The sequence below is a fragment of the Dermacentor andersoni genome, chromosome 3 (genome assembly GCF_023375885.2).
Source record: "Dermacentor andersoni chromosome 3, qqDerAnde1_hic_scaffold, whole genome shotgun sequence".
NCBI classification, from domain to species: Eukaryota; Metazoa; Arthropoda; class Arachnida; order Ixodida; family Ixodidae; genus Dermacentor; species Dermacentor andersoni.
The window spans coordinates 160,547,001-160,618,842 of record NC_092816.1 but is presented as its reverse complement, the minus strand read 5'-3'; the positions used below and the strand labels follow the sequence as shown (position 1 = coordinate 160,618,842).

Below are 71,842 nucleotides of genomic sequence, written 5' to 3'. Positions count from 1 at the left end.
TGGCCCTAACACACTCCCCTGTGGAACCCCCGAGGTAACTGGCAGCACACTGGAAGAAAAATCCTGCACTTGTACAAACTGTAGCCTATGATTAAGGTATGCGGAAATCCACCTAACAACAAAGACTGGAAGTCCAATGCTCTCCAACCTAAACAATAATTTATTATGCGGTACCTTGTCAAATGCCTTGCAAATGTCCATAAACAATAAATCTACTTGGCCAGTCATGTCAAGAACACTAAACAATTTATGCAATGTCGATACTAGCTGTGTAACTGTTGACGTACCCTTTCTGAACCCGTGCTGATGAAGCGATGAAACTTTATGTTCGGAGAGGAAGCATTGTATGTGCTTAGCAATCACATGCTCTAACATCTTACAGCACTGACTGGTCATTGAGACAGGGCGGTAGTTAGAAGGCAGAAGACAGCTGCCCTTTTTGTGTATGGGAACGACTCGCGCCAGACGCCAATCATCAGGTATTTCACCCATTTCTAGTGAAAAGTTAAAGAGCTCTGTTAGGTACCAAGAAATTTGTTCGGCATATCGCCTCAAAAATAGGTTCGGGACACCGTCCGGCCCAGTAGCTTTACGCGTATCAACATTTAAAATCGATGCCAAAACCCCTTCACGCGTTACCCAAATGCCCTGCGGGAGGTCCGATGCAGTGGTTCGTGGCTCATATTCTTCATACTCAGAAAATACACTTTGAAAGTACTCGTTAAAGGTCTCCGCTATGCTAGAAGGATCTGTCTGAATGACACCATCGACATTCAATTTGGACACTTCGACTTTTGTGTTCCCTAAGTAGCGGCAGAACTTGGATCGTTTTTAATGAACTCTGCAAGGCTGTTGTTGAAAAAACAACAGCTTTACAGCGTTTGGTGCTGAGTAGCGCCCTGATGTAACGATTCGAAACCGAAACTGGAAGGCGACACAGTATATCACAACGGCGGTGCAAGAAACAATGCAAATCATGCCATTCAAGCTTGTTTATGGCACGAACCCGATGAATCTTGACGCCATCCTGCTGCACATCACCGAAGAAGAGAATCTCGACGTCGCCACATATCCCGAGCGCTCCGAAGAAGCATGATAGCTCGCCCGCATGTGGATCAAGAACCAGCAGAAGACCAACAGCCGACACTACAATCTTTGATGATGCTATGTCGAGTACCAGCCTGGTTTGGGCTTAGAACCTAATACTCCGACGAGGACTTCGCGAGAAGCTGTTGCGACGCTGTTTCTGACCCTACAAGATAATACGACGTATTGTCGCACTGGACTACGAGGTCGCACCAGACAGCATTTCGCAATCTCAGCAGCACTCCTGATGACCTGCATGTTTCTTTGTTTCTTTATTTCTCTCCACTGCATGTGCTTTAGTCTCTTGCTCTCGTATTTGTAGCATCAGAGCAATGCTTTTTAAGAAGGGGTCGTTGAGATGTGTACTTCTTTATCCTGTTCTCGGGAACTGCATTTCATCCACTAATAACACATAGGTGTCACTCAGTGGAAGGTGCATCTGCGTGATTGGAACTTACTGGAATGCTATCGATTTATGCATTGTCTGTTGTAGTCGAAGGTTGCATAATCTGATAGTATACGTGACGCGAATTGTGCAGTACTTTCTGGAAGACACATGGGCACAAGCAATTACTCTAGAAAGTTTGATGATTTGTATTAAAGCCGATGCACTTGACTGGCAGATCAGATTTTTGCCAATCGCCAACTGTGTTCCCTGCTATCATTGTTCTTTGAGTGTAGCCTGTTACTCAAGGTACAGGCTTGCCCAATAAAATGCTAGTTTGGTCAGTCACAGTTTTGCTGCTTTCTTCACGGTCACTGCTACATAACTGTATACTTGGCGCAAAAATCATTTAAATAGCTATGATGCATACAATCAGCGTGCACACATACATCTCTGTTTACAAGTACTGCTTATTAGGTAACGTGGATTGTACAGCATTCCTTGCTTTGCTATCGTGACCCATCCTCGTACACCGGTATATGTTTCGTTGTGGTGATTGGTTCAGTGCTTGACAGTGACTGCGAGATTCTGTTTTTTCGTTGGTTATGGTAATCAGTTCATTGCTTGACAGGACAGTGAGATCTGTTTTAAGGGCACAAGCATTAGCGGCAGCTAGCTACGATCTGCACCTTGGCGACGTGCCAGTACAACTAGGATTCTTCTGATAGTCTTGATAATGAATCTGTTAATATGAAAAACGTGTAGCATAACCACATAATGAGGGCATAATTGCCTTGTGGGTGAATTCTATTGAGCGCAAGTTGAATTTACAAACACCCACATGTGAAAATAATTGGACCCAATGTTGTCCTCACAGAACGGAAATAGCTATGACATGCAAGTATATTGCAAGAGCTCCTAAAAAGTTTTGTTTTATCCAGGTTTCATTACACATACCCACATGTTCTTGATAATTGTATTTTGTTGAGTGTACTCCAAAGAATCAATTATTGGTTGCTATCTGATGCTGTTACCTTATTTCCTATAAGGCATTCTTTTGCCATGGGTGCTCACTTCATAAAACTGTCCACTTCCTTTGTTGTGGACTTCACCTTTTACTGTGATTTTGATCTTCTCATCTAAGTACAGCATGATACAACTCGCACTGGTAAGCCACAAGTGCGTGTTCTCACACATCCGTGCTGGGTCACCACGAACATGCCACGATGCACACGTGCATCATCAATCAAGTCTGTCTGGTGTCATTGCAGGATCCACTTTCAGGAAACCAACCACACTAACAAGCGGCATTGCTCTGCCCCCACTGACACTTTGAACTCCATTTGAACTCTATATGACGCTTTTACATGTTACTGTCAGTTGCACTTCAGCACTTGTACGGCGAAATGCGCAGCGCACACCGCCGTGCGGCTTCCAAAGGAAGCACGTAGAGCAGAACATCTTTGAGACCCTACGCACGCTCCATATCTCGGAGGCATGAAACTGTTGCCTGTGCTGCAGCAGTGTTCGAAACTGACAAGCTAATCAGGTAATGCCGTCTCCGACCCACGCAAATGCCCTATGGCTTCGCAGTATGCTTTGACGACAAGTCAAAGCGGCGGACTGCTTCAAGTATCAGACACTTGCACGTGTCGCGAGTCTTGCCCAAGGCACTAACCACGGCACATTGTAAGGCATTCCACCTCAGGTCGAATTTGATCAAACTGTTTGCTAGCACAAGCAGTTCTGAAGAGCAAACAAATTTTAACAATCTCGCAGAATATCAGGAATGCCTTTGGATGGCTTAAACCCCACTTCAGATTTGCAATGAAGTGGATGGAATGTGGCATTAGCAATGTGCCAATTACTATAAGGGCATGCTGTGTCCTTAATAATATTTGTCAGCACTTTGATCATGTTATACTTCAGCAATGGATCAGTGAGGCATAGCTGTACGACACAATATTTCATCAACAAGTTCATAACATGGATGCACACATTGCAACTGGAAAAACCACTTGAGCTACAGTTGCCATCTGCTTTCACCAACAGTTATACGACTGCCAAAGCCACAAAGTCAAAAAGTGCCACAGTTTGGCCTTCATTTATTGAGATACTGGGACACGATGACCACCATCTTGTGCATTAACCTGATGCACACGCAAAGCTTGATCAACTTTTGTGGCACCTTCCAGGGCAGCTAAATGTTTGCATTGTTGCTCTAGCAAGTTGTTCTGAAATGTTTGTGTGGCATTCACTCTCTTCCTTTACTGCTGCTGCTGAGGTCCGCTGGATCCTGGCTCTTCTTGGCTTTCATTTCGCGTTTCCACTGCATATATCAGTTCATCTGCAGATGGGCTGCTACGTGACTACATGCTGGAAGTTACCTGGAGTAAATAAAAAATGCATATTTGTTCTTCGTACTATCTATGCATCAACAAGCTCTTTTTAGTCATAAATGATGTTCATATTTTTACACACATGAAAGCAAAGCCACAATGATAATCTGCCCGACAAACAGCCTTTATGTGAATATGACAAGCAGCTTCAATAAGTTCAAGGATACCAGGGTAAATGGCTTAGCTTTAACTGCTTTCTACTGGCGTTAACAAATGTGGGTCGTACTTTGTGGTCTTTGATGCTACAGGAGTTCTCTATGCACAAAAATGGATGATAATTTCAAAAGCAGCTTCCAGTTCGAATACTGATAAAAGCTTGCAAGACTATAGGCTCCTTTTATCACAAGCAGTCATCTTTGTGTGCAGCTCTTAAGAGAGGGTGCTTGCCTTTTGCTGCAGCTGGTTGGCTGAACACACATGCCTGATTATTTCATGTATTAAGTGGCAGTTGTTCAGTTTTTTTTAGTTTTTTGGCTATTTTCTTTAGGGAAAGAAATTTTGCCACTCAGGAAAAAAGCATGGCAAACCTACATTTAGGGCATATTTCCCATGAGCGGGTTAAAGCATCACGGACGTTTACACCACATATCTCAACAGTTTCATTCAGAGAGCTAGGGCTTTTCTGAATGATGGACCAATCATTCGCTGGCAGTGCTCCCAAAATTCAATGGATTTCGGAAAACGACCAACAGGACAGTGAGAACCCTGTCATTCTTGCCTGCGACTCTTTTGTTGAAGCACACAAAGCGTCGATTACAATTGGGAAGGGAGCAAATACCAGGCAAATGGTAGAAGCTAAACTACTTTGCAAATGCTTGTTGTGTACCATGACGTTGATGACATCGACCCTATATGCAACACCTGCTTGCCCATTTGATACATTTGTTTGTGTTTACTTTGTGATAATTTGTGTTTTTTAGTTGGGAGCTTATGATTTGGGTACCCAAACAGCATTGAGTTAGTTGCTCATTGAGAAAATGCGTGCTTGGTTGATCTGTATATGTATTTTTGTTTATTGGACCAGCTACTAGCACATAGGGTATTAGGCCAACTATTTTTGTACGCATTCCTTGAATTGTTCAAATAAAGCTCATTTTTTTATTGATTGATTCATTGATTTTGACTGCTTTCAGAGTATGGAAGATTGAAAAGAGTTTGGCAATAGCAGTCACGTTGAGATTTACTTTGGTGTGCTGCCATGGTAAAAACAAAATTATACGAATAGAACACTGAAAGCATTCTTTGTCTTCATCGTGATATTTTATATATCCAATATCGTGTTTTCTTGGTTGGCAGACATGGCACGAAATTGAGCCTGGCTGTCTGACCTCAAGAACTCACATTTGATGAACCAATGAATGCTTTCTATTTAAAGGAAACAAAATAGAAGGTCCTGAGACCATCTTGTTTAAAACCATATGTGAAGGCTTTGTCACCATGGTGGGCCACCTTCATCCTATTCACAGACTTGGTCACAGGCTTTGCCATAGCAAACTGGCGCACTTTGTCACTTAACTGCTATTACATTGCTGGCATTGCAGGACTCTTTATCAAAGTGAAGGGCTTTGTATTATCAAAGTTGATAGTAGATCAACATTCGGACACTTATGCATGCCATGCAAGCGCAAACGTGGCAACAACTGCACAATGGTCGTCAGTGCAGCCTGAGTTCACTCTGACCTGGCTATCATGCCAGAGGTGCGCTATGCAGGAAGCCCGAAGTTCGGCACATACCGCCTGAGCATTGCCCATGGAATAGCACTGCACAACGCGTTCCCACGAATAAAACTGAAAATGGTGCCGCGCACTGGTATTTTGATGAATTATTTCTGTGTACTGGTGGAGGTAGGTATACATTCCATGTTACGCCATACTCGGACTTTCCTGTTCCCCTGTTCTCATTGTCTGCTTAGTGCAGGTTGCTCATCTGTATCTCTCCTTGGTGTGAACCTGCTGGCAAGTTCAGATGATCCCACTGCATACAAGCGATGTGACAATGACATCATAGACTTTGGCACTGTGTTTTTCACCTTTTTACTGTGGTATGTGTTCCTCCCATAGCCAGATCAGCACCAAGGTCCCCTCCGTCCATGTTGATCACAACTGTGAATCATGTTGCTTTTGGCATGTTGCTGCACTCCTCTGATGCCGGTGCGAGTGATGGAGATAACAATGCACAGAGATTGCTCCATTTATGTGTAATCCCCCTGAGCGCATGGATAAACAAACGAAATGGCGGAGCAACATTTTTTCCTGAGGCATGGTGAAGTATTGGTCCCATGAGGCATGGTGACGTCCTTAAAAACAGATTAATAACTTGCATTACATGATGTATTATGCAAGAAAAAAAAAAGTAGTATTCCTAAAATTTCGTCAACGTAAAACATCGTCGTAACTCAGCTAGTTGTGACAATGTCTTTCGTAGTCGTAGCTATCCAACAAGGGGAGTACACTGTCAAGCCATAATAGTAATTGCCAAACTCCCTACGCCGAAAGCTCCATTAATCTTACGTAGCAAAAGGGAGACTGCGTGACACCGAGCGCATCTCCTTCGAGATAACATGATGGAGTTCAAAGAACTTCTTAGGAGTCCGTGTAACGCGGGTATCAAACAGTGTTTAGTTTAACTGTTTCTGTGTACGTATCAAGCAATACAAAGGGGTACCCCCCAAAAATATAATTCTTTTTAAAAAGCTATGTCTTTAATTTTTTTTATAAGACAACCTTATCACCTAAGTACTCTCCATTACATTTAATACATTTGTCTAATTGGTGATTCCATTCTGGAAACATTTTTTAAGCTTGTTAGTTTTTATGCTTGGTAGCTGTTCTCTCATTTTTTCTTCACCGCTTCTACATCATGAAGTTGCAGTCCTTTCAGTTCCTTTTCATTTGAGGAAAAAAGAAAAGTCGCACGAAGCAAGCCCAGTTGAGTAAGAGGCATGGAGCAAGGAAGTCATGGTATTTTCTGACTAGAACTGGCGCACTGTAATGGCTTCATGACCTGGTGCATTGTTGTGGTAGGAAGCCAGTCTCTCAACTGCCAAAAATCAGGCCTTTGTTGTCACACACTGCAATGTAATGTTTTCAATACCTCTTAATAGAAAGCTTGATTAACACCTGTCGCGGTGGTTTAGCGGGTATGGTGTTGCACTGCTAAGCAAGAGGTCACGATATCAATCCCAGCCGTGAAAGCCGCATTTTGATGTGGGCAAAATGTAAAACGGCCTGTGTCCCATGCATTGGAGGCACGTTAAAGATCTGGTGGTCAAATTAATCCGGAGTCCCACACTGCGACGTGCCTCATAATCAAATCATTGTTTTGGCATGTAAAACCCCCAGAATTCTTCAAAGCTTCATTAACAGTCTAACCTCGTGTAACGAATTCCAAATGCACTGTCCCCCTCACATTAAAAAAAAAGAGACAGATGAGCATGGTCTTGATTTTTACTTCACTTGACATGGTTTTCTGGGCCGAGGTGAGAATGGCATTTCCACAGGATTGATTGATGTTTAATTTTGAGTTTGGAAGAATGGCACTATGTCTCATCACCAGTAATGACTTTGGAAATGAAGTCTAGGTCACCTTGGAGCTGTTCTTTGAAAGCACAGCATGTTTCCCCTCCACAATCTTTTTTGCTGGTCTGTCAGAATTTGAGGCAGAAATTTCACAGTGACCCCTCTCATTCCCAAATCTTCTGTTAAAGTTCACTGAACCGAGCTCAAAAACAGTCCACATAAGTTCCCCAGCAAGTACATTTACTTGAATTTTACAGCATAAGCTGTTATGGGCTCAGTCCAACAGCCATTTTGGTTGACAGTGTTGTCTGCCGCCGTCGGTGTCCATTGCAGCTATCGTCGGGAATGAAGAAAAAGAATAGTTCTTGCCGGGATCGAACACAGGCCCAGTGCACAGGAGTCGGCAACTTTACCACTTGCTTGCAAAGCTTGCTAGCAGCTGGGGAAACATGCACTGTAAAGATGTTCTAGCACGTTAGGAGTCATGATCTGAGATGCACTCCGCATAACGTCGATACATGCAAACTTTGTATTGCACTTCTGCTGTATTCTACCAGGTGTCAAGGGATTTGACATGTGCACTGTGCAGTCTCGATACCTTTGTTTAATATTTGGTACACATTGTAGCGCCTCCTCGCAGCAAGTTACGAACTGCAACCCAGGCAACGTCGGGCTTGGCAGACTGCTGTGAAGAGAGCAGCACGAGCTGCAGCTCGCCGTCGATGACGGTCGGACAGTTCAATTTGTTCTCGTGAAAAATTATGTTAAGAGATAGTCTCCTATGAAGCTGCTCCTCCAGCTTATGCTGTGACTGCGCTGCATTTGCTGTGCAGGCCTGTAACATTTTTCTGACATTTTTGTTTGTAAAGTTAACGATGTCTGCAATAAGGTTTGTCATGAATCAACATTCGTCCTTTTTTGAACCGAGAAAACGACTCATATACTTGAGTTTTTCCCTTTGCAAGCAGTGTTTAACATATCAGTAGTTTCTGTGGCATTTTTTTCTGAACAAGAAACAAAATTTGAGAGCTACTCGCTGTTCACTTAAATCGACCATTACAAAAAATGAGGAGCATGCAAAACTACGAAAAAAGTGTCTATGCCCAAGAAAACCTTTCCAGGAGAAGCCACTGGGTGCAATGGACTCAGAACGATTTGCTTGATGCTTGCCTAGCGAGAGAAATGCGTACTATAGGAACCCGGTTTCTTTTGGGTACCCCCTTGTACGCTGCATATGTGACAAACTTCTTGCCGAGACAGCTTTTAGCGGGGGGTTCCTTATACATGAGATGTGAACCTTTTTCACAATGCATTTTTATCCCTGTTGTAGCATGTTCTCCAGTGCCGTCACATGGTTTGAAACACAGCTGAACAATTGTCTCAAACCAAACTTATCCAAACCAAGTTGCAGCCAACCCGTTTGTCACGTTTTCTTGTTGCACACTGCACACTTTCACTTTGTTTGCATGCGGAAAATATGAAACACCACTACAGCTGCTCACTAAGCATGAGCAAGCGTCAATGCAGCATTTTGTGGGATTGCCACCTGTTAGTAACATCCAATACTTAATTGCTGAATGAGTCAGAGCTGAGCTGGGATTAGATGATTTACTGATAGGCAGTGCAGAGTGAAAGCTCCTAATAGGTGACTCATTTTTCGATTAACATATACTAGATGCGCAGCTCCATGGTAAGGTGACTTAGCTCGTTATCGCTCACAGCATGGACACTTGGAGATTGAAAACATTTGAACCATGTGGCTTTGAAATATTGAAGCCGTGTTGTCTTCATTCTGTGAGGTTGAAGGGCACCCTTGCCTTGTGTTGTCTTCTGCCAATGTTCTCCCAGTGATGAACCTCTTTTGCCACTCAAAACACTTGCAGCCACAATAATGCCTCACATCCATGCGCATCAAGGAAAAGCTCCTATGTCTGTGTGGCTCTTCTGCCTAGCTTCATGCAGAATGGATGTTCAAGATAAACATCCATCTCTCCACAGTCACTCACAGTAGAATGCGCCAAGGACTAGTGACTTCCGCTACCAACATAGTTTTGGGGGATCACTTCTAGAGAAGAAAGTAAGTTGGTCTTGTAACTTTAAGGACAAAGATTGTATTGAAAGCCTAAATTCTGTCAGTGCTCTCTACTAGGGCTGTTACGTGACTACAACACCAAACTTATCATTCAGTGTGCACAAATATGTGTTGTCATTACAAACTACAGCAATGCATCTTTCTACATAGCCGTTCGTATTGTAATGTGTTCGTCAGTGCATATGGCCAGAACTGACAGTAACTGTTCCCCAAGAAAGTTCCCTACAGTTTGCCACACACCCTAAACACTTTAATGCAGAAAATGATGTGTCTCAGACACGTGCTTTTCACATGCATCTCAGAACAAACTGCTATGATGTCACTTATATGGCCAAAGTGCTCATCCATGTAATTAAACCAATTTACTCCTCGATTTGTCAAGTTCAGCAGGGCAAAATGTCAAGGAGCTTATTACCATCATTAGTGCCATCAGTCCTACTTTGCCATAAAGCATGACCACACAATTTTGTACATACTTCTTTCCCAGCTTATAGCCCATTACAAACATTCAGAAAATGTAAACGTCAGTGCTTCTTTTTGTTACATGGCACCATAACAATGGCAGAGTCTGCATCAAGCAAAACTTTTCAACAATCCGCCTCACAGTGCACCTAGTACACTTAACCATTTTTATGAGCTTACCATTCACAGATTCAAATGGGAACATAGAGTAAGCCCCTAGAGGTCCCCATTCCTTCACTTTGTCAGCCAGGCGCAAAAGCTAATGAAAATTAAAATTGTGTTACTGAAGCCAAGGAGCTCCTCATATTGTTACAGAAACATTTAACATTAGAACCTCTATGGCAAATAAATTCTCAAGTCAGATCTGGTGATACGACTTGCAATGCATCATATCCAAAAAAGATAGCCAGTTCTTAAATTCTTTAAAGGGATATAGCCATAGAGCACAGCAGTTGAATGTAACAATCACCAGTTCCACCAGTTAGCAGATTTTCAATATTTGATCTCGTTCAGTGACTTTGACATCCTACACATATCCCAGAGAAGACATATGCTCAACAAGTTTACATGCAGCTGTTCAGGGCGATCATGGGAATGAAAGTCCCTGGGTGATTTTGAATTCTGCCACATTAGTGTTGTAGCTTTTAGAAAATCAGAGCACACTGCACGCATTTAATTGACCACAAAGACAGAACAAGAAGTGAAGTCAGAAATGCAAGCACGCTTGTGCCTTTAATTCAACAACTTGATTTCATGCCTTGTGCTCTGGCATTGTGGGGTTGCTCTATGAACAAGTCATTTGTGTGCAGCTTGCGCACAGATGTCGGTGCAGGGTAAACACGGCAGTAGCCACTGGCCTTGAACAATCACTTGTCCCAGGGCCTCATACCAACCGTAGCCATGCTTCCCATTAGATTGGGTCAGGCTTCACACACACAAAAACTATCAACCGCGCACTTAACCAAGGCCAACGACGTTACACTTTCGTTGGCCTATCACTGCCTTTAGAGTCTTGCCACTTTACATCACTAGAGGACAGATCATTCGTCTTCAGCACAAAGGGCAAAAGAAATCTGTTCATGGGAGGTTCCTGATTTCCTATCCAGAAACCAGCAAGAATAAGAGTTTTAGCACTTTATTTAAATTGCAACTCATTTACATGGGCAAGAAGTGGCCAAATCTCATAGCTACTGCTCTCAAAAAGTGGGACACCATCTGTAATTAATGTTAAGATAATATTTGTAGAAGGGGAACTTCTTACAAAGAACTCTGTCTGTAATGTAAGTGATGTCAAAAGAAGCTGACTGCTTGAGTGGAATGATGTGACCTTCAACGTCTAATACCCTGCAATAATGAAACTGCTGGAGAAGGAATTTGTTTTCATCTCCGTATAACGGAAAAATAAGCACACCCATTATTTTCCAGAACCAAAAGTTAATGCAAAAAAGCCGCTTATTTTGCTCTGCTTCACCTTGCTATGCAGAAGTTACATGACTCTGGCCTCACAGCTTCATAAGCTATGCATGGCTTTGTCATCGTTGTAGACGCCGAGTAAAGCCCACATAATGTTCAAAACATTAAGCACATCATGCGAGTTTGCATGCCTCTCTTGTGCTTGGTTTTCGCCATCCTCATCATCACTTTCCGTATGTCCTTTGTGCACACAGTGTGCACACTCTGGAAACACAGTGCACATGTCGTTCCTTAACTTTTTGTGCACAATCAAGTTGGTGTCCGCACATTAAAAGTCATCCAGCCCAACAGCGTCTGGCACGGTTGTTTTTTCATCCACTTTCATTTCCGTTAATTTATCGTTTCTTTATTTCATTTATTAAGCACAAGTAAGTTCCCCTATATAGTCCTTGGTGCCAGTGTTTGTTGGATTCTTATGATATGACTAATACCCCAGTCACACGGGCACTTTCGAAGTCCTTTGAGGTTAAGGAGCATTGAGCTTTCAAACGCCCATTAGTTCAAGGGAGATGTGTTGGTGCTACACGGTCTCCAGATGGTCTCCGTTGAAGCTTTTAACAGAAACCGCAACGTATCCTTAGCGCTGCCATCGCCTCGCAAGTAATAAAAAAATATGGCTCAAATGCGTCTTATAATAAATTAATATATATTTTTTCAGCAATATTTATTTTTTCTAATACATAGAAACATCAAAACAAAATGCACGCACAGTAAAAGCATTACTTTACCAAATACAGACGTAATTTTGTAATGATGGCCACCATGTGTGCCGCTTGCTATACCGCATGTTGGCGTCGATTCTTCGTTGTTGCCCTTGCTTCAGTTCGTTAGGTTAGTGTTCTCGCCTGTTTTCAAAGCAACGATTGTGAAGATGAGCTCCGACGCTGAAGATGCGCGAAAAAAGTATGAAATAGCACTGGCGATTGCTGCAGTGGCATCGTTAGAAATGGACGTCGAGGCATCAAGCAAAAGGGTGCGCGATATACGGCGGCGTCTCATCGCCAACAACTGCCTGTTGACGGCGCTCGCTTCATCGCGACGCGCAGTTCAGCGACGGGTCTGGGCCTATCGTCGCCATGAACAATGGTTCGAGAAAACGCTACCAAACCTTGGCAGCCGGCATTTCAAGCAGTCTTTCCGGGTATCGGAAACGACGTTCAGATACTTGGTTGACGTTTGCCGGCCAGCAATGCAACGACAAGCGACCAACATGCGCGAGTGCGTCGCCCTAGAAAAGCGTGTGGCGGTGAGCTTGTATAAGCTGTGCTCGTGCGCGGAGGACAGGGCAATAGCAGACATCTTTGGCATTGGTCGTTCTACCGTGAACGTGATCTACAGGGAATTTTGTGCGACTGTTGTTGCCACCCTCGAGAAAGAATGGGTCAAAATGCCTTCACCGGACGACATGCCAGCGCACATAAAAGAATTTCAGGCAGTGTGCGACTTTCCGCAAGGCGTCGGGGCCCTGGACGGCTGTCGCATACCAGTATCGCCGCCAAAGGAGCACGCAAGTGATTACTACAACTACAAAGGCTGGTAAGTATCTCTCTCTGGGTCGTTTTGTTGTTGACGTGATGAATAATTATGGCTGTAGTTGATGAAAACGTTTCACCAAATTGAAGGATTAACATTTAACATTGCCTTCGTTAAATGTTTTCAAAGCAATTAAAAGATAAATGCTAGGCTTGCTGCACGTTTTGACATTTCACCAGTCATAACGCTCGTTCTTAATGGTGCACTATGACCTGTGTAAGTGTAATTCGTTGCTTTTTATTTCCTGGTGCTATGTAACTTAATAGTTATGACGTTGTTCTTTGCAGGTACAGCATCATATTGCTCGCCCTGGTCGACCATAAGTACCGGTTCAGGTACGTGAACGTCGGTTCACCAGGGCGCTGTCACGATGCGTATGTGTACCGCCAGTCAGTATTGGCCGATATGGTTGAGGGACCCTTGTTCCAAGCCCCAACAGCAACAATCAGCGGAGTTGTGGTACCACCGTTGATCCTGTGCGACCAGGCGTTTCCGCTGACTTCTAACTTGATGAAACCCTTCAAGAGCTTTGGAGAGAACGATCTGCACAGGTCGTACAACTATAATTTATCAAGGTCCCGAAGGATTGTTGAAAACGCGTTCGGGAGGCTCAAAGCTCGATTTAGGCTGGTTCTTAAGAAAATGGACGCCGACATTACGAATGTGCCAATGATCGTAAGGGCCTGTTGTGTGCTCCACAACATATGTGAACACTTTTCAGACTCTCTTTCACAGCAGTGGCTGCAAGAGTCTGATATTGAAAGTATGGTGTATGTGCAACCTGAACATTCTACAGATGTGCAAGTTGGGAGTGGACCAGATGTTCGAGGAGCCCTCGTTGAATATTACCGCGAGCGTGAAGGCCACCAAAGTTTGTGATGCAGGGCTGTGTTCAGTTTGCTGCGCTGCTCTTCATTGTCCACTTGTACGCACACATATCCACGTTTTTTTGTTTCCCCCTTTGAATTCTCTGTGAAATAGAAAAGCAGTTTCTAAGTCAAAATAGCTACATCACTGAATGTTAGTGGGGTCATCATGTTGCTTCACAAGTTATCTTTATCACAGAAACAACAAAGTTGCCTGCATGATTATGTGCATTAGAGTGATGCGAAATAGTATCAAATATTTTGCAGGCCTTTTATCAACATTTTCTGTAGGCTCATAATAGCTGTTACCTTCAGTCAAACTAACAATTCCACAGTAAATAGCCAATTATAGGAGCTGCTGAACAGCTCCCCGTTATGTCTCTTGCATCTAGCAACTGGTATGTCAGACACGATCATGATCCTCATACAATACTTTTTTCTTTTGTAGCAGAGAAAGTAGGAAAATTAATTTGAAAGCTGAATGACTTATCTTACACTGTTCAGTCACTGACCTTACAATGCAATAACAGTGCAAGACCAGATGTTTTTACACACTGCAAAAGTGCAAACCAGCATTTATAGGCAGACTGCACTACAACACAGATCACCTTTAAGCTCTCCTAGCACATGTAAACATAGCGGGTAGCAGGTGGCGGCTCTGCTGTAGCACAGCCAATAGTTCCGACAAACAATTACGTCTTGCAACATTTATTCAACTGCCATTTTTGTTTAATGAACTAGCAGTTCTGTATCAATATGACAGGAGACTGTACTGATTGAAAACATGTTTTGTGGTCCCTTTTGTACATGTGCGTTGCTGATATGCGCCAGCTGATGCTGGCACTTTGTATATTCACAATATACAAGGTTTGTCTGGGAAGTAGTAGCACTGATTTTTTTCCCAGCACAACGTGGTGAAGGAGGAAGATGCTATTGCACTGGTTGGGTGGTGGGGGTCTTAGCTACGGTTGCGCCAGTCGTCTGCAAGCCTTCAGGGAGTGTAGATAGAGTTTAAGCTGAACCACTTTAAAAGTGCATCGTCATCTGCAGAATGAATCGTCTGTTAGAGCAGCGTTACGTAGTGAAGTTTTGCATCAAACTGCATAACTGTGAGTGAGACCCATTGCGTAATGAAGTGCGTTTGAGTGGCACAAATTGTTTCAGGAGGGAAGAGAGCAAGAGGGGGGGGGGGGGGGTGTAACGAGGAAGCTGAAGAGCATTTCAGTTTCTGCGTTCCAGTGAGCCTTCAGTGATAGGCAAAGTCGCTGAAAATGCTGCGTTGATGCAGACCGGGCTTATTTTGCTAAGTATTAAGTCGATGTGTCAAAATTGTGAATACATTTTTTTTTAGTTCAGTCCTACTACATTCTGGAGAAGCCCTGCATATACACAATAGAAAACATCTATTAAGAATGCTTCTGTACTACTAAAGAGTTCCAGCATCATGCACAAACAACCTGCAGCCCTGAGGCTGTAAGCTGAGCAACAGCTGCATCAGTTTCATTCTTCACTAGGTACAAGGATGAAATGACTAATAGGTCACAACAAATGCGGGACGCGACCTCCCGTCAATCTTTATTAAAATACTGCTCCAGCAGTCCAACAAGTCATTCTTGAGCATTTATTTTTCGCTCTCTGAGCACCCGGTCTTCTTTGGTCGCCGATTCCAATGCCTGCCGAAGCAGGCGTTGCTCGTTAAGGAGGTCCCGCTGAAATTCACTTGTGCTTGTGAGCTTTCTCTTTCGAGAACGACGCTGGTTTTCATTTGTTATCCGACTTCTCTGTGATGGTGCCTCATCTGCTAGTTCTGATGTGGGGACAGCTTCCGATGGCTCCAGCGCCCATTCATCCTCGTTGTTGTTTGGCGATTCGTAGCCATGCTCCATGCTACAGATCAACTGAAGGGTGAAAAGAATTGTGTCTTAAGCACACATACACAACAGTGAAACTTGATTTAGTAGCATCCTACTGAGCTCATTAAGGCTGCCTCATCACACCTGATTATCAAAACCATACACTTGTCTTCTATAGGCATTTTTTACATTGTGGATCTAGTGTTCACGACACCAAAAAACTTCCTGTTGCACACTTTCTGCATAAATAAAAATAAAAAATAAAAAAATTTTCGGGAGCACTTGTCCTGCCTCAATTGGCAATTTGTTTTGTTTGCGTTTTCAGCCATACCTATCCGAAGCTGTACTGACTTGTCCATTCTTATGCATTTAAAAGCACGTCATGCTGAGTCTGCTTCATGCACTATTATGAGCATGCATTTGTACAGGTTTATCATGACAAACTTGCCTGTTCAACTGTGGCATCTGAGTGCGCTGCACTTTCTTCTACCAGCGACTGGTCATTCACTGGCAGCGTTCTAAGAAAGCGATGTATTTCATTAAAATACATCCATGGCACAGGTGCAGAGCCTGTTGTGCGTTTCTTTGCCCAACTTCTGGAAAGGTCGGTGAACAGCATAAGTGCTATTGCACGAACTAGGCAAAATCCATAGGCATAGTAAGCACACTTCATGCAGGAAGAAAATTACAGTATGTGCTTTAGCGCTATACTTTCAAAATAAACAGTGGCCGTGTGCCAGTAACCTCGATTAAGCATGACATAACTAGCATTTGCGCTACTCTCAAAGTTAACATGCATGCACGCACTGCTGTTTGAACAATTTTCACTGTCACTGAGCAGGCCAGCGAATTTTGCACTATCCAGTAGACATGGTTAGCTGTCTTGGTAACAGGGAATGAATACTTTAGGGAATTTTATGTTCCATCAAATCACACTACAGTTCACACTACACACTTAACTTAAATCACACTACACTTAAATCCCACTACACGCTTAACTTTACGCTCCCAGCCGTTCCCTTTTTTTTTGAAAGACAAGCACAGCACATATGGATCTGAAACGGACGCTGCGGTAGTGCTCGTGTGAGGGAATTCAGCTGTTGCATCTAACGTTTCAATTCGGCGGGCATATCAAGTGCATCTTCACCAAATACAAAAAGACAAAGAAATGAAACAATGCAGTGACCCGTTGAATGAACCACGGCCGATCGACGAAAACATGCGCATGAACCCACACACACATCTCACGACATCAGTATACTAGCCTTAAATGACTGGAAATTAAGTGCCAACGCTGTTTCTGCCAATGTGTAGCACATAATATCAAGGCTTACCTGTACATTTGGGTGAGGTTGTCGATCTTGCTCTGCACCTGTTTTCTTGTCCGGATAATTTCGAGCCTGGCGAGTCCTTGCACAATGCGATCATATACTCTAGCATTCCTCCGCTCTCCTCTCAGGTGGTCTAGATGTTCTTCCCAAAGAACGGGAGCCCATGTCTCCTGTTCGCCCCACGTTGTTCATGGTTGCGGCGGGGCCGTTTGCGAGGAGTCGGAGGCGCTCATTCCTTGTGGCTAGGCAGCGGTTGGTGCGCTTAAACGAGGTAAAATACAGAACTACTAAACAAAAGTGACGAGGGAAGACGCGCAGAAAAAAGCCGAGGAGACTTGAAATGCCTAGCTGCCGCTCGCCAAAGAACCAAATCGCGCGTGGCGCCCGTGTTGCCCGTGTTTGTGTCGATCATATCGATGTTGCTGCTGACGACAGGCCGTGCCGGAGCTGCTGTACCGGCGGCTTCATGATGGAGATTGCGGGTGTCCCGAAAGTGTTTAGTACCTTAGTAATAGTATTTCGTACTTATAAGCTTGTTCTGAAGACGTAAAAATTGAACTTCCATATTTTTGGATATCTTTTTTTTCTGCTGTCGGACGCCCTCTAGGCTCGAGAGTATTCCCTTGAGGTTTTAAAGGACGAACGCGCACTCCTTCGACTCAAAGCTCCCTTCCAGTAGGGCTCCTTTACTGTGCCCGTGTGACAGCGCGCATTCTCCCTTGAAGTAAAGGATCTTTGGTTCAAAGGACTTTGAAAGTGCCCGTGTGACTGGGGTATAATAAAAATCGGGCCCCTCGTTTAACCACCTTTCTTCTCGTTTGGTCCCAATAATGTTGCGTGAGGAAAAGAATGAGCTTGAAATTTGTATGTTACTGGTGTGCGAAGTAGCGACTATTCCCATCTTCAGCATCTTCTCAAGTCCAGAAACAGTGCTTCTGATGTTCAGCTTGTCATTGCACCCAGCACTGCACCAAAGGGTCCCAAAGAGCAATTCTATGGGGTCGCTCTAAAATTTACGTGTCAGTACAAACTTGAATTCTCTCTCCAATAAAAACCTAATGCACTGAATGTTAGACACAATTGTGAATACCAGGGCGTGGTACGTCAGGAGGTTCTGCTGTTCGCTTGCCAATTTCAAGTCAACATATTTTAAGAAAACAAGCTCGAGCCAGTGAAGTCTCGAGCCCTCTGGATCAGAGAACTGCTTGGAGTCCGGGTGATTTTGGTGACTATTTTGTTGGCAATTGCTGACATCCATAAGGACAAACCATTTGCATATGTTTTTGTAAGTTAAAGAAATTTCGCCATTTTTTTCTGAATTCTTTTGCCAGAAACTGTGATCGGATGTTTTTTATAATGTGGCTCTAATCGAATGCCAGGAACAAACTTCAGCTTGGATTGGCGGGATGAGGTATTCAGGTTTGCAGTTGCCCACGCTATAATACTTAAATGGCTGCGACATTTATTTTATGGTTGTCAGTCGTAGCTCGAATGATTTAAAATCCCATCTCTTCAGTATTTCTGATGAAATGCTTCGTGGTTTCCGCAAGTAGCTCACCAGTTCAGGCTTTCGTGAAGAAGTATCCTACCGGGATCCTGAACCTCGCATGCAAGCCACAGAGTAAAAAGCACAAGAGCCAGTTCGCCAGTTCCTTTCAGATGCCGACAAAATGTTGCCCAGAGCTCAGATGTCAACATCTCCCTGGAAAACATCTCTTTGCTTGTTGTACTTGAGGCTCTCGTTCCTGAGGCTCTCACTTGCAGCCATCGTTCCTGTACCTCATTGTTTGCTGGTATGTTGTGAAAGGACACTCCAGGGTCTTTCTTTCGCTGTCTTGACATACAAAACGGTACACAACAGCAGCGCATACTGACGTGTAAAATGTCACAGGAACATCACCGTTGCAGCACAGATGGACCTTCATCTTCTGCTGCCAGAAACCTACAGGTTAAAACTGTCGTCTGCAACTTGGTCGAGGTGGTAATTGTGGCCCCGGTAAGACTCATAATAATTTATTTCAACATTACTTTTTATTTTGTGCAGAGATTACTTGTTTTATTGTCATTGCAAAAACTTCTAATAACCTTTGTAGTCCTTGCTCACAGTCGACACATGCGCAGCTCGAAATGTCTGCAAGCGGGTAATATGGTGGAGCCGCCAAGCGGCATCTTGGTACAAAATCGAGAGAGTAACGGGAGAGGGCACAGCAGACGCCACAGTGTTCATGTGGCAGGCGGAGAAAAAAAAATGAAGGAGTCATTGGTGGAAACACTTGAGTTCCTTTTTTTTTTGGGTACCTATGTTTATTTGTGATGTTTTGAATGAAAAGCACTGAACCCAACAAAGGCTTAAAAACAAGAATGAAACAAGAAAGATATTGTTACAAGCACGGGGAAAAGGGGTTTATTTAGGCGTGCGAGGGCAGGAACGGCAGGCTACGAAGAACAGGAATGGCCGCTGCACAGTCTTCGTTCTCCTCTTCCCCTCTCTTCTTGATCCACGCGTCCCTTTGACGCGCTTGGACGTAACATACCTCCCCTCGCAGACAAAGCCCCCTGGGCGAGTCAAGTAGCTTGTCGTGGCGTACATGATTTCAACCGTGCGACATGCGCGACTTGTGTCCTAGCAGAACGTCTACCAGTGTTCGTGAGGCGCGCGAGAGTATAGTTCACTTCGCTGACTTTGTCGATGACAACATACGGTCCATCGTAGTTTGCCAGCAGCTTTTGACACAAACCGCGCTTCCTTGTGGGAGTCCAAAGCCAAACGAGATCACCAGGGTGATATGTAACAGGCCGATGTCGTGCGTCGTAGCGGGCTTTGGAGTTTTCTTGCGATGCCAAAGTCCGCAGACGCGCAAGTCGCCGAGCCTCTTCAGCGAGGCATAGCGTATCGGCGACTGTAGGATTTTCGTGGTGGTAAAAGGGGAGGACAGTGTCGAGCGTATACTGGGGCGGCCGAGCATATAGAAGGAAGAAGGGGCTGTAGCCGGTTGTCTCGTGCTTGGCGGTGTTGTAGGCGTAAGTAATAAACGGTAAAACTTCATCCCAATTCTTGTGATCGGACGCAACATACATGGAAAGCATATTGGTGATTGTTCGATTAGTGCGCTCAGTGAGGCCGTTCGTTTGCGGATGATACGGCGTCGAGTGCCGGAGGTGCGAGTTACATAAACGCACAAGCTCTTCCACGATATCCGCCGTGAATTGACGTCCCCGGTCGCTTATGATAACACCAGGTGGTCCATGTCGTAGAACAATAGCGTGAAGTAAGAAAAGCGACACTTCGGTGGCAGTTGCTGATGGTATAGCCGCCGTCTCGCAATAGCGTGTGAAATAGTCGGCGCAGACAATTATCCAGCGGTTCCCCTTAGATGACTTTGGAAAAGGGCCTAACAGATCAATTCCAACTTGCCGAAAGGGTGAGCTGGAAGGCGGCACAGGTTGAAGGAGACCAGATGGGGCAGTGGTTGGGCGTTTCCGACGTTGGCACTGTATGCAGCTGGCGACATAAAACTCAACCGAATGTCGCATCCGGGGCCAGTAAAAGCGTTCTTGAATTCGATAAAGTGTGCGCACAGTGCCTAAGTGACCGGAGGTAGGGTCATCGTGCATAGCCTGAAGGATTGCTGGCCGCAGACGCTCCGGCACCACTAGAAGGAAGCGTGCACCCGTGCTTGAGTAGTTCTTTTTGTACAGGAGCCCGTCACGTACACAGTAGCTGCTTGTTGCACTTGAATGGGCAGAAGTAAAGAGTGGCTCCAATTTAGTGTCTGTCCGCTGTTCTGCTTTGAATGCATCGATATCTGGAAAAGTGGGTGTCACAGAAGCGACGAGATGATCAAAATCGTCTGCGTCGCAGTCCGTCGTGGCAAGCGGCATACGGGAAAGGCAGTCTGCGTCAGCGTGTTTTCGGCCACTCTTGTAGGAAACAGTGAAGTTATATTCCTGCAACCTCAAAGCCCAGCGCGCAAGGCGACCACAAGGGTCGCGAAGGTTCACGAGCCAGCACAGGGAATGGTGGTCTGTGACGACTTGGAATGGGCGTCCGTACAAGTACGAGCGAAATCGCTGAACCGCAAAGATTACAGCGAGGCATTCTTGTTCTGTCACCGTGTAGTTGCGTTCAGGTTTGCTTAATGAGCGACTTGCATAAGCAATCACGTGCTGACGGTCGTCATAGCGTTGGACCAAGACGGCACCCAGACCAACGCCACTAGCATCTGTGTGGATTTCTGTTGGCGCAGTAGGATTAAAGTGGCGAAGGATGGGTCGGGAGGTTAACAGGAACTTCAGCTGACGAAATGCAGAATCGCACTCGGGTGTCCACTCAAACCGTGCGTCTATGTAGCAGATTTGTCAGAGGATAAGCGACGTCAGCAAAACCAGGAATAAATCGGCGAAAGTAAGAGCAAAGACCCAGAAAACTACGAAGTTGCTTCACTGACTGCGGTGCACTGAATGCCTCGACAGCTGCCGTCTTGAGGGGATCAGGCCGGATACCGTCTTTGTCAACAAGATGACCCAGCACAAGTGTTTGACGGTCACCAAAGTTACATTTCTTGGAGTTCAGAACCAGGCCAGCGTTTTTGATGCAGTCGAGGACAATATCCAGGCGCGTATTGTGCTCATTGAATGTGCGCCCAAATATAACAACGTCGTCAAGATAGCACATACAGATGTTCCACTTTAACCCACGTAGAATGGTGTCCATGAACCTTTCAAAGGTTGCTGGAGCGTTGCACAACCCAAATGGCATCACATTGAATTCGAATAATCCATCCGGGGTTATGAAGGCTGTTTTCTCCTTGTCTGCCGGGTGTATCGGGATTTGCCAATATCCTGAGCGCAGGTCCACTGAAGAAAAATAAGAGGCCGAATGCAGGCAATCAATTGCATCATCAATCCGGGGCAGGGGGTAGACATCCTTCTTAGTCACGGCGTTTAATCTTCGATAATCGACGCAAAATCTCCAGTTACAGTCTTTCTTTCTGACAAGTATGACCGGAGCTGCCCAAGGACTCGAGGACTCTTGTATTATTCCATTTTTCATCATGTCATTCACTTGTTCCCCGATTATCTTCCGCTTGTTAGGCGACACGCGATAAGGCTTTTGCCTGATCGGGCGCGCAGATCCCGTATCGATAGTATGGCGTGTTCGTGACTCGGGGATCGAGAACGCTTTGTCCGGCTGCGCAAAGTCAAACACTGACAGATGCTTAGAAAGTGTATCCACCAAGGTATGGCGCTCCCTTGTGCTGAGTGACTTGTTTATCATAGACAGAAGCTTTTTGTCTGAGACGTGGCGAAGGTCAGCAGGTTCACACGGCCGATCTGTTAGTACGGCTACGGACGAAGACGTGTATTCTGTAAAGTAGGCGAGTTTCAAGCCGTCTGGAAGCAGGACGGGTTCTGCCGAGCAGTTGGCCGTCCACAAGCCAGCACGCCCGTTGCCGATGGATACCACACAATGAGGGACAAAAACGTTCTTCTTCACACAATTGAGATGCATTGGCTCTACGGAGGCATCAAAACTGTCTGGAACTTCACCGCGACACACAACCGGCACGCACACAGAGGTGGACGCAGGCACAACAGTATCTGCAGACACACAAAGTTCACCTTGACTGCAAGTCTCCTCTAAGAGCCCGGACGAAACATGGCCATCGACGCAAACTTCCCCCGTGCGACAATCGACGGTCGCACCACACTGTCGCAAAAAGTCGATGCCCAAAATCACTTCGTGCGTCGATCGGGGAATAACTACAAACTCCGTAGCGAAAATTCCACCAGCCAAGGATACGTCAGCAGTGCACACACAAACAGGGCGCAACGACTCGCCGCTCACTCCACAAAACGTTGCAGCCTGGTCCCACCGAAATACAACTTTACGCCCCAACCGACCTTTAAAACCGAGACTCATTACGGATACAGTTGCTCCGGTATCCACTAAAGCCATTGTAGGAACACCATCAACAAGTACATGCACTTTGTTCTTAATCATAGCAACTGCGGGGGGCATTTCTGTCGATAGCACATGTCGAGCGACCTCACCCCCATCGGCCGCGCTAGCTAGTTTTCCGGTTGTGAAGGCGAGGAGGAGCGGCGCACTGGCGATGGCGATTGACGTAAACGCGGTGCACGAGAAGTTGGCGGTGGCGTCAAACTCCTGTCAGATGCCGGCGAGCGGCTCCTGAAGCTTCTCTGCCAGTAATCGTTGCCAGGAGGGACGCCAGCTGACCAAGAGGTGGTGTACGGCTGTTGAGTTGTCCTCGTAGGAGGTGTGGGCCTTGTTGAAAATCCGGATCGACCATTCCACGTTGTTGGGCGACGATTGCAAAACCTCGCTATGTGGCCCGCGACACCGCATTGGAAACACACCGGCAGATGCCTCGAATTGCGATGTTTTTCCATGTAGTCGCGCATGTTGCTGTCGACTGCATAGACAGCAGGTGGGTGACATTCATCATGGCTAGGCATCGGCCGCCGGGAGGCCTGCGTGCGGCGTGGGTGTTGGCCGTAGTCATGACCTTGATAGCTCATGGTCCCTCTCGTTTGTGGGGTAGACCTATACTCCATGGTCGCTGAGTGAACCGTGGGTTGCCATGCGGTCGAAACGGCCGTGTTTCTCATCTCGTGTGGTGAGTACGCGCCAGTGATGCTGGGGGTGCAACGGTACATCTCTTCCTGATGGAGCAACTCTTCGCGAACAATCTGCCGTATAGTGGATGGAAGGTCAACACACGAGCTCGGGTCTACACTCGCCACCGTCGTGACATTAGCCAGGCGACCAAACTTCGGTATTATCCGTCGCATCTTCAACGTCTCAAAGGTCCTGCAGTGGCGAATGACGTCAGACACGGAGTCCAAGCTTTCCTTGCCGATCAAAAAATTGTAGACGTCTTCGGCTATTCCTTTCAACAAATGTCCCACTTTGTCATCTTCAGACATCTGAGAGTTGACTATCTTACACAATTTCAGCACTTCTTCGATATAAGTCGTACAGGTCTCGCCGGGAATCTGAGCTCTTTGTGAAAGCGTCTGTTCAGCGCGTTTCTTTTTTTGCGCTAGAGTCTCCAAAACACGCTCTGAGCTCCTCGACGAAAAGCTCCCACGAAGTGAGCGTGTCTTCGTGATTCTCATACCAGACGAGCGCTGTGTCGGTAAGGGAAAACACAACATTGGACAACTGTGCGGTCGAGTTCCAACCGTTAGACCGGCTCACCCTTCGGTAGTTCGTGAGCCACTCGTCGACATCTTCTCCGGCTTTTCCTCCGAAAGTGAGTGGCACCCGGTAGTATTGCCACGGAACACCAGGTGTTGGCCTTGAAGCCGCGTCAGATCCTTCGGGAATCTGGCAGGCGTATTCAGGCATGGCAGGTGAGGGTGGCGGAAGTCCGGCAAGTCGACGGCTTCGGCGAAGTTGTAGCAGCGTAGGCTCCGTGATTACGAGGTTTACCCCGCACCGTCCACCAATTTGTTACAAGCACGGGGAAAAGGGGTTTATTTAGGCGTGCGAGGGCAGGAACGGCAGGCTACGAAGAACAGGAATGGCCGCTGCACAGTCTTCGTTCTCCTCTTCCCCTCTCTTCTTGATCCACGCGTCCCTTTGACGCGCTTGGACGTAACAATATGTTGCCATTGCACTGAATTGAACCACTCACACGTTCAAGGCATAAAAAAATAAATGCAATATAACACACTGCAGTAGACAAAGCAAACTTGAGCCACCTATAGAATGCAGTAGGGGTAAAAGAGTTAAGCAAAAACTTAGTAATGCCGTATTTACTATAATATAGGTCGACCCCCATGTATTGAACTCAGCAGCGCATAAAAATAATGTTAACTTGGTCAACCCATGCCTTTCCAAAAAAACTCAAAACTTAGAACAAGACCCTTCTTTATTCACCATAAGCTGCATTCTCATCAGAACTGCCGGGAAATCAACCTCAAATGCTTCGCAGGCATCCTTACACCCTTACCATTTGTGCCGTCAAGTATGTTCGACATGCAGCACTTTTTCTTAAAGTCAGTCTGGATGATCTCCGGACTGACTTTAAGTCATGCGTGACAAAGGGACTTCATTAGCTCAGTACTATTGCTAGCATTCTTTACGAATATAGGTCGAGATTCTTTGGTCGAGAATATAGGTCGATGTTTCATTTTACGTAACATTTCTGGGGAGAAGAAATGTCGACCTGTATTCGAATACGGTAATCTGAATTGAAACTGTGCTAGGGAGAGAACTAGCCAGTGCATGCAATCCATGCAGGCAGGCTTAGGTATGACATTAGGCCAGGCAGGTTTAAACTAAAACAGAATTAAAACTTGCTACTGTACATGCAAGTGTGGCAGTTGGTAAGAATTCTTTCTCCCTTGTGCGTCTGTGACACTTGCTATTTGAGAAGTTTCTGGTTCTTTCTGTAGTCAAGGAAAGCAAATTGGGAAACAATTTAGCCAAATTTACATTCAACTGCCCGTTGCACATGGCTCATTGCATAATTGAAAGCCTGCTGTGAAGTTGTGAGGAAGGCACCACTATAAGGTTTCATCAGAGGGACCTCGAAGGGTATGCAGTGTCACCGTACACCACGAAAGCATCTCTGCCGACGAGCCTCTCAAGCTTTCCGTATGCCTGACTCGTGCAATATGCTTGTAAGAAAGAGTAGCTACACTGTAAATATGAAACAACTGAACTTCAATGCATACTTGTAGTTTCATCTGTGCATAATCAATGACAATGTAAAACAAAATGCGAAGAAAGCAGCTGTTAAGGTCTTAGCCATGCCCAAGAGCCTGTGCAAAATCAACATAAATACCACTAAAGAATAAAGGTTTGTGTTGTCTTTTTCGATCCCCCTTGTATTTGTGCATGCACACCTGCCATTTAGTAAGGAGAAAGGACAACGCTAGCAGCAGCTGCCCTTGCCACTCTGCAGCTCGCCATTGTGGCTAAAGTAAAAGTCCCCTATACTCGTAAGAATATGGGAAATGCTTTCTAATTGATGAGTAATCATGTCAGTTTCTTTGCATTCCGTGTTGGATGCTGTTTTCTCTGGACAGTTGGCCACAATTCTCTATGAAGTGTACATCCACGGTGATACTTTCAGGCACATCTAAGCAAGGGGAATTGTGAAGTGAAGGAGGAACAAAGTGTGTTCAATATAGCTGTGCAGGAGCACCTTCTTGCACTGATGTCAATTTGCATTGACTTGAGCAGACTCTAAATTGTTTAGCACTTACTGAGCCACAATAAGAATGCACAAACACATAGTAGCATCCAAGGAGGCAGCTTACCTGCATAATGCCACCTACCAGGGTATGGCCATCGAGGTGGCATATAATTCTATTAGTGCACAAAGGGAACTGATACATTAAGCAGTGCACCCTTTTGTGCTCCGAAAAGTATGCTTGCTTGTTCCTTTTTGAGCGGCCTATGGGCCGAGCAGTCCTGTCTACGAACACCCAACAATTAGGCAGTTGTGCCCCTTCACCTCCGTTGGCTTGCAGCTAGGGAAAAAAATAATATAAGCAAAATGACCTACTGAAGGTATGTATATATAATTCTTAAATTACGGCTGCTCCTGTTTCGTCACAAACTACGAATGATCATCAATACAGAAATGCAGTGCATACCACATGCCATTATCTTTAGTTCACACTTCGTTGGTATAATGGCATTATGTTTCAGTTTCTTTGTTGGTGATTGAATAGAATAAAATTTGGTGCCTGGTCAGCTCGCGACATTTCTTTAGCGCTTCACAGGAGCATGTAAACATTCATGTGATCACTTTAAATCTGTTTTCAGAGTCCTTAAGGAGAGATGCTACTCGAAAAAGATTTTTTTTATTTCCTGACCTAGAACTTTGATATTTTAGGTATTAGTAGAGTTTGCAATGCCGATTTCAACACTGTAATTGGTTTTCTTGTAGCTACAATAGTTCCAGAGTTCCAACAACTATGATAACAGAATATGGTTTTTTCTGCACACTATTTAGCTTATTAAAAATTTTCACACAGAATCCCAATTTAGCTCATTTTGCTGCACATGAGCAGTATATTGCTGAAAAAAAAAACCAAATGTGGGAATAGCATGCTACCTCTCTTTTAAAAAATCGAGAGTACCAAATTTATATTTTACATCTCCCCCATCAGCATTCCAAATTACGAAACAAAAAAAAATTTGTAATGTATATTGCAACTTTATATAGATATCAGCACTCTAGAGTGTTTGAAAGCGCTCTGTGCAAAATTTCGTTAAGATAGGACACTTTTAAGTGCATGAAAGTTTGTGCACCACATGTCAGAATCGCCTCAAAATGCAAATTGAGAAAAATGCATTTGAAAGTTGTAAACATGTTTATTCTTCAATATACAGCAGGATTTGCATGAAACTTTGTGACAGAATAGAACAATGCACCCTTTCTACAGTCATTGCCTTTAACCCTTTGTTGCATGCGGAATAATTACGTGCGCGAACTGTGATTTTTTTCTTGTTTCGTGTCTTTCTGCATCAGAAAAAACTGGAAAAATTTTTTCATCTCTTTCAAATGTTTATTTTGGAAGATACAGAATGTCCACTACAGTGGACAACATGAATACCAGCTCCGGTAGAGGAAAGTAGAAATGTTTATGTTTGCCTTTTCCACCAGGCAAAGTTCTTCCAATAACAAAAGGGCACTTTACTCTTCATTATGAAATAAAAAAAAACAGTCACTTTTGCCGTCAATGCACAAGAACACTTTGCACTTCCCGCAGAGGTATGTTGTCTTCCGCTTGCAGCCATTCATTTTGCACCTTTGTGCTGCACACGTTTGCTGGCGGGGGAAGTGGCTTACGCTGTCGTACCGCACGTCTGCGGACACCGAGCTTGCTTTCGCAGGCGGCCTTCGTTTCGCTGCGGCTGAGCATGCTAGTGCATTAGAAAAATCAGTTTCATCAACAGTGGTCCTTGATTCTGCCTTGATCAGTGCTATCGCCACCGATAACTTGAAGTGGCTTAGCTGCATCTTACACTCTGCTGCAACACAGCGGTTAGCAGCCATGCGTTTACGACAGCCAAATCGGTCAGGTGAAAAATCACTCTTTTGTACCATTTTTTTGTCTTGAGGTGGGTCCGGTACATAGAAAGCAGCATGTCACACTTGTCGACGCCGCCCATATTTTCATTGTACCTTGCGATTAATGCAGGGCTTTCGACCTCAACGTGTTTTTTTTATTTTCGGTCAAACCGCCTCACTTTTACAAGTGGGTTGACACCATGCACATTTGAGGCCACCATTACAAGCCTGTTATCGTACCACTCACAAACAATGATGCCATGCTCTCTATCGACTTTGTAGTCGAACGAGCCCCTGCCTTGTTTTCTCAGCTCTTTTTCAGGCATCAACGGGCATTTAGCTGCCCTGTTTCTGCGCAGGGTGCATGTCGCATGCAGTCCCTTATCCTTTAGGTGTGCCAGGAGCTCTGGGGACGCAAAGAAATTGTCAAAAAAAAGGAACGTACTTGGAGGTACAGCTCTGGCAAGGCGCAGCACTACGCGTCCTGACGGGCCAATAGTCTGGGGTGCGTCAGGCGGGTCGGACTTCAGGTTGTCTCCGTGAAACTCTATTTCGTGAACATACCCGGACTGACCGGCCCTTACCCAGACTTTGTATCCCCATTTTTTTGGCTTGTTTGACATGTACACCTTTAGCGAGTGCCTTCCTTTGAAGGGGATGATCTGCTCATCTATTGCCTGGCAAGACTCTGGTTCAGCCAAATTCTTGAATGAAGCATTCAGTTGGTCGATCATTGGACGAGCTTTCTGGAGGCGATTGAAGCCTTCCTCAGAACTCTTCTTTTCTAAAGCAGCATCGTTGAGGTGAAGAACTGATAATATTTCCTCCCATCTGTTCATTTCGTCAGCAACCATGTCCTGCCTAGTGTTTGAGGACCAGTACGAACGCCTAAAGGAGATGTCGACTATTGACATGTACATGCATATGCCCAAAAAAACCTCCATTTCATTCTTTGATATCACCATCATTTTTGGACGATTAGATATTCTGTGCCTGTTAGATTCAAATATTAGCAGCTCAATGAGATCCTCACCATACATGAGCTTGAACATTTTCAGTGCAGTTTTGCCTTCAGCAGCTGCAGCCTTAGGCTTCAGCTCGTTGTGCACTTTGGTGCAATGAGGAATATCTCTCTTATCCCAACGCCATACCTTCGGCTTTTCCTTCTGAATGCGACACTGTTTTGGTGCGCCCTCGCCTTCAGCATCGCTGTCAACGTCTTCCTCCTCACTCGCACTGCTATCGGTTATATCACTCCATCTGTCCACTTCTACTTCGTTCTGGCTATCATCTTCACTGTCAAGGCGATCATCGTCACTACCAGATGGCAAGTCTTCTCCAAGTAGCGCATTCACCTGGTCCCGTGGCAACGGGACATCCAATAGTTTATCGATTTCCGCATCGGTTAATTTCTTCTTTGAAGCCGGAATCCTCCTAATGAGAACAAAGTAAAGCTGCGTTAAAAACTATATAGAACATAATAAATAATGCACTCAAATCTGAGCAGCAGCAGTAAACCCTTACGAAAAGCCTCACATGGGCATGTCGTTTTCCCGCCATGCATGGTGTCCACCACAGTGGACATTTGAAAGAAGTTGTTCGGAAAACTGACCTATGTTTTACTCAGTCGTAATATCAATGGCGCGTACCTAACAGTATCTCTTTTCTTGTTTCCGCATAATTATACATCGCAAATTAGGGAAATGTGCGAATGGTAAGCCAAAAAGTGAAGACAAACGTCACTTACCCGCTCGAGCAGGGGGCAGCCATCTTCATAGCAAAATTTCGAGGCAGCCGCAGTATGGTGGCGCCATCTAGCGCATCGAAAACGCACCTTTTTTGTCCACTGTAGTGACCAGCATGCACAGGAGCACCTGGCGTACACTGAACGTGCTCTAAAAATCGCAGAAATTTGTCCACTACAGTGGACACCATGCAACAAAGGGTTAATACGTCCAGCGCCATAGATTCATCCGTCTCGGAGCTGGAGCATGGAGTCATCAAGGCACGCTCTGTTTGCCACGTGGCGACAACGAGCCCTTGCCTCAGCTGTCTCGCATGCAGACATTCTTTGATTTCTTCTGTGGTCACGGGATTGGCCCAAAGTGATCAGTTCAGCAGGTGGCAGTACACTAAGCTCTTGAAGGACTTGTTCAAAGCTTGAATGTCCCTTGTTAAACCATAACACAGCCATTGCGGCTGCAGTTTCCACTGCTGTTCGAGATGCAAACTTCGTCTTCGAACAGAGAAGCCAGATTTTGCTGCTCAATGATGCTGCAGCATTTTGTGTCTTTCCTTGTAGACAGCGAACCAACAGTTTTTCATCCGTGAGGCGCTTATATATAGGAAGCACAGCCAACCCCTGAGTGTTCGTGAGGATTGGGGTGTGGTCTGGTGTAGGCTCCCCAAGAGCTTCAGCTCGCCTGTGTTTGCACCAGATAGTTGTCCCTTCTGGACAGTATCTGTGGCTTCCTGCGGTGTTGCTGGATGATGAGTAAAAGTATGAGGCCCAGATAGCACGATACATCTTCAGGAGATCACCCCTGTTGGTGTTTATAGCAATGCGATAATAGTTCTGCAGCTTCCGAATTATGCCATCTTTCAACTTCTCTCCACGTGGAAGTAATGTTGGAAGCTTCCTATGTGCAGTGCCTAGACGCTTGGCTACGTGATTTGTGCATTCCTCCTTGTCCACAACTAGTTTACCATACACCTTGGCCTCGGCAACAGTGGTGTATGCTTTGCTATCCCCATCACTGAGGAACTTGGTGAGGCGCGATAGTGTCTCGTATGATGGCGTCCTCCATATATGCAAAGCTGCCTCAGTCTCCATAGCATGAGAGGAGCACTCTGTTTCTTTCACAAATGAGACTGTGAAATGCCTTCCATATTTCATTCTCAGTACCCAAGTCTTGGTGTCGGCTACAGGAAAAAAAAAATGATTGCAATATCAAGCACACAGACCCGTTCATCCTTTGTGCCAGGGGAGTTGTCTACAAGTTTCCATTATCCTGTGGCGCATTATACATTGGCCAAAAGCAGACAATGCATAAATGGAAGATTAGGAGAACGCTGAAATTACGTGGTGGAGGTTCTCTTGATAACCTCCCTAAACATTGCTGCACCTGTAGCACAAATGATAAGAAAAAGAAGATCCAATGCAAACCGCTCTTTGACAAAACAAAAATTTTATGCAGACATAGAGATCAACTCGTGCGTGAGCTCATTGAAGCCTTTCATAAGCGTATCATCGGAGATAAGTGTGTCAGTCAGACTTCTGTCCGGTTCTCTAACAGGGAATTTCGCTTTTTGGCCAACTCACACAAGCTAACACATGATGACAGCCTTGTTTTGTTTTGGTTTTCGTATTTATTCATGCATGTGTTTGAATAAACATCAGTTGTGAGTTAGCGCTCGTCCCTGTTTTCCTTGGCTTGCCCTCGCGTCTCTGCACAATCTTTTTCAATAGGCATTTCAACCAACTAGACAAACTCACTGCTCCTTGTAAACAGCTCATGCTAAAGTAAATTACGCATTTGAGAATGCGATAGTTTTTTAGCCACTCTTGACTTCGTTTGGATATCGAAATGGTTTGCCTTATGCGCTCAGTTGTGAAGCAGGCCATATGAAGCTTTGGCAACATTGCTACATGAAGTTGACTTCAAGCTTACACAAGCTGGGCTTGCACTTTCTGAATTATCCTGTGGTGACGAGCAAGGAATGCTTGATGGGACAAAATGTTGATTGAGAGTAGGGAGTCCTGAAAAAAAAAAAAAAAACAGCATGGGAATGTCACACTCATCAAGTGTAGTTTCTTTGCCTGGAAATAAAAACACTGGCTATAGCATGTTTAATTCACATCAAGAGTGAAATTAGTGGCTAACAACTGATTCACCTATAAGAAAGAAATGTTGCCCACTTAGCAGAAAATGAGAATGTACAAAACCAAGAACCTCCAAGCAACAAAATTTAGATGGGTGTTTTCATGAACTTAGCGTATAAGAAGCATCATATCCCATGGGTGCTAAGAATAAAATTTATTTGAGTAAAAACCACTCTAACCTAGCAGGCCAGGCAAGAAAGTACGTTGCACACCAAAATTTTAGAACACTACCATTCTTTTCACACACCATAATAAATTCATGCGTGAATTAAAGGAAGCATTTAAATTGCATAACAAGTGACATGTGCACTAGCACTCCCTCAGTAACCCTAACATGCGATGAAATTGATTTTCTTGATGCAACTTGATTTTGCCTTGTGTCTTTTGTTTGGTGCTGATGTGCGAAGCTTTGATTTAGGCTGTTGTACGTGCATGTTTCACATGCCCGATTAGGATATCTGATGAAGCTGCATCGATTTCCTTTTTTGCCCGTTTTCTTTTTATCTTGACCTCTTTTCATTTATGGTTAGGAAGTGCAATGGTAACTTGTATTAACATGAGGAATTGGGCTGTAGACAAGCGCTTAAAGATGAAGATGACATAGAAGAAGGTAAGAGCATGACACAAGCGTGACATAAACATTCAGTTGCCAGTGAACGCTTGTGTCATGCTCTTTCCTTCTTCTATGTCATCTTCATCTTTAAGCACTTGTCTACAGCCCAATTCCTCATGTTAATACAAGTTACCATTGCACTTCCTAACCACTTCAAGGCAATTTGTCAAATGAGATTTTGTAAAATGTGGCCTACTTGCTGCTCTTGCTGATGCCCGGAAGGCTCTCTCAGCCGATGCCTGGCTCCTGGCTGGATCTGTGCTGTCAAGGCTCCACAAAGGTAGATACCGTGATGGTGCTGCCGTTTTCTTCAATTGTCGCTGGGCTGGTCGCCACATTTCTGTTGCTTTGAAATATGAGATCACGGTCTTAGTTACATATTTCCCATGGTGTCATTTGGAGGCACACATTCTGTATGCAACCAAGGTGGGCAAATATATACAGCAGCCACTGAAATCATAGTAAAAGCTTATAATAAGGGAAAGTAAGAAAAGGAATAAAAATATTTTTTCAACTTCTAATGTGCCATAAATCTGTACTCAGTTCAAATGAGTGTATGGGGTAAGCTTTTTAATACCTTTTAAGGACTTCTACTGAAAAGTTCCAATTGTATCATAGTAAGTTCTCATGAAAGCACACACAGCAATATCTTTTGATCTTCATAGCTCTATTTCAAAAATGATAGCAATGGTCAAATGAATCCTGACATCACTAAGTGCATCTTGGGCTCAGCAAAGACTGGATAACGGTCACAGTTATGCAACTAGGTAGCCAATACTTGACAACTACATGTATCTGCTTAATTATTTTCATCCTCCCTAATTATTTTCAATTATTTTAACCTTCGTGAAATATATTACCTCTATTATTTTTAACTTTGATAACAGTATTGCTAGAATACTAATCTATCTTACAGAACCTGTTATAGGTCTCAAAACATTCACATGCACCCAGTTCTGGTACATGCTGAATAACATTGCAGAAAGAGTGGCAAAATATCAGGGAATTGATTGAAAAATATTCAAGAAGCATTGCACATGGGAAAGTTTTGCAGACTGGATTAGTTTCGAACCAACAAATCAACCGAACTAAATATTTTGCTTTTTCTCTGGGGAAATACTGGAGACCACTACACGCATTTCAACTGCTCCCCTTCATTTTTTTTTTTCATTTCGCTTGAAAGCACCAGCTCAGTCCACGAGCGTGACCACAACCACTGAGTAGCGGCCTCTGGAAATTCTGATTTGATCTAATAACTCTACAAGGAAGTGCTGCAATAAAAGCATTTCCTCCCAGCTCCATAGCTTTGATGGTCAAACGCAAAGCACAAGTTAGGTCACAGCTGCTGCACTTTGATACAACCGAAGTGCAGAAAACGCTGGCGCCTAGCATAAATATTTTAGTGAATGTTAAAAAAAATGAAGTGATCAAAATTTATCTACCAAGGCATGTTTGGAGCCATTGTTTTTCTGGCAGGTAAAAGCAGAGTAATCCAAGGAATTTCAACGCATGCATACTAACGGTGACTGTGAGGCAGTCTGGCGGTTCGTCACAGCTGACAGCGAGCAGTGATGTTGATCAGACAGTAAAAGAGCACTATTGAACATGACACAAGGTGCCCCGCGAAAGAAAGTGTCCTCCAGCTTAAATATCGCTCAACACATAAGTGCTCACAGAATGCGCCTCTCGTTGAGACACAACATAATGCAAGTACGGCATATTCACTTACCAGTTGTACCCCAGAAGAAATCTTCGGGGACAAAGCGAGCACTGCACACCTTCGTTGTTTTCATAACAGGCTTCCCAATGCGCAATTTCACTGTCCACTCCTTTTTCATGCATTTATCGTAAGGAAACGAGTGAAGGCTTACCTCGCCTTTGACTGCACGGTGTGTGCACTCAGGCACACAGCACATTTTGTTGCTCTTGTACATCTTGCCCATTTCATCAAACACGTGTCACGTGTCAAAACAGTGTCACTGCAAAAGGAAACCTGTGCCTTAGCTGCGTAGATCACTGCAGAGCTCTGAAATACCGATGTAAAAAGACACAATTGCTCCAGCGCACCACACTAACTGAACACGGGCGATGCGGGCATCCCCTCGTTAAGGCTTACGACGGTTGCCGCATGGCGTCGCTACCATCTCTGAAAGTTGCGAATCAGCCTTGATTAGGCCTAGCGGCAAGCGAGTTGTGTTCTTCCACAGTTGCTTTGCGTTTCAGCCTACGTCGACGCCCTTGGTACTTGTTCTTGTTTCGATATTTCCGAGCTCGGAAATCACGCATCTACAAGTGATCTATTGCGGACTAGAAGAAACATAGAAACGCATGGCAAGCGCTGACCATCGCAACCTCTCCGTGCCGTTGTCAGATGGGAAGAGGACTTGGCACCCGAAGGTGCCGCGTACATGAGCTTACATGTACACATCAACCCAACATCATCCAATACATTGACCCTGGCGGTCCCTCTCTACCTGGGCTGACTGGGCGGGTGTCTTCTAGAAGTTCGGGCCAACGGTCCTTCCCGGACAAGGGGGCTGTTGTGGGGCAGAGCCACTAAGTTACTGGACTCAACACACAAACAGCCATGTCGGTCTTACAGGACACAAGCCTGACTGACCCTCTGACTGCCTTGACGCAAAGGAGGTCAAGGCATACAATTATTGAGAACTTGCATGAGATCCAGCCCATGCCACATTAGTAGTTCATGCAGCACGAAAGAACGAGTTTCTCTACTGAGCCAGCTCTGTCACGCACAAGGCTTCAAGGGGAGGGTAGGGATTGGGGCATGTCCTCCTCCGGGCAGCATGTGTGCCTGCCTGCCAGCATGCGTCAGAGGCCAGCGTTCGTTAGACAGGTCAGAACAAGTCTGAGGTGGAGCAGGTGAGTTGGAAAACCATGACATCGTTGAGGTAACACAGACATATAGACCACTTGAGGCCACACAGTATGTTGTCCATGAGTCGTTCAAAGGTGGCAGGGGCGTTACAAAGCCCGAAAGGCTCGACGTTAAATTCATATAAGCCGTCAGGCATAATGAAAGCGGTTTTCTGGCGATCGGCCACAGCCATCGGGACCTGCCAGTACCCTGAACGCAAGTCGAGGGACGAGAAGAATTCTGCTCCCTGAAGACTGTGGAGGGCGTCGTTGATGCGTGGCAAAGAATAGACGTCTTTGTGCGTTACCTTATTTAATCTATATGGTAGTCGACGCAAAAGCGAATAGACTTGTCCTTGCGAACAAGAACGACAGGAGATGCCCAGGGACTGTGCGATGGTTGAATAACGTCACGGCGCAGCATATCTTCGACGTGGGTGGTAATGACACAACGCTCTTTGGCAGAGACGCGCTACGGTCGTTGACGTAATGGCTGATGTGAACCGGTGTCAATGTAGTGCTGCACTTCTGACATGCGGCCCAGGTGAGGTTGTGAAACGTCGACTGAACTTCTAAAGTGGTGCAGGAGATCAAGAAGGTTGGCGCGTTCGGCAAGTGTGAGGGTATCTGCGATGGCACTCGAGAACGCATCCCTGGACGTCTCCTCAAGCATGGAAATTGAAGATGGTTGGCCGGAGGTGACATCAAAAGAGTCTCCGGAGACGTCAACCAAAGATGAAGAGTCGACAAGTTCCACGAAGCCAAGGCATTCACCAACGAGCAACGTAATAGGAGCACAGAGGGGATTGTAAAAGTATATATTGCTGCAGCTTCAGGCCATGTCAAGCATCGCGAAGGGTAGTGGGAGAGATTTACCGCTCATGAGGACGTCAGACGGTGTGAAGAGGACCGTTGCATCAGTGATGGCATTGCAAGAGACTGGTACGAGGGCGAAGGAGCCAGGTGGAATATCTGTGTCCTCGCGCACGGTAAGTTTAGAAGGACAGTCACAATCTTCGTCTAAGGGTGCGTCACAAGGGGAAAATACAACTTCGGCGTGTGCGCAGTCGATCATGGCTTTATGACGGTATAAGAAGTCCCATCCGAGGATGACGTCATGCGAGCAGGTGGGAAGAACAACACACTCGATGTTGTAAACAACGCCGTGATTAAGCACACGTACAGTACAGGCTGCGTGCGGAGTGACGTGCTGTGTGCTTGCCGTTCGAAGCGACAGTCCAGAAAGCGGCATGGTCACCTTGCGCAGCGAACACCACACTTTGGCGGCTATCACATAAATGGCTGCGCCGGTATCCGCAAGAGCGAATGCAGGAACACCTTCTACACAAATTTCGACCACGTTAACAGGACAGGCGCGAGGACTTACAGTTCGAATGTGGCGCAGTTCTTGCCTCTTGAACTGCGACGTTCAGTTTTCCTGGTCAGGTGGTGCAGGTCGCCGACGCATTGGGGAGAGCGAGCGTCGGCAAGGGGATGGCGAGCGACGCGAAGGAAATTCTGGGAGGTCAGAAGGAGTGGCGTATTGGCGAAAGGGCTGGCCGCCGTACTGTAAGGGTCGAGAGGCGACGGCGGCAATATCACGCGGCGTGTCCGGGAGTGCAGCAAGAATAACAGATTGGATGATTGTCAGGCATCCTCCAAGGATTAGCTCTTGGTGCGGTCCAAGATGCAGCATGGGTTTCTGGTGGCACCGTTTGGGACTGGGTCGCGAAAGACGCCGGCGAAGGCCTGCGTACTGCCTGCGCGTATGTAAGAGGCGTGGCCACAGGCAGGACTGGCTGCGCATAGGTGAGAGGCGTGGCAACAGGCTGCACTGCCAGCGCAGAGTTGAGATTCGCGGCTGCAGGTGGCTGATGGTGAGCGGAAGGGACAACTTGAGCGACCTCTGCGGAAATGAGGGTGCGGAGCTTGTTTGGAAGACGGGAGCTGGGTTCCTGAGTGAAGGGGACTAAAGAAAGCTGGTGGGCAACTTCCTCACGGACAAAGTCCTTGACCCGCTGAAAGAATGAGGATGGATCGTACATGCTGTCAAGGCTCACCAACGCGTCGTTGCTTCTCAGAGCACGCCGAGTCGAAGCCCATTGCTTCCTTAACTCATTGTAACTGTGGCATAGGCTGACGACTTCGGACACAGTGCGCGGATTCCTGGCTAGGAGCATCTGGAATGATCCGTCATTGATGCCTTTCAGTATATGGTGAATTCGCTAAGCTTCGTGTATGGCGGCGTTGACTCGTTTACAAAGGTCCACGACGTCTTCAGTGTAGCTCGTGAACGTTTCTGCTGTCTGCTGTGCTCGGGCGCGCAAGCGTTGTTCAGCGCGCAGCTTGCGAACAGCGGGTTGGCCGAACACGTTCGTAAAGGTTGTCTTAAAGACTGACCATGTGGGTACGTCACTTTCGTGGTTGTGAAACCAGAGTTGGGCAACACCAGCCAGATAAAAGATGACGTGGGTTAACTTCGCTGCATCATCCCACTTGTTGTGCGCGCTCACCCATTCATATAACGCAAACCAGTCTTCTACGTCTTCGTCATCTGCACCGCTGAAAATCTTGGGGTCCCGTTGTCGTGGAACGCCGGTGCAGGTGACGGACGGTGGCTTCGGCGCGGTTTGGGATGAGCTGTCGGTCATGGCGGGCGGAAGCGTTCTTGATCGCAGCTCCAGGGTTTCAAGCGACGGGGTTTGAGTCCCCGCACCTCCACCAATTGAGAAGAGGTTTATTTGCGACTCCTAGTGCAAAGGCACAGTGACCGGGAACGGCGAGACAGACCGATGCACTGTCCAAAAAGACGCCAGCAATCAACAGCGCGAGCCGAGCTGCGCGCTGGCGATGTGGCTATGCCGTGAGACGCGTCTTCTTCACACTTCATACAGCTGTGTACTAATATGCTATCGCAATTGATGCTTTCCTTTTGGGTGAAACTGCGATTCTTTTTATAAATTTGGTCTTGTTTGTTATGTTTGTTACACATGTGACAAAAAATAAATTGCTTAACTGTGATAGGACATCCACAAAAAAATGTGGGCACTATTGAGTGCGACCCGCTGCGAAAATACCCAGAGTGACTAGGCACCACAGCACCTTTTATCCATGATAAAATGTACACAAAATATACAGGCACTGTATAAAGTGTCGTTCACAACAAAAAAATAGCCAGACTGGCTAGACATCACAGGTTCTCTTGACTATAATAGGAGTCATAAATGATGTAGGCACTTCACAGAGTGTGACACACAGCAAAAAACCTGTGGCTAGACACCACAGCTCTATCACAAAATACAAAAAAATGTAGGCACTGTATGTAGGCAAAATATCACCACAGGCTAGACAACATACTTTTCTTATCTGAGATAGTACACAAAAAATGCAGGCAATGTATTTAGTCCAGCAAAACAAAGGAGTGAGTAGACAACACAGCTCTCTTACCTGCGATAAAATAGATAAAATACAAAAGATGTAGGTACCACATAAACTGACTGGCAGCAAAAAATAACCAGACGGGCTAGACAACCCACCTTTTCATATCTGATGAAGTAGTAAGAAATGGAGGCAATGAATAACATGACCTACAGCAAAAAAATAGCAAGAGTGACTAGAGTACAAAGAATGTCGCACAGCACCAGCTGTTTCCAGCACTTAGCATAGCACACTGAATATGAGCCACCTACAAATGAGCCGACCCAGAGCAAAAAATAATCAATGGCTAGACACCACAGATCCCTTACTGAGATAAAACACGCAAAAGAAAGTTAGTATGGGTCGAGTGAGACAGCACCACAGACCCACAGAAGAAACAACGAAAGTGACAAGAGTGCTACAGTGCCTGTGAGCAATTTTTTAAAGGAACATCAGAGAGCACTGTCTGTTTCTAGCACTCAATGAAACACAATATGAGTCGCCTATGAGCGAGGCGACCTTGATGTGGTTGAGCCAGAAAGGTTCGGTTGCACTGGCATGTCTTGCGTAGAGTTTGACGGGTGACATGGTTGGAAGCTTGTGATGTTGGAGGCCACTCCCGTTGTGACAAAAGGTCCTTGTGCAGGAAAGCTGAACACTGCTGGCTGGTGGCCTGTCATTTGCATCTGTTGGCTGAACACTTGTGACAAAAGGGCTTGAGTGCCTTGAAGGAAGGAAGTTGTAATGTTTGCCATGAGTTGATTTATGTTATTCCGCTCCTCCTGTAAAAGCTGCCGCTGCTGTTGAAATATCATGTCTGTGCTGTCTTAAGAGCTCAGCACTTCTGCATTGCTGATCAGCGAACAGTTCACGCAGCTCCGAGTGCTTGCTGTATCTGGAGCGCTTCCTTGGTGGCTGTGAACATCTGGCTTCTGGGGCTCCACGCAAACACAAGCAGTTGAATAGTTTAACTTTGTCATAAGAAACCTATTCCAGAACAGAACCTTTTGTCCTTTTCGCTTGTCACGTCATGGAAATTTTAAGACTTGCTTGCGAAGAAAAAGGAGCACTTTGGTTTTCCCTAATATTCTGCAATTTCAGCATCGCAGGTCTTGTGACCTCGGATTGTAGTGCTAATTTACCCAAAATTGTATATATTTCGTAGCAAACGTTTTTTATGCACAGCACAGTCGCATTGCCCGAGTTAACGTTCACAGAATGTTTCCAGCGTTTTTCATTTCTTGCCCAGGTGAGCATGAAAAACGTTTCTTAAAACCCGCTGTGGTTGCTTAGTGGCTATGGTGTTGGGCTGCTAAGCACAAGGTCGCGGGATTGAATCCCGGTCACGGCGGCCGCATTTTGATGGGGGCAAAATGCAAAAACATCCGTGTACTTAGACTTAGGTGCACGTTAAGAAGTGCACGTGGTCGAAATTTTTGGTGTCCGCCACTACGGCGTGCCTCATAATCAGAAAGTGCTTTGGCACGTAAAACCCCATAATTTTAAAGGTTTCTTAACGAGCGTATGTGATTAGACAGAAAGGAACCAGTGACTTGCAGGGCTGTGTACTTCTGCGTCGTCATCAGCTTCACTTGCACACGTGTCTGTGAAAAAAATAAATACAAACAGCCTTATAAGTGCACATTACGCAGTCTACTGCTAGTTTTCACGTTTAATTACAAAAAGAAGGCGGAACAAATACATATTAGGTATTACCTGCAAAGGCACCATTACATTCAATGTGCTTGCGTTTACAGTTATGGTGAACATATCCGCAGTGGCACATTTTATTTTACTGGCGCAAACAGAGCTAGGGTTTTTCAACAAAGTGGCGAACGCAAGGCATGCAAACGACCACATATTCTTTTGTAAAGATCATACTCCTAAACGCGAGCCTACAACGCTAGGAAAAGAAGTTTGTGAATTCGCCAGATGCCCACTGCAGTGGGATCTGCGGGCAGCATCGAGCGGTACACATAGGGATATCGATATCTTCGGTTGTAATCGCAGTTGTTAATCTTTTTCACGGGAAGCTTGCCTACATAACCCTTGCCCCCTGCGGTTTGTGTTCTCGCACTTTCTGGCCGCGCCTCTTAACAGCTGCGAGCTGCCATGTGTACGCAACGTTCACGCGAAGTTTTACGCGCTTCGTACGCACATACGTCGTTGCTTTCGCGCAGTCCGCAAAGTACGCGAGTGTTATGCTGTATTCGCTTACCGGCTCGGGAGTCTTTCGTCCGGCTCGTTGCTGTCGATCCCGTAATGCAGCGCTTGGCTCATAGGACGATGTGCGAGTAGAGCATTCATTTCAGAAAACCACTGCCAAGTGGATTTTCCCGTGCCGCTCTTGCTTTGCTCTAGCAGCTCCTAGGGCATGTCAAAAGAAAGGTGTTCTAAGCAACCAACACTATGGCACAGGCCGAGAAGGTGAACAACTAAAATTGGAAACATACGTTATTGTATCTGGACTTCAGGTTTTTCCAGTGAGTCCGCAGTTGCTGCCAAGACCAATGGTAGCCAAGCGCGGCTATCTCGGCTTGTATTTTTTGCAAGTGTGCCTGATTTCGCTGACGCCGGGAATCCAACAATTCACTTATATTCATCTCACTAACTATACCTAAAAAGGATGCTGTTTCTTCGCGTGTAAAGGAAACGCGAGTTGACGCTTCCTCGCGAGCAACAGGACTGTGCGACGCACCTGCTCCTTCAGACGCCATTTTGCGTTGATGTCTCGCAGTGCGGCCGCGGCGCTGGTTGGTTGGCCGGTTGTAATCCCGCAGCGAATGCTTTCCCATAATTCCTGATGCGATACGCTTCTGTTTACATGCACCGCTGAAATGCGCATTCTCCATCTCAAACTACCCCTGTTTGGCGTATTGAATGCGATACGTCTTCCTAGCGAATTACATCGTTTACATGAGATGCGATACGCTTGAAAGTTAATGCGATACGCTTCTGTCGTATTCATGTAAACGCCGCTAGTGCCGCGCTTAGGCATCCGGTGTCACGGCGGTCACTGCTGTAACTGTGGGGCCAGCACGGGAGTATTCTGCAATGCAATCCCCGAGCTCAGCTAGCTTCTCCAATGGCATGTGGGCTGCAGCAGCCAGGACAGGAAGAAGGTTTTGTGGCAGACGCTGCAGAAATAACTCGCAAAGTAGAGGACTCTCGGAATCTTGCATGCTGTCGCCGAGTAGCTGGCGCATTCGGTGGAACAGCTGAGATTGTCGTCGGTCTCCCAGCTCCTCCGTGTTGAGAAGTTGCTGCAGACGGCTGCGATCTGAAACTGTTTTGCGCATCAGAACAATGGTCTTGAAATGGTCGTATGGTTGGGTTGCGTGTGGAAGGCTCAGCATGTCGTCAAATTCATCCGCAACTTTAGATGGTAGTGTCAGTGATGATACTGGCCTTGGCCATTTCGTAGCAGGCAAAAATGCTTTTTGTAGCGGTAAAACTGGCTTTCGGAGCAGGCAGAAATTCTTTTCTTGGAGCAGTAAAATGGTGCTTTTGGAGCAGTAAAACGAGCGTTCGAAGCGGGTGTCTGTTGAAACAATTGCAAAACATATGTACAGCTTTCACAGCAAGCAAATAATAGGAAAGCAAGAAGTGCTGAGTGGTGTTCTATCATAGCCAAAATATAACAAACGCAACTTCTTTTAATTATTAATACCACCAACTAGTCTAGATTTAACTAAAGTTACCAGACAAACAATGTGTAAATATACAATTATTGCACTTTATTATGAGATGTCTTAAGGCAACTAGACTATCACAGCAACTTGGGTAAATATTTGCACGTACTTGTACAGGAAGGATCACAGGAACAGATCTGATAATTAAATATCACAGCAGTGGCCTTTCACAAAGGAAATAGAATACACTCACATGGTTGTGCCTAGGCAATGTGACTGATAAAGCTGTCATGAAACAAAGCAATGAATATATGCTCATGGGACTAGCACGACTTGTGAACAAACGTTTTACAAAAAGGAATACTCAAAATAGTGAGGCAACGTGACTAAACAACAATCCTCTTACGAGACAAACCAAGGAATACAATTATCCTAGTGAGGCAACATTACTAGCAAGCAAACCTTGTTGATAATACAACAAGGAACCCAGTAATGAGAGGCAGCATGACTAGAGAACAAACCTTTTACAAAACATACCAGAGAATACACTCAATTGGGTGAAACAGCAGGACTAGTGAACAACTGTGTGTATAGTCACGAGTGAGGCAGCTTGACTAGCAAAAAAATCTTTAACAAAAAAAGAAAAAAAAGCAGAGAATACACTCACTTTAGTGAAACTGCATGACTAACTGTGCGGGCCTAAACATACCACAGCGGGAACAATAACACCTTGACAGAGAACCCCATTTATGAAAACATATCTACTAAATTTAAGCAGACATGAATATACAGAAGCACAGCAATGAATATGAAGAAAATTCTGGTTATGTGCTCTAATAAACTGCCAACTAAAAAGTCCAATGAAGAAAATTTCCACAAGTTTCAACATCAGTCAGGCTTGTGTCCACGAAACTACTGTGAAACACCCGGAAAAGTACTTCACGTGCGTGCAGCCATATTCCTTCTTTTACTTTCAGCCATCTTTTCAAGGGCCACTGCAAGTCTAGATTTGTCCTCAGTCAGAAGAGAACTGCCACTTTCAATGTCACCAAAGTCCTTTGACTTGAGGCCACGGCTAATTAAAAGTGCAGCATTTGTTAGCATCTTCATTGCGGTTTCTACTTCCTTTTGAAGGTCTGCTTGATCACCGCTGCTTGAGCCTGCCTCATCTGCCTTGCATTGCCGCTTCGCTGACTGCTCTTCCTCAGAAGCAGTGCAATCAGAGTACAGTTTCTTTGCGTTCTGCACAACTCTAACAATTTCAGGCATAATGCTGAAACGGCTGGGGTCACTATTGAAGCGCTTGCCATAGGACACAACATGACGTATCCCACTGATGCTCTCTACCGTTAGCCGTGCCCTGTCATGAAGAAGTCTACGATTCTCACTAAAATCCCTTTCGACTGAAGCAAGGTTTAGGTACGGGCTAGTTGGTATTCCATGGTATCAATTGTCACTTACAGCGCATACATAGACGAAGGACAGAAACGATGACGAAGACAAGCGCTGACTTCCAACTGATTTTTATTTTCAGAAACAAACGTATATATCCTGAGACACCAAGACAAAAGCGCCACCTACAAAGCGCCAACCCAACATGAGTATGCATTCGAACTTCATGACCTAGGATGAACGAGAGCGCATGTGCTACCTCAGAAAAACCAGTTCTTTGTCTGTTAATGCAATTAATGGCTTATTAAATGAGTCACCATCGGCAATCGCTGCTGCTTCAATAATAAGTCTGGTACATTCATTAGAATGCCTAGCTAAGATAGTGGTTTCTTCAAAAAATCGGGACGCAGCCGCATTGTGCGCAATGAACCATCTCAGCGCTCTCAGTTCAGTGTTGTTGCACATCTGCATAATTGCAAAGTCAATAAAATCTGTTGCAAAAATATTGCAAGAACAATTCCAACTCGGAGTGAGCAAAATAACTTGCAAAACAGCTTATGAATTCACAAATTCATTTGTGTACGAGCCAAGGAGGCTCGAACACAAATGCTACAAACTAGTTTCATGTGTACGCTCTACATAATGCATCACTTCAACCTGGTAACCATGTGTTTTGCACATGGTCACACGTGCCCCACAAACACTGAACAATTAGGGTAAAGAAGCATAATAAAGCTTACAGCTTAATGAACCAGTGATAAAGATGCAGCTTAGGTTTGCAAAAGTACACATATCAGACTAAGGCCTGTATAAAAAGGTATGACATAAGATTAAGGCCATTACCCATAAATCACTGTTGAACTGAAATGCCTTTGTAGCAAATGAAATACTTTGTACCTCTGAAATTTAGGGAACCGCGACGAGCGGTAGAGTGTTTCTTTCCCTCTGTGGGATTAAGATGTGGCATTGAGTAAAAGAGAATTTGCGAATACGGGCTAAGGCACCATTCTTTTCTGGCAGAATGGATATGTACAAGGCATTATTACAGAGGCCACACTATAATTTCCTTGCACGCCCATCAATTTTTTTGCATGCGCACTGATCTTTGTCTTTAATAATTGGAGCCTGCAAATTTGCCAGCACTGCGCACATGTCAACGATTTTGCCAATGTGAGGAAGCAGATCAGCAGACAGTCTTTCTCACAATATCCTGAAAAGCTTCATACACTGTATGCATCGCTCAACATGTATTCTTGTAGTTACTATCCTGTAGGTGCTCAGAACCTCATGCGTCAAAGGCTCATTTGGTCGTGCAAAGATTGGCATCTGAAATTCAACTCTCGCTCCACAAGAGCACTCCTGATTTGAGGAAAGCCCTTGTCAGCGAGCACAAGGTCCCCTGGCTCAAGCATGTGCAGTATGCCACCATAAAGCCTTGACACATAGCTTATGATGCCACTTAGCGTTATTCCTACAAGCAATTTCACAGTGTAGGTTCCTCTGTATCTGGAATACATGAGCACTTTCTCATGGACAGTGCTCGGTGCCGCTCAGGGCACTTCTGTGCAGTCAATGACAACCCTGCAGTTTACATAGACGGGCTCGCAGTGGGGCATCATTAGCTGTGTGGTTGACTGTGATGGCCAGTAAATTACTGGCCGCATTTTTGCATGGAGTGTCAAGGATCAGCAGAAAATGCCTTGAACATGTGATTCTGTGCAAACCAAAAAGTACTGCCAAGGACAAGTAGGGCAAGTTTAGTTTCATCAAAAAAATAAGCAATTTGTTTGAAGCATTTGTGGTTTCCTCTTTCCCCTTAACATTGAGTGCCTGAACTACAATGCCTTGCAGCTTTGTAAAAGCACTCAGTGGAACCCCAGCAACACATTTTAGAATGTCTGAAGCTTATCCACTGAGGCAGGATGAAACACTGGCGTAACGACGGAAGCCTGGTCTTGAGGTAGTGTGGTCGATGTTCAGGGTCCTGTGATGCGTCCTTGACGTCGTAGGATGTTCCCCATGATGTATCCTTGCTTTCTTTTTTTAGGGAAAAACAACCTAGAGCAGATGTTACCAAATGAACACACAGAACAGTCTTAAAGCCACTATTTGCCCAAACATTGCTGCAAGACTGAGAAAGACGTACTTTGGACAAGTTACATCAACGTGACAAGACAGTGGATTCGGCGCAGCATGTAATACTTAAGACAATCAATCAATGGCATACTAGAGTAATGGAGTGAAATTCAAGGAAACGGAAGTGTAGCCATGCCAGTAGAAAATTTTATGTTAAAATGAAATTAGGGAGTCTCTGGGTGCAGATTGTAGTCTTGCTGAAAACCTTCATTCAGCAGTCAACAGAATATAAGCTAGTGGTCGACTATGACAGTAGTCATTTATTCTTTTATTAAGCAGTTATTCTACCATGGGAAAATACTGACTATTGGAAACGATGCACTGAAAAGCTCATCGTACTAAAGTGACTAAAAAAGGTAGCTTCGCATCACGGTAAACAAGCACATGCGAGATCATGTTTACAAGCCACTCCAGTAGGCTCCATCCTACCTGCGTCCCAGCTTCGCATTCTTTGAAACAGCAAAAGAACTGGCTTGGCATGTCCACCTCCGAGAACCATGTGCAAGGGTCTGTGCGTTCTTACCTGCTCAAATTCAAAGCCACTGTGGGATTACCACCTTGCTATTTCACCTTACAACTTCGTTTTTGCACTGTGCAAAGCAACAGCAGCATAGCCATCACTTGTCCTATTTTACTCTCACACTGCAGGCACTACTGGAGAAATGTAGAGTAGAAATATGATCATGCATGGTTTGCCACACTTGCTTCTGAGGACCGGATATCAGTGTGAAGTGACTAGCAAAAATTGGCATGAAAGTAAATGGCCACGGAGAGAGTGAATGAACTTCAATGTTAATGCAAGGCTGATAGTACAAGTTGAAAGGAGCGTGCAAACTTCGTAACATTGGACGAAAACTAGAGGGAGGGGAGAAAAGAGCCATTGGTCCTAAACAAAAGCTCTGGCACGTCCACTCTGGCATCACTCTGGCATGGCCCTCGATATTCTTGTAATCTTGCCGTTTAGCATGAAGCATTTGGGCCCTGCCAAAGAAATTAATGTATGCTTGTAAATGTGACCGACACAGTGGTCAGGTGTATTTATAAGAATCAGTAACATTAAATTCTGTTAAATATGAAGGTGCAAACAGCGGCATTCTATGTCAACACCTGCTGCTGCGGCATCATTTGTTACCACAGCATCATCGGCTGTGCCTGGACCTGCTCCGGCCAACTCATTTGAGGCAGCAGAAGCCAGCAATACCAACTTCCTTGCCACAGCTGATATGTCAGCTAGCTCGGACCAGTTGTACGAGGGAATCTCTAGTTTAGAACTGCTGTCAGTTGTTGCTACTGAGCTTAAGATTGCAGCAACCTCGATGGTAAGCATTTGAGTTTAATGCATGAAATTTTGAAGCAAAACGTGGTGCTTTTGTAACATCCCATTTTAAGCAGTGCATCTGTATGTAGCGCAAGCAGTAAGCTAGCTCTGTTTTTCCTGTCTTGCTTGTTCCCCTTTTCATTCTTCTATGTAACACTTACTCCAAAAAATGTGTTTATTTAGTTGCATGCTTCAAATGTTTATTCAGTGTCAATAACCTTGCACATTATGAGTGATTAAAATTAAGTTTCTGCTGTAACTCAGCATGTCTTCCTTTTTTCTTGCGATTTTACACAGGGAACACAAACTGAAGACACAAGCGTGGCAAGCAAGAGCTTTTCAGTGATCGTGTACCTAGTGAATGAATCCGGTGCATCAACCCAAGTGACCCTATTAAGTCGTGTGGTTGCAGCATTCGGCACAAGCCAGAGGTTAGTAGTAGGCACTGTGGCCCTGACCAGCTACTTCTCTGGCTATGACAGCGTTGCAAAGTCTACAATGCATTGCAGGATTTGTGCAGTGTCAGCACAACAGTCTTTGCAATGCTACTGAGTATGTTGCCCACTTCATGAGAAAGAAAATGTGATGTGACCTCCGACAATAGGCTTCTGTTCTTGATGAAGTTAAAGCTTGGGATTACCTATTCTTCACTGGCTGTCTTGTTTTCTGTCAGTGAAACATCAGCATCATGACACTTCAAAAGTGTTTTAAAGATGATTGCTATAGCAACAACAAAATGGATTTTTCGCCCCCCATTAAATGTGGTCGAGGCCATGATGCCAGAAAGTTTTAAAGCTCATTATCCAGGATGCACAATGATCATTGACTGCACAGAAATTCGTATAAAGCAGCCAGCAACTGTGCAGCAGGAGAGAGTCCTCTATTCGAACTATAAAGGGGCATACACACTAAAGCTTTTAGTGGGAATAACACCGGTAGGCATGATTTGCTTCTGCTCTAAAGCCTGCGGTGGTAGACTGTCTGATGCCCACATCACTGTAGATTCTGGTTTCCTTGACCTTGTACAACCTGGGGATCCAAATTCTAGCAGACAAGGGATTCCCAGGCATTCAAACAGTTCTAGGGAACCAAAACGCTGTTCTTGTCATGCCCCCCTTTCTCCATGGCTCTCAGTTTATGCCAGAAAAAGTTAGGGACACATACAATATTGCTCAAGTGAGGATACATGTCGAGAGAATGATTCAGAGAATTCAGAGAAAGTACCAACTGAGCTCATCCAATGCATGACTGATGTTTTTCATGCCTGTTGTGTGGTAGCTAACCTCCAGCTCCCGATAATTAAACGCAAACAGCATCCACAGTCATCTGCCATGTCCACATCATGAGCCGTATACTTCACAGGCCTCAGTCTGCTTGCCAATGTTTCAACAAGAGCACGTTGTTTGGTTTTTGGAATGTTGCATGCACCCAAAGTGACTCGGGCTATGAGGGACACTGTATTTGAGGGCTCCGAAAATTTTGACCACATGGGGTTCTTTAATGTGCACCGACACCATACAGTATACAGGCCTTTAGCATTTTGCCTTCATCGAAATGCGACTACCGTGGCCAAGATTGAACCTGCATCTTTTGGGTCAGCAGCTAAGCACCATAACCATTGAGCCACCACAGCCGCTCAAAGAGGACTTGGCTTGGTCTGTGCTGCCCGAGGTTGAAAAGGTCATGTTGTTGAAATGTTTGCTAGCAGACTGAGCGTCCCAACATTTGTTCATTCGTTTTTTATGTTGTTAAGGATCTTTCTGCTGCTTGTTTGCCATGTGTATTCACTTTGGATTATTTGTTTTGTTTGGTGGGCGATGTTTAACATCCTGAAACAACTTAAGCTATGAGGGACATCACGGTTGAGGACTTCAGAAAAATGTCAGCCACATGGTGTTCTTTACAGAGCACCAACATAGTTCTGTACCGTACCTCTTGCATTTCACCTCCATTGATATACTGTAGTCATGGCTGGGGTCAGATTATTTGTTTGGGCATGCTTCTTGATGTACAGTATTTGCATATGAATGTTCTGAAATTCATATGTATAAATGTAAATTACTTCATGTTTTCCATTTTCTGTCACATTGCCAAAGGAATGAAGGCCCTTAGTTGTGCTCACAATGAAAAGGTATTTATTGCATTGTCATAACTAAGTGTGTCGACCCAGCATGCTGGCCATTCTGACTGCCACTCCGTGGTTAGCAAGCCTTTCTCTTGAACAAGGTACTGGTGCAATCTCTTGTGCTCACACGGCCTCAACATGAAGCTTATGACACCACCACTCCTTGAAAACCTAACAGGCTGAGGCATCGTCGTGGCCTTACAGTCCTTTCATAGCAAGTTGTCTACCTGGCCTCTTTGCAGATTATCGGTCCACTCGAGCTGGAAGCAGAGTTCCTGCGAGATGTTGCTTGCAAATGTGATTTTAGATGACACATTTTCTGTAGCTCTGCACAATAGGACCTGGGTGTATCCGTTGCTTTGTCAAAGATTCCTTGGCACCAGGCTGCATACATGATGAAAACCATATACTCTTGCCCTGTGCCAGAATCTACATTTAGTTGCCCCTTTTGTGGCAATTTATTCTACTCATGGTACAGTGACCTGTACTTTACCTCTGGTACAAGTGATATGGGACAGCATTGGAACAGCTTTCATTTTGTGGTTCATTAGGAGTTTTTCTCACCATAAGACTCTCGGAGATTTCACAGTAAGTACATAGAAAGCTCAAGAAATGAGCAACTTGCTTGCTTTGTGTTTTGTGCACCTCTTCCACTATGAAGCAATTTTCTCTAGCTTTTGACTGCGATATGACCTGCCTTCCTTTCATATGAAGAAAATGAGCCTGAGGATCGTAATAAATCTTGCTTTCATAAATTATGTTTATGGAGGGTGTGAATGTTCTTCACATTTGGTTTTTGACAGTAGTGTCATTTGTTATTTTGACCTTCATTAGCCCCAATGATGTTGAAGTTGATTTTTTTTTCCTGTCGCATAAAAGAAAGCTTGAATTATCTCATAAGGAAGGTGCAGTGAAGACTGGTCATTATTGTGGCTGCAACGCATCGTTCCGAGTCTGCTGGGTAGCGGAAGTCCAGCTTTTGAGAATGTTAATGGCAAAGGAATTGAACTTAATCTCCTCTCTTTATTTTGGTCTTGTACCACGATGGCCAATTTTTTGGCATCTCCCATTTCATGCATGCTGAAGGCTGATTATTGCATAGGTGCATATTGCTTAATGATCTTTAATGTGGTTCCTTCATCACTGCCAGTATGTTGTGTTACAAAGGGAATGAAGACTACTAGTTGCATCAACTGTTCACACATTCACTACAGTGTTATAACCCCTCGTGCAAGCCAGATGAGGAAAATTAACTCTGGGTATCAACCCGGCGTGGCAGTCACTCTGTGAACACTGCTTGCTTAAGCATGCCAGTCATTGTTTTCTCCCAAGTTCATCCTGCATCATAGCCATGCACGACACTACATCTTTAACTTTCTGAATAGAGTTGAACCTCCTTTGAATGTTTGTTACTGCCAGGCTAAAGTTTTATGTAGAGGAATAACTGTTCCCGCGAGAGGCATCTTGTTTGCTTCAAGATGTACACATTTGAGCAGGCACATAGCCAGGATTTTATGTTGGTTTTGGCATGTGAAATCCCAGAATTCCTTTTAAAGGAACTATGTGACCACATATGACATACTATGTAACTAGGGGATTGGCTGCAAGAAGTTAAAAACATGCTGCACATTTGAATTGCATTTTCTGGCCACTCTTAGACAACTCCACATAATGTAGCCCCAACAGAAGCATGCATACTAATTGCACTTCCATATTCTATTAAACAAATACGGCATGTCTTCCATGGTGTCTACTAAATTACTTAATAGATATTCCCTGAATTTTTCAGGTTTTCCCTGATAATTCAAACAAAAATTCCCTGAATTTTAAAGAAGGTTTGAGAGTCGAACAGAGGCACAATTCACATAGACGATTTTATTCACAAAACAGTTTATTCCAGCGCCAAAGCGTGATTACGAGCACATTTATTCACTTTGAAGCATCAATTTTTTCCTGGAGAAGAGAAGCCTCATTCTGTGCTTCAGTGATGAGCCTTTTCTTTTTTTATTAGAGTTCCTTGATGCGGGTGGCCACCCTTTTCCTGTTTTGTTCAGCCTCAGATGCATCCAGCCTGTCTTGCTTCTTTTTCTGGAGCTCCTCCTTCCACCGAATACTTGCGCCACTCACCATTTCCACCATACTGTCTGTAATGTCAACATTGGCTACACCACCTGCTGCTGAAACTCCCTCATACACTATTCTCTGCGCAATCAGAGATTCTTCGTTCAGGTTCTCTATGAGGCATTCTTTACAGAAAAACCTGTTTCGACAGCAGCATTGCCATGGGACATGGTGAGGAGGATCTTGACAAAGATAAGCAACTCCTTATGGTTCCGTGAGCACCGCTCAAACCACAAGGTGTCCAGTCTCTGTGCTGTCCTATCAAAGTTCTTCAGAAGTAGCCGTGCAGAGCTCAGCGAACAGACTTGCACATAGGATCGGTGCGCCCGTTATGCTTCTAAGCCGGCCAGCCACCGGTGCTGTGAGTATTTCCAGTGCAATCGCTAGTCGTTTTTTGCCAACCTCCACTGACAAGGCGCAGACTGGATCCAAGCAACTCACTCCTGGCGTTAGCCTGCATTTTAGAGGCGACCTTTCCATAATCTTCTGTGAGCACACCTTCAAAAAAGAAATGTATTCCTTCTTGAATGTAAGCAGTGCAAGTTGAAATGGTTTTGCAGCTTTTCGAAGTTCGCTCTTGGCAGCAAAACCAACATCAAAAGTGTTGACAAAAGTGATGGTCTTGGGCTTCTCCAAATCTATTTTAGGTAACTTGAACGGCGTGTCAGCAGCGTGCAAAATTTCTTGCTTAATTATCCTTTCCAACAGTGATCGTAGGACAGCCTCCAATGCTGCGGCAAGGAAGGGGACCATTGGCTCATCCGTTTGAAATTCGGTCAGAAATGGGTTCAAATCCTCAGCAACTGATAGCATGAAAGCTAGTTTTGCCGGCAGCATCGTGTCAGCTACTAGCGTCTCAACTGTGGTGTAGCTGGTGCACTTTGGCTTGCTCTTGTCTTTAGCTGAACACTCCACATATTTTATTAAGTGTGGCAGTAGTTGAAGAGCTCTTGAAATCGCCATGCTGTTTTCAAGCCATCGAACCGCACAGAATTTGAGCAGAAACAATGTGCTTGCTGTGATGTGAATGTAATCAGCACGGCGCGCTGGAACACACTTGAAAAGGTTATAAATACTCCGCAGAAATACTACCAAATTCCAGCCAGTTGCTGCGTGGCCTGTTTTGAGGGCACCATGAACCACATGCAGGCCAAAGGGAACCTGTCCAAAGTTTATACGTTGACTGCAATGAGCTGTCCTTACAGAACCGCAGAGCACAACTTACACTTTCCTACATACTGGGAATTCGGTCATCGTCACAACATATATGCTACAGCATCGTAACACAGTGCAGATCACGTGTACACTATACAAACAAACCAAACATGATTCGGCCACTGATCTTAAGACACGAAGAATACCGTCAGACTTATGAAGTTCCTCATGAGGTCCTGCAAGTTGCCTTAAGGCCACCAAGATTGCCCCCATGGTACAACTTTTCACAGCTAAGTGACTGGACACTAACACATCTAAAGAAAAAAGACATTCCACAAGAACACATAATACAATAGTTCTGAGCTATTCTAGAAAAATATAAAAACTACACGGAATTTTACACTGATGACTCTAAAACAAGAATACGTAGGTGTCGGGATCGTGACGAAAAATTGGGAAAATAGCATTCGGATAAATAATGTTTCTTCAGTGTTTGCTGACGAAGTTTATGGGATATGGATGGCAGTTAAGAAAATTACTACCGACAAGCAGAAGAATGCTATCATTTGTACCCACTAGTTAAGTGCCCTAAGAGCCCTAAACTTAAACTCCGCGTCTGAACCTCTGCTTGGCGATATCTTAAACATCGTATTTAACAAGAAATACGGAGGAACCCTACGATTCTGCTGGGCCCAAGCCATGTTGGGATAGAAGGGAATGAACCTGCAAATAGAAGCGCATCCATGGCAGTGCACAAAAGCATAACACACATGACACTTCCATACAAAGACAGTATCCGAGCGGTTCGTAAGGCCCTAGCATCAAAATGGCAACAAGAATGGAACTCGTGCGTAAATAACAAGTTACATATGACTAAACCCCTGCTTCGCGAGTGGAAATCATGCATTCACCAAGAACGATTCTATGAGGTAATGTTATGTCGACTTCAAATTGGACATACGCATCTAACACACAATTTTTTACTTCGAGACGAAACCCCACCAACATGCAAGAAATGTTATGAAACGCTTACAGTAACCCACATCATTATATCATGTCCACACACTGAAACACAGAGGCGGAAACATTTAAAAAATTTGTATCACTTACATATACCTTTGCACCCTGCCTTAATATTGGGCGATGATCCCACTAGTGCCATTCACTAACTTGTTCGAGTTTTTAGATGAAACCGGTTATCTACATCGACTTTAATGTAACACAGCTATTGCTGCCTTAACATTGGATTTCATACTGTCCTGTGACTGGCGCAGCCGGTCCTTAGTCGCTTTGCGCCATTAAACCCGAATTAACTAGCTCATCTCACTGACGTAGACGTCATCAAGGTGGGTTCCCTTTTGCCAGCAAAATGTTCGCAACAACAATAATCCCCGCAGGGGCGTCTGCGTCAGCAGGCGTTTGGTGTGTTGCGACACCACGGACCCGAGCACACGAGGGTTGGACCCTCCCGCGTGTAGCCGTGCGCGGCTTAGCCGTGTCGGGGGAAAGGGGGATCCTGGAGGTTGAGCCGATGCCGGGTGTTCGGACCTTTAAGGCCCCCCGGCGGAGGCAACACACCTCTTTGGCCTCTGCTTCACGTAGACGGCACCCCCGGACTGACCCACCCGGGGGAAATCGGCAGTCGCCTTTTCCTGTCTCTCTCTCCTGAAACCTTCGTCTTTCCCTTCCACTTTTAGTACTTTCCTGTCTCCTTCTCTCTTCTATTTACTTCCTTCTTCTTGGTGGCAAGGGTTAACCCTGTGTGGTTATCCAACCTTGGGTACACCATATTTGGTTATAGTGGCGGCGTACGACTGGCGTCGTGCAGACTTGCATGCAAGCTCTGCCGCGTCCCCTCGTTGGGCTCCGTGGTGGGCGGTCGGCGCTGTTGCCGAATTTTTATATATTTCATGGAAACTTCTTTTCCCAAACTTCCTGATCGCCCTCAGAAACGAGGGCGCACCGAAGATGTCTTTAAGTTTTTTGGCAATCGTACACAGAACTTTCCCCGCTTTCATGTCATCCACTCCGATAAGCCTGAGAAGACTGTAAGAATGATCTCACCTTTCGTTGTCTCGAAATCTCTGACAGAAGTTTTTGGTCCCGGATACAAAGCATCGAAAATGGCTAGCGGTGATCTTCTCCTAGAGCTCCGCGATCAGAAACAATTTGAAAAACTGTCAAAACTTGTATCTTTTGGGGGTGTTCCAGTCACAGTGACCCCACACCGTACCATGAATACTACCCGTGGCGTTGTATCGGATGCTGATCTGCTTGAATTGTCTGAAGCTGAACTTCTAGAGGGTTGGAATGATCAGAACGTGATCAATGTTAAGAGAATTAAAATAAGACGTGACGGAAAAGAAATCAATACCATGCACCTAATACTTACATTTGGCTCAAGCAACCTACCAGACACTATCGAGACAGGCTATGTGAAAATCCGAGTGAGACCATACATTCCAAATCCCCTACGATGCTTTAAGTGCCAGCGATTCGGCCACAGCTCACAGAACTGCCGAGGCCGCCAGACATGTGCAAAATGTAGTTCCCGTGACCATGCCTCTGAAACGTGCGAAAACGCTCCACACTGCGTGAACTGTGATGGCGAGCATGCCGCATACTCGCGGTCATGCCCGTCTTGGAAAAAAGAAAAAGAAATAGTCACTATCAAAGTAAAAGAAAACATATCATTCAAAGAGGCCCGCAGGCGGGTTGCATACCTTCCTAAGGCCAGCTTTGCCGAAGTGGCGCGTCAGGGGGCAGCGTCACAACGGCCTCCGGCGGCTGTCCGACCCACAAGCAGTGAGTCGGCAGTCACGCCATCTGCCCCCGCGGCGGTTGCAGCTAGCGCTGCTCCGTCAACCGAGGAGAAGGGACCATCCACCCCGAAGGTGGGTGCAGCCGAGGCTGCCCCAACCTCCGAGGCCCCTTCCAGCGCTGGCAACGGCCAGCGCAGCCAAATCCCTCAGGGAGTCTTATCGACCTCCGGGCTGGTGGGCGCAGGGGTCTTGCCCTCCAAGGCGGGACTCCCTCTGAAAACCTCTCGCTCGCAAGAGCTCTTGTCCGGCGTCTCACACGAGGCAATGGACAGTACACCTATCCCCAAGGCGCACCAAGCGCCTAAGGAGCGTCGAGAATCGCTTGAACGCTTCAAAAAGAACAAAACACCTATTACAGGGCCTCGAAAGGGCTCTGTAATCTAAGGCATCTTTCCGTTTCCGTACACACAGCACTAATTTACATTAAATATGGATACACAAATCATACAATGGAACGTCAGAGGTCTCCTTAGAAACCTTGATGATTTGCAAGAACTCATCCACACACATAATCCAAAAGTGCTGTGTTTACAGGAAACACACTTAAAATCAAAATACACAAACTTTCTTCGACAATATGTTACTTTTCGGAAAGATCGCGATGATGCTGTCGCATCATCGGGCGGTGTCGCAATTATAATTCAAAAAAGCGTAGCGTGCCAACGTTTACAGCTACGAACGGCCCTTGAGGCAGTGGCGGTTCGAGCTGTTCTTTCAAATAAACTCGTCACCATTTGCTCGCTTTATTTACCCCCACACTTCAAATTAAACAAGCATGAATTTCAGTCATTTATAGACGAATTGCCAGAACCTTATGTTCTTCTTGGCGATTTCAATGCCCACAACTCCCTGTGGGGCGACTCTCGTACAGACGCGCGAGGTCGTCTTATTGAACAGTTCCTCTTTTCTTCCGGTGCGTGCTTGCTGAATAAAAAGGAACCCACATATTACTCTCTAGCAAACAGAACATTTTCTTCAATAGATCTTAGTATAGTTTCCCCGTCTATACTGCTCGAACTTGAATGGGAAGCTACGAAGGATCCTTACGGGAGCGACCACTTTCCCATACTGATAAGAACATCTAAAGAAAACGAATATCTTCCGCAAGCTCCTAGGTGGAAGATAGACACAGCCGACTGGGAGAAATTTCGAAGTCTCACTAACATCTCATGGGCCGACATGTCTTCTCTAGAAATTGATGCTGCTGTAGAGTATCTTACATCATTCATAATAGATGCCGCATCAAAATGCATATCCGAAGTGAGTGGTCTGGCATGCAAACGACGTGTACCGTGGTGGAACAGCGAATGTAGGATCGCCCGTAAGAATCAGAACAAGGCGTGGGCGTTACTACGCGCTTCTCCCACTGCAGAGAATCTTATAAACTTTAAGAAAATAAAGTCCCAAGGCAGGAGAACCCGCCGACAGGCCAGAAGAGAAAGCTGGCACAAGTTTTTATCGAGTATTAACTCGTTTAGGGATGAGGCCAAAGCCTGGAACAGAGTTAATAGGATTAGAGGGCGGCAAACACATTCACTCCCCCTGGTAAACACACAGGGCGATACACTACAAGACCAGGCAGACTCACTTGGGGAGTATTTTGAGAACGTGTCAAGTTCATCAAATTATTCACAATCCTTCCTCAAATACAAACAAATAGAAGAACGTAAGCCTTTCAACAGAAAATGTCGTCAAAATCAACCATACAACCGTCCTTTTAGTATTGCAGAGTTGAGAGCTGCCTTGAGCGCATGCAAGAGCTCTGCACCGGGATCTGACAGAATAATGTATGAAATGCTGAAAAACTTACACAATGACACGCAAGTTACACTACTTACACTTTTCAACACTATCTGGGACGCAGGGTACCTTCCGACTGCATGGAAAGAAGCCATTGTGGTCCCTGTTTTAAAACAAGGCAAAGATCCTTCCTCAGTGGCAAGCTACCGCCCGATAGCCCTCACAAGTTGCATGTGTAAGGTATTTGAAAAAATGATAAATCGGCGCCTCAATCATTTCCTTGAACAGAACAAAATACTTGATCCTTATCAGTGTGGCTTCAGGGAAGGGCGCTCCACAACTGATCACCTTGTACGTATTGAAGCAAACATCCGTGACGCATTTGTACACAAACAGTTTTTCCTATCCATATTCCTCGATATGGAGAAGGCATACGACACAACGTGGCGATACGGAATCTTAAGAGACCTGTCAGAAATGGGCATTTATGGTAATATGCCAAACCTCATAGAAAGCTATTTGTCCAATCGCACATTCCGTGTAAAAATCGGCAATGTACTGTCACGTCCTTTCACACAAGAAATTGGTGTACCCCAAGGAGGCGTACTTAGCTGCACGCTCTTTATAGTGAAGATGAACACGCTCCGTGCTTCATTACCTCCGGCCATTTTTTACTCTATCTATGTGGACGACATTCAAATAGCTTTTAAATCCTGTAACCTCGCAGTGTGCGAGAGACAGGTACAGCATGGTTTAAACAAAGTATCAAAATGGGCAGAGAAAAACGGATTTAAAATCAATCCTCACAAAAGTTCTTGTGTACTTTTTAAACGAAAGAGAGGCCTGGTCCCGGATCCTTGCTTAGAACTGTGTGGACAACAAATTCCTATCAGCAAAGAGCACAAATTCCTAGGTATTATACTTGACGATAGACTCACTTTCATTCCACACATCAAATATCTCAAAGAAAAATGTCTAAAAACAATGAACATAATAAAACTCCTATCCAAGACTACGTGGGGTAGTGACAGAAAGTGTCTAATGAATCTCTACAAGAGCCTAATACGGTCACGATTGGATTATGGGGCCGTAGTGTATAACTCTGCCGCCCCGAGCGCGCTAAGGATGCTGGATCCTGTCCATCATCTAGGTATCCGACTAGCCACTGGTGCTTTCAGAACAAGCCCGATCGAAAGCCTATATGCCGAATCGAATGAGTGGCCGCTCTACTTACAGAGATCATACGTCAGCTTTAGTTATTTCCTTAAAGTGCATTCCATTCCTGAACACCCATGTTTTAATATCATTACCGATATGACGTATGCTACACTTTTCCGCAACCGTCCGTCTATAAGACAGCCTTTCTCGCTGCGTGTGAAGGAGCTTAGCGATGAAATGCATGTCCCACTCCTGGAGCACCGCTTAATGCGCCCAACCAAGCTATTACCTCCTTGGGACTGGCAGGTCACAGAATGTGACGTATCCTTTCTAAAAGTTTCAAAGCATGCTCCAGAGGTAGAAATTCGAATGCATTTCCTAGAACTTCAGTACAAACACTCGTGCACAGAGTTCTACACAGACGCTTCCAAGTCGCATGCCGGGGTATCCTATGCAGCCGTCGGTCCTTCTTTTTCGGAATGCGATGTACTACATCCAGAAACAAGTATCTTTACGGCAGAGGCCTACGCTATATGGTCGGCTGTGAAGCATATAAAGAAAGCAAAACTCCAAAAGGCCGTAATATATACAGACTCCCTAAGTGTGGTGAAGGTCTTAATGTCACCCTACAAACATAAAAATCCTGTACTTACTGAGGTCTATTCCGACATGTGCAAAGCTTATCTGTCTAACCAGCAAATCATCATATGCTGGGTGCCCGGCCACAGGGGAATCGAGGGTAACGTCTTGGCAGACCAGATGGCTACGTCAATTGCACTCCCTGCTGTTAATAATACTGATTTGGTGCCTCTCACAGATCTGAAACCTTACATACGAAAGAAACTGCGAAACCACTGGCAACGCATGTGGGACGCAGAGATAAATAATAAACTGCACGTTATAAAGCCGCAGTTAGGTTTTTGGCCCTCCCCAACAAAATCTCGGCGAACAGATGTCCTATTCTGTCGCCTCAGAATAGGACACACATTTGGCACCCATAATTATCTGCTTACTAGAAGTGAACCTCCAATCTGTGGTAGATGCGGTGAGATGCTTACTGTCCTCCATGTGCTCCTGGAGTGTCGGGAAGCCGAAACGGAGAGAAAGAAACATTTTCCGCTTGCTTACAAACATCACATCCCTCTACACCCGGCTCTGTTTCTTGGTCATGAACCGCTTTTTAATACCAAGGCAGTCCTCGACTTCTTAAAAGATGTAGTGCTACACGTTATAAGCCCATTAAATTCGTAGAGCATCCTCGCTCCAGAGGATGCCGCTGCGGTAATTGTTTTGAATAGCACATGCCTCCAGGCCCTTGTGTTTAAAGGGCTCTAAGGAGGCAGTAGTGCTCGAACATATCTTATAACCTTATATATTTTTACGCATCGTATTATTCTATTTAAATGCATTTTAATGTTCATAATACACGTCATAAGTCATCGCCATAATCTTATTATGCAGATTTTGCGCACTTTAGCGCGACCGTTTTTAAGGCCCCTCTACAGCCACGTCACACCAACTTCATAGTACTCATGATTTCACTGCAAACTAATTAACACGGACATGGCGCTCTTTGGCCATATCTGGCCCTTGCGCCACTAAACCACACACATCATCATCATCATCAACAACAATAATGTCACAAGCTTACGGTCTCGTCACCATTGTGTGTTAAAAACATGAGCAGCTCGAAAAACGGCCAGGCAGTGTCGACAGACTCGGCGTCGCCGGCGCTGCTCTTTTGCGACTGCATGCGGCCGTTGAAAATGTGGCGCAACCCGCCGTGGTTGCTCAGTGGCTATGGTGTTGGGCTGCTGAGCACGAGGTCGCGGGATCGAATCCCGGCCACGGCAGCCGCATTTAGATGGGGGCGAAATGCGAAAACACCAGTGTACTTAGATTTAGGTGCACGTTAAAGAACCCCAGGTGGTCCAAATTTCCGGAGTCTCCCATTACGGCGTGCCTCATAATCAGGAAGTGGTTTTGGCACGTAAAACCCCATAATTTAATTTTAATTAAAATGTGGCGCAATTTGTCCCGCAGTGATTTCCAACGTTCTTGAACCGACTTCAGTCCCACTGCACAGAGAGATGCAAGACTCTTTAATAAACGATTATTCACGTGGAAGCTGCAAAATCTCATGCTTACCTTCGCCGTTGACATTTGGCAGGACGGTGGCCGTCATTTCCCTCTACAGTGCTGCTTTCGTGTTGCGGTCCTTGGGCTGCTTGTGCAAAGCAGCGCCTCCTCTATTTTTTTATCCGCAATGGTTGCCGATGTTGGACTTACGCGATAAATGTCTCATTATTAATGCAGCCGTCACGGCTTAACACTTCCGCGCCTGCCATGACAAACAACGCCGATCGCAACGCACGCAGCTTGCCCGGGCTTGCCTCCACGCCGCGTAAAGAGTCCTTCCGGAAGTCACGTTGGCTCGCCGTGGTCATGTGAGGTGCGTCGGGCTACTGACGCAGGCGGCAGCTTCCGGCGCGGACGCAAAAGTCCTAGCAGTTGTAGGTCTCCACGCCACCGCGCATCGACACGCGAAGCAGCCTCTGCGCCTGACGCCGTACGCGCCCAGACGTGGTGCGGCGCGTGCGGCTGCGTTGGAACGTGTACGTCTGGTGGGGCTTTAGGTTCTTTAATGTGCACCTAATGCAAGGTACACGTTTTTGGATTTCACTCCCAACTAAATGTGGCTGCCGTGGCTGGGATATGATCCCGGGCCCTCGGGTTTAGCAGCACAACACCATAGCCACTACACCACCAAGGCAGGTTGTCACAAAAATTTTGAAAGTAAGCTTAAATGTTACTACAGATGACATAGTTTGACATAGAGCTCACTGCTGACAAAACGCAAGAGATAGAAGATATCATGCAGTATACATTCAAAATAATAAAACCGTTAATTTCCTTGGGGTAAAAATACTTCACAAACTTTTGCACGTACGTCATATGCTCGAGCAAAAAAGTATAAAAATTATCGTTCAACTCAGTGACTGACCTACCAGCTAAGCACTTAAGTGCACATCGCAAATATTTTGCTGCAACTATGCAATTTAAACTAAACTATTTATGTCTGGCAACAGTTCATAAGATACGCATGGTGGTACGCATACAAGTTGATTAAGCACATAAATAAGTCGCATTTGCTACATGACATCATCAAGACAGGTGCAGAGATGAATGCTTTTGTCATTTAACAAAATTTGTTGCTGGGCTAGTTGGTTCATGCTTAACTGAATACTGGTAAGCGCAATTCCATAACGGGACAGAGGATGGACAAACACAGGACAAGCGCTATCTCGCAACTGCATATTATTCTGAAGACTTCGCTACTTAAGTGCACAGCAGACCATGCAAGCACACTGCCCATCAAGCCAACCAATGCATCATATCGACACGTGAACTCGTTTACCTTTTATGGATGGGCGCTTTTAAGGTTTAAGAAATGTTATCACTCAGCGCAGGACGCGTCTACATATATCGGAAGTTTCTAGAATGTTATCAGTGCTTCTATCCGCTGTCTGTTGTCGCCGAACCTTGTGTAATGCAAAGGCCACGGAAACGATGGTCAGATGCCAAAGTTACAGCCAATACAAGGGTGCTAGCACGTTGATATTTCTTGCCGTCATAGTACCAAATGGATTTATAATGTTCGTGTCAGATGTGTATGGAGGCAGGGCATCAGACAAATACATTGTAAAGACATGCGGAGTGGAAGAATACCTCCTTCCAGGTGATTAGATAATGGCAGACCGTGGTTTCAAGCTTGACCCTTCAGGCTCAAGGGATTAAAATGAACAGGCCTGTATTTACAAAAGGTAGGTGTCCACAATAGTGTTTGTCATAACCTCCATAAACTTCACGAGCTACACAGTAATTACAAGTATGTACATGACTGCCTTTTGATCTTTTTTCCTCAGGAAAGGATCAGCTACCTGAAAATGAAGTCACCGAAACTATGCGCATCGCTTCACTACGAATTCATGTTAAGCAGGCAATCAACCGAATGAAGACGTACAAAATTTTCAAGCAAGTACTGGCCATCAAGTGAAGAACGTGCCAGCAAAATTGTCCTTGTTTGTGCAGAACGCTGTAACCTTAAACATTGGAATGCATCATGTAACCGCGCAAACAACAAAGGACAAGGAAGGAAACACACAGGACAGGCGCCTAACTTCAACTGAGATTTACTCTGGGAAATCCCACATTTATACATGTATCATAATCACACTTGCTAATCATCAGACAACCATCACTCGACGTTAGCATGCGGGTGTGAGTGGCATAAATTAGCACGCCCGCATTCTAACGTCGAGTGATGGTTTTCTGATGATTAGCAAGTGTGACTATGATACATGTATAAATGTGGGATTTCCCGGAGTACATCTCAGTTGAAGTTCCGCGCCTGTCCTGTGTGTTTCCTTCCCTGTCCTTCGTTGTTTGCGCGGTTACCTGATGCATTCCAATATCGACCGCCAACTAGCCCGCCCGTCCCGGTTAAAACACCTTAAACACCCGCTCATCAACGAACAGACGAAAGCATAAATCTCCCGTATGTACTTTAATTTAGCCTTATGCACTCTGTGAGGAGTCAGTAAGGTAAACTTCACTAATGCCGTTTTTGTAAACTCACTGGTTTAGTACCTGTGAAGCTTACTGAAGTCATTTGAAGGCAAGGTGTTAAAGAGGTGGTTGGACGTTTTTATGCATTCAACATACTTAGATGGCTCGAATGAAGCAGATACTATTAATAATAAAATTTCACTTGCTCATCGCAAATGTCATATTTTTTTTTTTTTTGCGCACAGCCAGCTTTCTTGATAATGCAGGTCCTCAAGGTGAGGCAGGAGATGCAAAAAGTAGAATGTTTTGAGCCTCTTCATGTTCTGTTCAATGTACCGTGTGTCAATAGGCACATTTACAATGACATCCACTTTCAGCCGACCACACATAAAAATAGCAGGTGCTTTTTGCCACAGCAAAACATACTAAACTGCACTTGGTCATAGTAACCATTTTTGCCACCTGGACAAAGCACAGGTTAGCCATTCACAAGCTTAACATCATACTTTCCCTTTTCAATTAATACCATGCAATTGGAAACTGTGGGACACTTGATCTCAACTAGGGAATCAACAAAAATGCCATCAGGGCTTGCAGACAGCCAAGGATCTGTACTGCTCACTACCATACCCGACTGTGCTACAGCCAGACCAGCCTTCCTTATAAATGCCACTCTTGCAATGGCTTCGTACTTCATCCCATGCTTTATGGCAGCATTACCAGTAAAGCTTGGATTTGAAAGTGCAGATCAGTCAGTCAGATTAGTCATATCATAAGAAGCCAACAAACACTGACACCAAGGACAACATAGGGGAAATTACTTGTGCTTAATAAGTGAAATAAAGAAACGATAAATTCATGGAAATAGAAGTGGATGAAAAGACAACTTGCCGCAGGTGGCGAACGATCCCACAAACTTCGCATTTCGCGTGTGGTGTTCTACCGATTTAGCTACCGCGGCGCCGTTTCTCTATCCACTTTCTTGGGTATTTATGTTTCCTAGTAAAATCCTGGGAGTGTACCCAGCGCCATCAGTCTCACACCTTGGCGGGGGACGTGGAACATCCTTTCTGCCGCAGGCGCCGCGAGAACGTGGTCTTTTTGGGTGAAGGCAACTGGTCATAAACCCGCACATGCTACCTGAAAGGAGTACTGACAAAATAAAAAATCCACGTGGTTCTTTCTGCTTTAATAAGTAGTTAATGACCCAATAATCACGGCACGAAACCTCATTTACTTCAGAGCGCGACAGGTAATTATTTGCAGTCTTTTTTGTAGCGACCAGTCGAAGTATCGGTTCCAGAGAGCAACGAGGCGCGAGACGCGGGAATGTAAACAAGTGGTCACATGTTCCCAAAAAGCCATGACGTATGCTCTGACGCGCAGCCAGCGTGCGCGACCACCTTACTGAATACTGGGCATCTTCGATTTTCCGAGTTCTGGCAGCCAGCTACTTCCGATTCTGACAAGAAGTCACGTGGGCTGGGATCCCAAGACAACCCGAACCTGCCCGAAGTTTGCAAAATCGAACGCCGGTCAGCTGGCCAAATGTAAACATGCTGCCAGCACGGAAGCGCCCGGCGAGGCCGGCGCGCGCTCGGCGTAGTCGGCCCATTTATGCGTTGCCAGCTTGAAAATATATAGTTGCATTCAAGAATACGATCACTTTCGCGCGATTTCGCGCGACTCGGCGCAGGACGCGTACTAGGCCAACCTCGCCTTGCGCAGCGTAACAGATGGCCTCCGACGCGGCGGATGACAAGACGCGAAATCGTGATTGTATACTCCAAAGCGATAGCTGGAGGATCCCTGCTCGCAGCGATCACGTCGCCCACCGGCTTGATGAGTTGGCGCTGTGTCATCAAGACATGAAAAAGCAGGTTATCGGGTACGTCTCGTACGCATAAAATTTCGCGCCGACCTGCTTGAGCTTCGATTTCAGAAAGTTTGTTGTGGCTGATGGTGCTTCTCATTTTGACCCTAAGGAGCTGGGGACGCGGCTGGCGCGTGAAAATGCACGTCGCCTGTGACCAGCGAAACGTTTCACACGAAAAACAAGATTGATCGCAATCATGAGAGCAATAAGCCAATGTACGTGTGTCTAATGTACCGAGTGCAATCAGTGTATTCTTAGATCAACAGCCTGCAGTCCGAACACATATCAGTTTCGAGCTGCCACCTAAGCATACGACGGAGAGACGGAGCGAACACGGGCTAGCTGCAAAGCCTTCGCTAACTGCAGAGAAAGGAGAGATATACATACGCGAGATATGTGAAAAGGAACGCCACCAGTGAAAGACGAACCCTAAATGTATCGCAATGTGTGAATGAGCGTCTATGTGTGAATGAGCGTCTTCCGTGAGTGTGACTATCCTGTTTCTAAGCTTTTTGTTGTATTTTTGCTTAAGCCATCTTTTTTCTAGGCTTTGCCTTGCCTCCCACATGTGTGTGAGGCAGCTGTCAATCGTATTTACGTCTAGGTCATGTACTACGTCTTTAGAGGCCTTTCCCACATCTGATAGGGTTTGTGTCCACTGTTCTAGGTCTGCGATCGGTTCCTGATTTTGGTCGCGGATCGTCCTAAATTTGTCCCAGTCGGTGATTCCGTTTTTTCTGGGTTGGGGTTTGAGATTGCCAATGACGATTTTAGACGTTATGATATAATGGTCACTTCCCAGATTTTGTCTGGTGTTGCTCCAGCTTAAGTCTGGGAGATTTTTGCCTATCGTGAGGTCCGGGCACGTTTCCCTGTTCACGCTGTTGCCTATCCTGGTAGGTTGCATGGGGTCCGTGTATCGGGTTAGCCCTCTTTGCTGGATAAAATCCATTAGGGCCGTGCCTTTCCTGCATATTGTTGCGTGTCCCCATTGCACGTGTTGAGCGTTGAAGTCGCCCACAATTAGGATTGGGTTTTGGCTTGCGATTTGTAGGGCTTTGAGTATAGCCGCTTTCGCTGGTCCAGCCTGTGCCCTGGGGTGGCTGTATGCGTTAAGTATGAACAGAGAAGAGGAGTTTCTTTTGCTAGGTAGAATTTTGATTAATATACAATCGAGCTCTACGTCTTCAATCTGGTGGTTAACCACGGTAAGGTTTATATGTACCATCGTAGTGGTTAATGGCTGTTCTGCGATGTGACATGGCAGAACTGCCCGATACCCTGGCAGTTTTAGTCGAGACATTCTGGGTTCTTGGATCGCAATTACGTCAGGTTTTTCGGATTGCGATTGAATGCGTAACTGCAGATGTGCTTTTTTGTTGCGCATAGACCTGCAGTTCCGCTGCCAAATTGTTATGGTTTTAGGATTGGCCATTTTGCTGGGTTGATCGATTGGCGCCCCTTGAGCTGACGGGGGAAGCCGACGTAAAATTTCCTGTAAAACGGTGTCGAGTACTCCGAACTTCTGATTTACATCCTGTATGTGTTGTTCGAGGCTTTTGTGTTTTAAATTGTCAACTCTTTGTGTTAGGTTATCGAGTTTCTGGCTGTGCTCTTCCACTTTTTGTTCGAGTTTTGGGACTCTATCTTCCAGTGAGGGATTTCTTACGTCAGCTATTGCTCGTTTTTTGCGAGGTGTTTCTTCCTTGCTTACTGCGCTTACTGGTGTTTCGACTGATGCGGCCACAGTAGTTTCCATTTCTGTGACCTCCGGCATTTTGGAATGGTTTTAGAAGAGGGTCCTTAGATTTTGCGGGGGCTTTTAGTTGACTATTTTCTTGTTCCAAGCGTTTGATTCGGTCCGTGAGCATTTGAATGTGGTGGAGTGCCTGATCGAGTTTAGACTGTAATGACTGCAGCTCCGTCCCCTTTCCGTGAGAGGCCACTCCCGCCCAGCTCACCTGTTTCGGTCTGGGACTCTTGAGTCCGGCTGCTGGTGCTGTTGCCACCTCCGCTGCGTCCGCTGTCCAAGGGCGGGAAGGAGCTCGAGCGGTCCTTCGTTTGGGTGGATGTTGCGTCGTCGCAGGTCCGGGATTTGGATCTTGACTGGTGCTCCGATGTTTTCGTTTGGGGTCGTTGAAATCGTTTCTTGCAACTGTTATCGCCTGTGCGGTGCCCTCCTCCACAGACAATGCAAACTGGGTCGCAGATTTCTTCCTTTAGGTGCTGGTTGCCGCAGTACGGGCACCGTTGTTGCAGTGGCTCCGGACATACGTCTCTTCTTTGTCCGACTCTTCTGCAGTTCGTGCACGCCTCTACTTTCGGAATGAAGAGGTAGACTGGGTACAGGACTCCGAAGTATACGATGCTATCTGGTAGTTCGTCCGCTTCCGAAGTGGAGCAGAAGGGACTTTGATGTTCTTCCCATGGTTCGTGCTTGTACGATTTCAGGTTTTCTTTTGCGGAATTCTGTCATCATTTCTTGTTGAGTTTCGCCATCGTAAGCCCGACAGATGATGCCTTGCAGGGCCCTGTCCGGAGGGGCGATGTACGATGTCATGACGACGTCTTTGCCTTCTATCTTGATTTGCTTGACTGCGACGTAGCGTAGTGCGTTTGCCTGCACCGGCGTCGATATGGTGAACACATTTCTTGCAGAATTCGTTCCAGATTGGTCTTTATCAGCCTCGGTCGCGGTGATCCGCTCGCTGTTGCGATCGCGCGCCTGATGAACTTCTCGGTGTAGCGCGTGAAATCTACGCCACCCGTTGGTCTGTAGATGATATTATAGTCCTCCTCCGGGAGTCGGGGAAGCGGTTTCTTAGGATGCAGTGGAGGGAGAGGTTGCGCCTGCTGCTTCTCGGTCTGCTTTTTTGGCTTCTGAGCTGTTAATGACTCAGCTTTGGGGTTCTTATTACGATAGGAAACAATCGTTTTCCAATCGGTCGTATCGAATCCGACTGGGGAGGCGTTAGTCCCAACTACGGCGTACTCCATGACTGTCGCCGAGGCGTTCGCGCCGCCCTAGGCCTGGCGTTCGGGTAAGTTAGGGCGCCGGGGCGACGCTGGCTTGAGACAGTCGGAGCTCGGTCGCCCGAGCTCCGATTTGCTTAAAAGAGGTGTTGAAAGGTGCCTTATACACTCACGCTTCTTGTCCGTGTGTCGGCGTTGGCGTTTCCTGGTGTTTTCTTTCGCAGCAGGTGCTCGAACACGGAGCCCAAACGAAGCACACGCGTCTCCGTTGGCCCCCTAGCGGCTAAAAAAACACACGAAACCTGTTGCTAGAGACAAGAAGGTTATATAAAAACTGCTGGAGTGGAGGTCTCCTATACCGGCCAATGGGCTCAGGTGAAGCCGGCGGTGGCCATCTTGCGGGGAGCAAGAAGCGGCTTGCCAAGCGCTTCGCAGCGCTGTTCTCCGCCTTTTCCAGCGCTTTTTATTTGTTTAACGGATTTTAAAGTTCCAATGAAACACTGTGGGCTATGAGGCGAGCTGTATTGGAGGTCTGGGGATCGATTTCAACCACCTGGATTTTTTTAACGCTCACTAATATCCGAGTATAAGGGCGTTTTTCCATTTCATCGGCACCAATATGCGGCTGCTGCAACTGGGACAGAGCCCATGACCTGGGGATCAGGAGATGTCTTAGCCAAGACCCACTGCAGCATGTTTTACAGGCCTTAAAGTAAAAACGAATTCGTACAGTAATTAGCGTTTATTCATCTTCTTTATGCACTCTTTTGAAATGTAGAAATTGAACAATCTTGAAAGTTTTCGTAAAGAAATGCAATTCAAAGCACAAGAAGCACCCCTTCAGAATGCACAGTTATGCATGGCTTGCATGAAGCCACACATCCATGACACAACCTCGTTACAAACATTTGTTTTGCAAATACAAACAGTACTATTCGCTGTTAACGCCATGACTGATGCTACATACTGAATTTTCATTGATTCTTAAATATGATCAGCCTTGAAAGTACAGATCTCACTTTGCCCCTTGTAATACGCCTATTCCTCTCTTTTGTTATGTGATGAATCCCGATTTTAATGTACAGCTCCACTACATCTTTGCACAGGCTGTAGACATGATTGTCCAATGGATCGCAGTCCATGAGATGCTGATTCAACTGAGAAAACAAATTTTTCTCTGGCGACAAGCTCAACACTTCCAGTACTAGGTGCTTTGTTTTCAAATGAATTGTCTGAATGCTTTCAGATTCTGCTTGCAACGGACGGAGCCCCTTCTCTGCCATTTCATAAAGTGAGATCACATCCTTTGAAGGTGACGCAAGCCCACCTCGGTTCTTTTGTTTCACCAGCGCTGGTTGTTCTTCAGCATAAACAGCTGTAATACACTGATCACAGGTACTTTTTGCAGCAACTTTTCGACCGACAAACCCTGCAATGTAGGGTACCACTGAACTCACAAATGGAGAGAGGCTTTCACGGTAGTCAACTCGATGCGTGTAGTCATGGTCCTCAGCTTGTAGTATGGAATGCCTTTGAATCACAGTGACAGTTGTAGTTGCACTGTCCTGAGATGCAATAACAGACGCGCCCAAGACAGCCACAACGTCTTGTGAACAGTTTCCAGATTCGGAGTACTTCACCTCCGTCTGCACAAGAAGACGCTTGTAGGAAGCCATAAACTGGGCTGCTGTCGGATTATTATTGAAGCCGCCTCGCCCTCTGATACAGCCAAAAAAGGTCTCTGCATGATCTTGGCTCATCTTGTGAGTCAGCAAGTACTTCGAAGGGCCTCTATGAATAAGCTCATCAAAAATGTTCTCGGTGCTTTGCATGCATATTAGAAAGCCCAGAAATCCTGTTTTCTTAACACCTTCTAGAACAGGCCGTCCTGCTGGGTCCTTGAGAGCGCCAATATACGCTCGAGCATCGGAAAAAAATGCCTTCCAACAGCATTCATTTTGAGTTCTCAAAGGCGCCTTGTAGGATTTCGCCAAGGGATTCCTGGAATTCACAATGTCAAACCATGCGCGGCAAGATACAATGACCTGAAACACATAGGCTAACGACACTGAACAACTATCGGGATCTTCGCACGAAGCACAAAGAGCCGAGGCACAAGTTCACTAGAGACACAACGGTGAACATGCATCCCCTAGAGTCGTTTGAATTCTCTGACAATAACATTCACGTGCGGCTCCGACAGCCCACTATGTTTTAATACAAAGCAGCAACTGTCTTGAGAATTTATCATGCTTACCGGTGCCTGTAGTCGCTCCGGGAATGCGGGAAACACTGCCGGCACTGTGCCTGGGCGCAGCCGCCTCGTTTGTCCGGTCCGGTCAAAGCATTCGGGAGTAAAATGAACCGAACGCAAGCGGTCTCCGTCTTTTGCTTTCCAGCCCTCACAACGAACAGCACGTTCCCAAAGTGTACGCACCTCAGCATCCTTTGGAAACCTAGCAGTAAAGACATTAACGGTTTAGGGCGCGCCTTTGGGCGCTCACATGCGCGCCGCAATGCAAGGAGCACGGCAGCACGACAGGTCAGAATCAGCTTTCACGTGCGCAACTTGTGAAATGTGACTCCTGGCGCTATCTTCACACGGTTTGTGCAACCGTAAGCCACGCATGAACCAACCATGCTTGTTCCGGTCGTGTTACGTGCTGTGCATGTGAATAAGCAGCACTTCTTCGTGTACACATGCACCAACACATCCACACACTGGGCGCGCGCTGCCGAGAATGGCTTGCTTTCTGCCCCCCGCAAGATGGCGTCGCGGCGGCTTCACTTGACGGGCGCCCCCTCCACTCCAGCAATTTTCTTTAACCTCCTTGGCTAGAGAGGACAATGTGTTCAAACGTTGCGCTCTTGCTTTGCTTTTTCCTGGATTTGACTGGATTTAAAACAGGCCTATAAAAAAACAACTTTTTTCGTAGCGGAAAAATTGCCTGCTGACCTTTATAAAGATAGAGCTCCTTTTTAAGAAAAGTGAAGAAAGTATTAGTTGTTTTCATCTACAAGTTTGTTTAATAGCGTCAAAATGTGGTCACCGCGGGAACATTGGAAACGAGAGTACGCATTCGATGGCCAAGTGAGTTGTACTAAGTGTAAGGACGCACTATGCCGCGGAAAAAGAGCTCTCTTTAAACAAAAGTGAATAATATTCAAATAGTTCTTCACTAATAATTCGTTTAGTCACATCGGAATGTCGAGACATTAGGAACGAGAGTACGCATTTGACGGCAAAGTGAGTTATGAGAACGCACTACGTCGCGAATGACATTAAAGTTTGAGGCATTAGCCAGTTAATGTCATTTTCTGTGCCCGTGTGGCACGGGTATTAGTTTGGTTTAGTTGGCAAAGAGCGCTGCCTTCCAGTGGCGCGGAGCGGGTCGGCGCCATCGCCGACCAGGCGGTGGCGCTGCGGTAGCGTTGGGATAGGGTGCCTCGATGCGCGCACCCTCTCGGAGGGTGGAGTCATTATAGAGGCTAGAAGGCTAGCCTCTATAGAGTCATTCTGTGAAGGGGTCAGTGCCGCCTTCTGACCGCCGGCCGCCATTGCGCTCCCCACATTTCGTTACGGTCGGTCGAGAGAGACACGTGCACGGCGTTTTCTGGTCCGAAGTGCCCGGGTGTTGCGTGCCCCAGCGCACGAACCACTCATGGAATGACTGGAAGATGTTCCGATTTCCTAAAGAATCGAAAAGACAACTCCTCTGGCGGTGTAAGGTCAAGCGCGACAAGTGGCAACCCACGGACCGGTCGCGTGTGTGCAGCGTAAGTTATGCCATTTCTGCATTCGTAGTTATGTGTTCATTTGTGTGCTTTTTCCTGTAGCGCGTTCCTCTTGTATTCTTGGTATCTGGCAAATATGCATGCGTGTGTAACTCGTTTATTTCTGGATAACACGAAATGCTTTGTTTTTAATCGCTTGTTGCCGACCGGCTGCAAAAGCGTCAAGATGTACAGTACGCGT

The 71,842-nt window shown here is 45.6% G+C and overlaps 3 protein-coding genes across 5 annotated transcripts; 2 read left to right on the top strand and 1 right to left on the bottom strand.

Moving 5' to 3' along the window:
• Positions 1-12,039: 12,039 nt before the first annotated feature.
• On the top strand, positions 12,040-13,828 carry LOC126524543 (uncharacterized). Its single transcript, XM_050172842.3, has 2 exons — positions 12,040-12,952; positions 13,237-13,828. The coding sequence occupies exons 1-2, from the start codon at positions 12,288-12,290 to the stop codon at positions 13,826-13,828; spliced, it is 1,257 nt and encodes a 418-aa protein (XP_050028799.1). The 5' UTR covers positions 12,040-12,287.
• A 15,085-nt stretch (positions 13,829-28,913) lies between these two features.
• LOC126524545 (uncharacterized) lies at positions 28,914-33,950 on the bottom strand. 2 transcript variants are annotated; one of them, XM_072286792.1, is made up of 2 exons: positions 32,752-33,950; positions 28,914-31,819 (listed from the first exon to the last, which is right to left on the bottom strand). In XM_072286792.1, the coding sequence occupies exon 2, from the start codon at positions 30,953-30,955 to the stop codon at positions 30,029-30,031; it is 927 nt and encodes a 308-aa protein (XP_072142893.1). In that variant the 5' UTR covers positions 30,956-31,819; positions 32,752-33,950; the 3' UTR covers positions 28,914-30,028. The 2 variants fall into 2 exon arrangements, with proteins under 2 accessions (XP_072142893.1, XP_050028801.2); XM_050172844.3 differs by lacking the exon at positions 32,752-33,950 and having other exon boundaries at positions 28,914-30,929.
• A 7,826-nt stretch (positions 33,951-41,776) lies between these two features.
• Positions 41,777-62,577, top strand: LOC129383091 (uncharacterized). Of its 2 annotated transcripts, none has more exons than XR_008611026.1 (3): positions 41,777-44,082; positions 47,625-47,758; positions 62,375-62,577. XR_008611026.1 is itself a non-coding variant. In XM_055067366.1 (3 exons), the coding sequence occupies exons 1-3, from the start codon at positions 47,107-47,109 to the stop codon at positions 62,391-62,393; spliced, it is 375 nt and encodes a 124-aa protein (XP_054923341.1). In that variant the 5' UTR covers positions 45,497-47,106; the 3' UTR covers positions 62,394-62,577. The 2 variants fall into 2 exon arrangements, 1 of the variants encoding a protein (XP_054923341.1); XM_055067366.1 differs by lacking the exon at positions 41,777-44,082 and adding an exon at positions 45,497-47,328.
• The last annotated feature ends 9,265 nt before the right edge of the window (positions 62,578-71,842 follow it).

What these genes read in the sequence shown, in the direction of transcription:
- LOC126524545 (XM_072286792.1), bottom strand. Translation starts at nt 30,955, where the DNA reads ATGAAATATGGAAGGCATTTCACAGTCTCATTTGTGAAAGAAACAGAG.
- LOC129383091 (XM_055067366.1), top strand. Translation starts at nt 47,107, where the DNA reads ATGTCAACACCTGCTGCTGCGGCATCATTTGTTACCACAGCATCATCG. An exon ending in AGATTGCAGCAACCTCGATG is followed by an intron (nt 47,329 to 47,624) that starts GTAAGCATTTGA and finishes GATTTTACACAG; the next exon opens with GGAACACAAACTGAAGACAC.
- LOC126524543 (XM_050172842.3), top strand. Translation starts at nt 12,288, where the DNA reads ATGAGCTCCGACGCTGAAGATGCGCGAAAAAAGTATGAAATAGCACTG. An exon ending in TACTACAACTACAAAGGCTG is followed by an intron (nt 12,953 to 13,236) that starts GTAAGTATCTCT and finishes TGTTCTTTGCAG; the next exon opens with GTACAGCATCATATTGCTCG.